The sequence below is a fragment of the Haliotis rubra genome, unplaced genomic scaffold, assembly GCF_003918875.1.
Source record: "Haliotis rubra isolate DU_JTF1 unplaced genomic scaffold, ASM391887v1 Scf693, whole genome shotgun sequence".
In the NCBI taxonomy this organism is placed as follows: Eukaryota; Metazoa; Mollusca; class Gastropoda; order Lepetellida; family Haliotidae; genus Haliotis; species Haliotis rubra.
In genome coordinates this window covers 464,423-536,511 of record NW_025767405.1, presented here as the reverse complement: position 1 = coordinate 536,511, position 72,089 = coordinate 464,423, and the positions used below count along the sequence as shown (strand labels likewise).

The following is a 72,089-nucleotide window of genomic DNA, read 5'->3' as shown; positions in this document are numbered from 1 at the left end:
GTCACGGAAGGAGGCGACAAACATCGCCAAATACTGGTGTCACTGATATGATCTTCCCTATCAAACTAGCCACACTTCTCGCTGTTAATCTAGGCACAGCAGCAACGAAACCTTCAGAGGTACATCTTATATCCTCTGCCCTTCTCTCCGAAACTGAAAGAACACCTTGATCTAAATCCCAAACAAATCGGAGCCATTCCATTTTTGGTTTTGAAACCCATACTGAGTTTTCAACATGTTCAAAACCGGATTTGTCCAAAGTGCATGTATCTTTTACCATATCAGAATACTGAGAAGACAATTCTCAAGATGCATCATATCCAAAACCATCATCAAAGTATGCCACAATGTTAATTGCATATTTTCTCCAGTGTTCAACTAAGGGACGTAAACACTTTGTAAAAATGTACTGGGCAGAAGAGGCCAAAGGCAGTACTGTAAAGCAGAAATATTTTCAACAACCATAAAACTTCGAAGCAAATCCCAAAATCTGCTGCTGGCTAGGATAAATGTCATTGTGATGGTACCCTGACTTTAAGTCAAATTTAAACATGTAACCAGTCTCTTTGACAAAATCTAAGGCGGTTTTATGGCCTTTGAAAACAATTTTTGTTTCCACATAACGGATTTACAAATCTCAAGTTGAGAATGAGTCTCTTTTGACCTGAACGTTGTATGGATACCGACAGAAGATTGACAACATGTGGTTAAGTACAAATGTATCTAACTGAATAATATACTTGCTTCTCAGGAGTTTTTCATTAGCATCAGTAACAAACTCTGCATTTTTGATAGCCGATAGATTATTATTAGCAAAATGCGTACCCGGACTTTCAATCAAAGGAATAATGTAGCTATCACGTATAGAGTCAGTAACAAACTTAGGAGCACCAACACCAACCCAAAACAATAAATGCCTCTTTAAACTACCTTTGACAATAGCTGAAGATTTTGGATTCGAACTTATACATTCTAAACTCCTGTAAACAAGCCAAATACATTTTTGCAAAAGTACCTTCAAAGTCTGTACTATTTCCACCAACTGCTCCACATTCCTGAACTTGACTGGAACCTTTGTCCAAACTGAATGGGTTATTATCGTGTGCCACTCTTGGGTCCGACAAACCTGTTAGACGATCTGACGTAGCACTACTTCTTGAGACTTTTTCTTGACTGCTCACGCTCGGTTAAACTGGCTGTCTGGGCTGCGCCTTGTGAAGATGCACGGGGGCAAGACGCACTCCAGTGCTCAAATCCACCACAGTAGAAGTATTGTTGGTTAGGGGAAGGGCCTCGTTTGACAGAACGAAAGGGCTGGTTCTGCATATAGTGTACATTTGATGCATTTACATTAACATCGTTGCTAGCTGGAGAAGACACAGTAGCAGACAAATTCTGATACTTTCCTCTGGGTCTAAAGGAGGAAGCACGTCGTTTGCGCAAGGCTTTCGTCTCCGCTTTGTCAAACCTACGTTCTTCTTCTGAATTTTTTTACCTTGAAGTTCTGATACGACACCCCAACCAGAAGGAGAACGATCAGCCAGCCTAATATGTTGTTACGCCTGGGGACGTCAGCAGAAAGTGTTTGCAGAGATTCTAATCCCACCTGAATACCGTTGTGTTTTAATGAGTCTGAAAGATGTATCTATCATATACACTAACGAGCAGAAAAAATGCGACTTTTCACAGACGTAGTTTCAAAATATATTTACTGATAAATTCAGTTGTAAGTTTCATACATCCACTCTGGATACTGAAGTTTACATTTATGCAAGTCAATAGTCTGTTAGTCCACCGTTTCTCTCGATGCACTGCTGAATACGGCGTCCCATGCTGCCAGTCAAATTGTCTATGTAGTCCTGGGGTAGGTCCACCCATATTTGACTGAAGGGATTAGACCACTCAACGACACTCTTCGGTTCCAACTTTTCTAATTTGTCCTTCATAATCTGCCACATTTTCAATTGGGTTCAGGTCTGGTGATGTCACTGGAAATTTCTGTAAGGTCACGTGACTCGTTTTAGACCAGTTGCAGGCGTGTCTTGACTTGTGTACAGGTGCATTGTCCTGTAAAAGTTTGAAAGGTATTCCACTCTGTCCTATATGGGATTCCACTATGCCTTCTTGTATAAGTTGACAGTACTTGCGTGAATCCATCCTTCCTGTAATAGTTAGCAGCGGCGTTACCAAGAGTTTGCCTATACCACCCCAAAATATGACACTGGGTGAGAACTTCGGAACCATTTTGAAGCTACGTCCACCTCTTGACCACCTCTTTCTTGTGATCCTATAAAACTGATACTTTGATTCGTCCGTAAAAATCACATTTGAAAAGTCTGTACCCTGCATTTCCCTGCACCACTCGAACCTTTTCTCCATATGTGCTGTTGTCATCAATGGAACTTTCTTCGGCACTCGCTTGACATATCCAGATTGCTTTAAAGATCTTCTGATTGTCCATTCTGATACCTTAGGGGTTCCTTGACTTGACGCCTTCACAGCAAGCTGTTTTGCAGACCAGTTTGGGTACGCCTCCGCGAGACGCACGATACGTCGTCTGTCATTTGCCCCAAGAGTAGCACAACGTCCCGATCCAGCCTGTTGCTCTGTCCCTAACCCTGCGTCTAATTTCTTCAAATTTCGGTAAACAGAGGCCCGATGCAGTCCCGTCAGTTTTCACAAGTCTAGTTAAAAATAATAGTTAATGCAATACCTGCTTCATAATATGCCAAGAGTCGATTTCTGTTGTTTTGTAACGTCATGGCAAAGCTTTGGTATCGTCTGCTAGCAACGAGGTCACGTGATCAAGCCATCCCTGAACCCAAGGGAGATAATTCCATACCAACGAGGCAAGCTACTGGCGGCTAGAAACAATGTATTTCGGCTTTTTTGATAGTAGGATCGAGTCTACAGAATACATTTTTTTGTCGCATTTTTTCTGCTCGTTACTATATATAAGCCACAATTGAACTTGTACTGTAGTTGATTTCCTTAAAGAAGGAATTTGAGAAATTTTGTTAGCTCTTTTAAATGCAGTAATAGATTTTTGTTCAGTCCCTACAATAATCTCTCGTTGAAAAGTGTTTAATTTTATGTCCATATAGTCTTTAAACAGTTGGAATGTTTCATACCCTTCTACTGTGTCCTTTTGTGTTCCAGCTCGTTGTTCGTCCAACTCCTGGGGTCCAGAAAGATGGGAAACTGTGTGCTGATCCATTGAAAAACACGTAATGGAGATCGCTGCTCGCCTGCACAGTGCGAAGATTTCGAGTGATTGTACATTCTTCTGCAAACACCACGAGACCTCTCTCACGTGACTTTGTGACACCACTTTCACGTGCAACTCAACCCTGCTGCATTAGCCAAACCTTTACCGTATTTTACCCAAAATATATTCATGTATTTTTAGTTGCTTGTCTCACCCTGCATGGCGCTATTTCAGTTAATAACTTCAATTCATGTAACTAAATTCTGTTAACTATATACTTTGTAATGTCAAAATGATGATATTTTTATGAATTTTCATCAATCACATACTGCCATGACAGGTTTAATTCCTCGGGATTATTTGTTTCTGATTGGATTATGCACATAACATACATCGAAAGGGGAACGAGTCTTCTTGGATGATACCGAAAGGGGTGAGCGTCGGCGAATAAAACTATTCAGGCCTCCATTTTCGGTTTGTTTATTTGTTGTTTAACGCCCCACTCAGCAATATTCCAGCTATATGGCGGCAGGTCCACTGATCTTGGGATACGATGACATGTGTCAACCAAGTCAACGAGTCTGACTACCAGATCTCGTTAGTCGCCTCTTACATCAAACTTACGTCTTCTAAGCCTGGATCGTGGAGCGTCCTCGGCAGCGGCGGTGATGTTGGCAACAGCGACTACCACACAACGACGACCAGATAGAAGCAGCACACCTACCACAACGTAAAAATACCCTGAGACATGCTATTCGAAATACAAGTATATACATGTATGAGGGGTAGACTTTCCAGGAGAGCAGGAATGTGCTCTGCTTGACAACGGTACAAGAAACTGTATCGATAAGTAGCACTCACGAAATAAAATAAGTTGTTATTCATAAACTTTGCATCAATACTTAACGCTTTCTTAGTCAGACGGTGTCGATATATAACGTTGTGTAGTTTGACAGTTACGGTACAGTCAAATGTGAAACATGCGTATGACTGGGCAACATGTTCCATAGGTCTCAGTATCGTAACGCCTGTCAGCTATGAAGCCTGAAGAAAAGGGATGCATACGGGAGCCTTGAGGTCGTTCTGCTCCATGAATTCAGTTAATATGTCAGAGGCGTGCATATCTGGGAAGACATGGGAAAATATTGTGTTATCTGCTATACACACAAAACTGGTAGGTAATTCTAGACACACCTGGGAGAGTTTACTCCTGTTTTTTCAGACGTGTGTGCTGCTACACGATTTAAAAAAACTAAACTAAACTGGGAAATAGGTTTTATAACCTTTACCTAGTTTAATATAGGGATGTAATATTACGTTACCTTCCAAGTTACCCAGTCGAGCTACAAGAACGTCGAAACCGAGGAGTTTCGGAGGCTAGTGTGCGCTATCTGGGAATTCATGTGAAAATCTGAACAGGTAGGTCATGCTTAACAATCAATAAGAACTGGACGAGTATACTCTATGGGAATCAAAGTCATCACTGTTGCCCTCGTGGTACACGCTGCATCTGTTCTCCCACCACCTCTATAGTAGTGACCATGTCTTCGCGATTATTGGGAGAAGGTCGGGCACTTTTCCCCGCCTCAGATTGTAGACGAGTGTGACGGGTTCTTTGTATTCGTCAGATGAAACATATAGAAAAATATTAGCAATGTCCTTGGGTTCTTGTAGGAGAGGCATGATCATTTCCACGTTTCTGAATAATATATTATCTCGTCTACATTAAGATATGATCCACGCTGTGTATTTCGTTTAACCTCAGGCAGTACATAATATCTAACTCTCGGTGAGGGAATGTAGATCCTTGTTAGATACTGCTTTCATGATAGAATATGTCGCTGTATTATAAACCATCCCAGTAACTTTCTGTACTTTCAAGACAGGAACTATAACGTTTATGATCCTGTGGCAGCTCGCTGATTTGGGTAATTACGATATGTGTGAGTGAGTGAGAGACGATTTAAACCATGTCGATTGCAACATCTTGAATGCTTGACATTGTCCGAAAAACGGGTGTGTGGCGATTGACTGCACATCGTTATACCAACAAGGACAAATCACGACCTTGAATGAACAATCCGCTGATCACACCGCTTCACACCCATCAGACGATTGAGTATTGCATGTTCATTCCTGATGCTTCAAGAAATCACGGAACAAGCATATCAGGACAAAACAGTAGATATATTACTGTTTTAGGGAAGCGATTTTCTGTCGATACACCAGCGTGAACGTTACCGATAAAGGGGAAGGCTATACTGGTTTACTGTCTCTTAGTGTAACAGTAACACGTACAGCTCACATCGCGCACATGCGCTACCAGGTTAGAGGTTGGACCGTCTGGATCAACGCACAAAGCGGATTAGTGATGATTTGAAAAGATCGCCCATAAAGAGTATGTGTGTTTTCCACAGTGGCGGAATAAGGCCCACTATCGATATGGGCTTGTGCTACTGTTGATAACTGCGTTGTTACGCACGAGCAGCTACATCATTATTCTCTTATAGATTGAGCGTGCATGTAAACTGACTTTGCATTACGCCTTCTACGTGTCCATGATTCGAGGGTACAGGTCAAAAATTCCAAATCACTGAAAGTCAAAATGGTTTAATCTGTTCTTTGTGGATTGTGGAGTAGAGAACAAGAGAAGCTTATTTGTGGAGCCCTGGCTTCAATCTGTGCATGGCTACATACTCTGTTATATTGGAGTTTATCCGACGATTCCAACCTGACAGAACAACCTTAAGTTCGATGTCATTATTTGGTGTGTTTTTTTAATAATATTCACAGTAATACGCACATACACCGATGTTAATTGTATTTGGTATTAAATTACAAAGAATGTTTCTTACTTCTTTGTTTTGTTTCGATGTAAGCTGATTCAAAAATAGTATTGACATAACACACCTTTTGTTTGGAACTGAGGGGTTGTAACAATGATAACATCACACACCTTCGTTGTTGTTCTGGTGGACTGATTGAGAACACCGTCGATGCTGTGCCCGGGGACACGTGTTCTTCATCACCCGCGATGACGTGACATGCACTCCGAGGAAGTGGTACATGTTCCTCCTGTAGTATCCCTTGGGTTTCACTATACAAGTTCGTCCAGAGGCAGGGTGGTCTTATTAATTCCAGGGAATGGGAAACGAATAGCAATATCATGCCGACATCTTTATTCCCGCTCACGATATACATCTCCACCTGTCGGGGAGGTAACTCTGCCTGACACTCTCTTATTCAAGATTCGAGTGAAGCCTCCGTATAATATTTAAAACACAACACCTCCAGTTGGCGAAGTTACCAACCGTCTTTATGTGGGCCCTGTGAAGACAATCAGCTTCCCAATGAACTTACATACGTCCATGTTGTCTCTGATGGATCTCAGATGACTAATTTGGTATATACTAACAGACAAAAGTAGCTGTGCATAGCATAAAATTATAGTAACTTCAAAAGTTATAAGAATAACCCTAAATAAACATGTACCAAAGCCCTTTGCATGAAATTGGATGTCACGAACCACGCGTCTCCGCGCCGTTGCTATGCTGGAGACTGGAATGGCCCAAATGAAGTGGCCAGATATTTTGGTGTCCATCGAAAAATCATCTCATCTCTATGGAGACGTTTTCAACATAATGGGAAAACGAAATATTTGCCTCGCACCGGCCGTCCACGCGTGACGTCACGTCAGCAATGCAACCACATTCGGCTGACCCATCTAAGGAATCGATTTCAGACTGCCAGTTTGACAGCTCGGACTATTCCTGGCTTACATCCAATCTGTTCCAGGACTGCACGGAACCGACTGAGGGAGCACAACATCCGGCCCCGACGGCCTGTAATACGTCCTCTTTTGTTCCAATGTCACCGACAGGCACGTCTTCCCTGGTGCCGACAGCATCTACGGTTCAGGAGACAAGATTGGGAACCAATTTTATCACTGACGAGTCGAGATTTCAGATTGGACAGGTCAGATGGCAGTGCAAGGGTGTACAGACGGCGGGGTGAACGGTATGATCACGTGTGCGTTGTTCAACGTCGACAATTTGGTGGCGACCGCGTGTTATTCTTCGGGGAGGCATCATATATAATGGTCGAACACAACTTGTCATTGTCAATGGCAATCTGACAGGTCTGCGATACAGGCATGAGATCATTGAGCTTCATGTGCAGCTGTTCATTCAAGGACAGAGACGTAACTTCACGCTTCAACGAGGTATTGCCCGTCCACATGTCGCTCGTGTTGTAACAGATTTCCTGAGACAGCAGAACATTCCAGTACTTTCCTGGCCAGCTTTCTCCAGACCTGTCCCCTATCGAGCACGCTTGGGATGAAATGGAGAGACGTTTACGTCAAGCCAAGATGATAACATCCTGAAACTCAACACTGACAAGACGGAAGCCATGTTAGGCGTGTGTCCAGGACAAAGAAGTCCGCGCACATAACTCCTGTGCTCATCAATTTACATTGGCTCCCCGTACAAGCACGTGTGCAAACCAATGTCACCATGGGTTAGCCCCATTATATCTGGTCGAACTTACACAAGTGTATAAACCGTCCAGAGTCCTTTGTCCAGCAGACCAGCATCCCTTTCACATTCCGAAGACTAACTTGAAACGATTTGGCCAAAGATCTTTCAGTTATAATGCTGCAGTTCTATGGAACAAACTCCCAACTGAACTCTAAGAACTCCCAGCTAAAAACATATCTCTACCGACAGTCATACGTGGACTAAAATATACTGCCTTGAATGAATGAATGAATGAATGAATGAATGAATGAATGTCTTTAATTCCCCCAGACAGGTCCGAAGATCCTAAAAGCATCATTATATAATTAAGTAACAGATTGCTCAACAAACAAACAAACACACACACACACACACACACACACACACACACACACACACACACACACACACACACACACACACACACACACACACACACACACACACACACACACACACACACACACACACACACACACACACACACACACACCACGCCAAAAGAAACGTTACCCTCCTACCTTTATGAATTACTTAATAACTATCAAAGATATGTTAGAAGGTATTAGTTTACAAGAAAGCTTAACAACACAGCCTTATGCACGAAAACAAATTCTCAAATGCATTCATATTTAGGTGAAATGCATCTTTTCACAACATTTAAATTATCCTATTTTCGTCCATGCCAAAATACACCAATAACAGTGATTTAGATGTCCAAAAGAAAGATTGAAATAAAATTCTGCTTTGGGACAAAGATAAACCACTCAAGTCACCATTTTTCAACTATTAAAACATGAAACAACTGTTGTAGAATATGTAAAATTGTAAAATATTCATTCCTATGATTTCAGTCTTTTAAAACATTTTCTGCTTATTTGCATTAGTGAAAACAAGTTAAACATGTCTTTGATATTGTGAAAAAAATGTTTAGGAACTTCTACAATGATCTTTGTTAACATTTGTGCTTGCAAAGTAACATTTTTCCATTTTCTGTTTACACATAGCAATATCAATCGCCAAAACGCAGCAATATTCAAGCAGTTGCATCCATTTGACATGTAGAATGATTCTAGAGGGTATGAAGACAGCCTAGAAAAGGTGATAAGATACACCAGTACGCGAAATATGCCACGATTAACAGCTGAAGAGAGAGAGAAAGAGCCACTGGGATGGTGCAGACGGGGTCGACATACAATGCTGTTGCCAGCGACCTCGGATGCCACCGTATCACAGTTTAGGATAACATGGTGATAGTAATCGTTAGCAAAGGTGTTACATTTTTTACATTCTTTTCATATTTTGCTTCCGGATCCAATCCTTATTACATTATGCCATTCTTCTCTCAGTTCTGGGTATAACACATGAGGTGAAAGTGCTGTATGGATTTTAGAATATCGAGACAAGTCAGTTCTGCATGATAGTTCATACTTCAATACTTCTTCCTCGTGGTTACTTATTTCAATGACTACAACCTTTCTCCACTTATTTTTCGCCGGGAATTCTCCTGTGCAGATGTAGTGAAATACATAATGAAGTAGATTATATTTCTTAGCTGTTGAAAGCAGTACTCCACATAAACTGTCTAAGTTCTTGGTATGAGACTAATAGAGTGAGGTAGATGCACAAAAGATTCTTTTACAGATTGGGACACATGGTATGTAACAGAGACGCCAAAACAGCTGTAGTCTGCATTTATCTATATAGACAACCATGCTCCAGAGTCCTAGATCAGCAATGGTGGCATCAGAAGGAGCGCGTTTATCAAAACCTTGTGTTTGTGTCCCACAGACATAAGTTTAATTCATATTATAATATATTTGTAGCGCTATGAGCATACACATAATGTATGGAGTTGGCGCCATATAAATGGACATATTATTATGTTTTACAGATTAAAGATAATATGCAAGCAGAGAGGGTTCGGGTGATTCTGGCACAGGCAGGCTGGTAAGGCTCATCATCAGCTCAGGGCCCTTGCCCCCTCTACACGCAGCTCAGACAGCGAATGAGGAAACGCTGGTTAGTCGAACCCACCAAGAACTTTCCGGAGAATATTTAATGTAGACTCCCCAACACTGCAGCCTTCTGCATTACCCAGAGTGTCAGAAGGGCTGTGCTCGCGGTGGAGAACCCGGGCACTCTCCTGATCTGCGCCAAGAGATCAGGAGGTACCAAACCAAGGGCACAGAGAACAATAGGGAGCCTGACTGCAGTGTACTTGGGATGCAAGTACATTTCAAAGGCGAGGCCCGCATATTTAGTATGCTTTTCCTTAATCTTGCCAATCACGTTGCTGTCAAAAGGGACAGAAACTTCAATGATATATATAAATTCATTGGCTTTATCAAAAAGGACAAGATCAGGTTTGTTGGCTGGAATTCTTCTCAGTCTGTATATGGGCCTATTCCAAAGAAGTTTAAAAGCATCATTTTCCATGACGCCCTGGACATGTTCAGGATCGTACCATGGATGGACCTCAGAGTCAAAGCCACAGGCATGGCGAAGACGGTAGTAGAAGCAACGAGCCATGCTATCATGCCTTTTAAGATATGCTGTTTGTGCCAAGGAAGGACATCCACTGACAAGTTGTTGGTCAGTCTCTGTAAATTCATTACACAGTCGGCATTTCATGTTAATATTTTCTTTAAGAATCACATTTGGCGATTGCGAGTTGGAAGTGACTGGTCCTGAGCAGCAAAAAGGAAGCCCTCAGTTTCACATTTAAGACCTGCCGACTTCATCCAGGCGAAGGAGTCGGTTGGATTGCTATTCTGTTCCACACACTGCATATACACGCGATGCAATGGCTTCTCACAAAGCTTCTCCACAAATGACCGACTCTGAGCAGACTTGGTGAAGGACATCACCATCAACAAAATCAAGCTCAAATTTCAGATTCTGTCCAACAACCTTGGCTCGCTTAAAATAGCTGTGGAATTCCTTGCTATCATCATGCGTGTTAATATGCATCACCAGAGGATCATCCGATAAATAAATATGTGCACAAGTGCACAATAAAATTCTATTATGAATTCGAAGAGCCTCCACATTAATCAAACTCCGACCTCCCCGATTGATTGGCATATATAAACGAGGGTGGTGGGCTCTGTTATCAGACATGATCCTTCTGGTCAGGCGGTCAAGACTCTGGATATCTTGTTTGGTCCAATCAACTACTCCAAAAGAATAGGAAAGGACTGGCACAGCATAAGTATTGGTGGCTTTAAACATGTTTCCAGGTCTGATTCCAAGATTTTCTTTAAGCAAGTTTCATACTCGGTCTGAAGTTTGTCTTGAATCTGCGCATTCTGGAGCTTGTCTCGAACTTGCATTCCAAATAGGTGTAGGCCTGATCTTCCACAAGATGCATAATAACTCCTCCCTCCGTTAACTTGACCGATCCATTATTAATTAATTTGCCATGTTTCCAATGAAGAGTATTTCATTTGTCGACTCCAAATGTGATGCCAATATCGTTTGAAAAGGACTAGACAAGGAGAACCTGTTCTTTCAAATTGGTATCTCCTTTGGCAAGGAGCTCGATGTCATCCATAGAATCAGCCATTGACGTTAACTAGCTGAAGTGGGACAAGCGTTGGTTCTGATATGGAACTTCCCCAAGCTTTCTTCAATGTTTCTATGCATCGTCGTTGTCAAGCCAGCATCCACGCCAATGGCGGACACAGACGAAACTGAATTTGTGAATTGACTTCTGACACCACATCTGTTCAAGGGCATGTCACGATGCCAAGTGTCAAATCATACATATTTCGATGTTATTCTGTCAACAGTTAAACAGTGATATCGTCAAATGAATGCCATCTGACAAGGAAATCTGTGGGCGATATATCTCGACTTTTCCCAAGGATTATGTGTGACCCAGCTCATATTTCCATAGCAGATACAATAGTTTTTAAAGCACTCAAAGTAAGTATAATGCAGCAGTAATATATTTAACACACATGCTGTTACAAATGTCGCGCGATAACTGCACACATGTTTGTGTTGACATATATCTGATGTTAAATTATTAATGAATGAATTGCAGGAGTAACTGGTATGATTGTTGTTTAACGCCTCACCCTGAACCAGGCAATCCAGTGATGAACATCAAGAGCATCGATCCACGCAATATGGAATATATGACAGCAGGCCATATCGCCCCATCCCGTTAGCCGCAGCTTACGACAAACAATCGTTGAAGAACTATTTTACCCGGATCTACTGGCATCACTCTGGACAATATACACTCGTGAGCAATGTAATTGTATACGGATGAGCGCGTAAATCTGGTATCAATCAGTCAATAGGCTTGTCCTTTATTGAGTTCAGGGGCGGTGGGGTAGCCTAGTGGTTAAAGCATTGGCTCGTCACGCCGAAGACCCGGGTTCGAATCCCAACATGGGTACAATGTGTGAAGCCCATTTCTGGTGTTCCCCGCAGTGATGTTGCTGGAATATTGCTAAAAGCGGCGTAAATCCAAACTCAGTCAGTCAGTTATTGAGTCCACAGAAATGTTAATCATCGGACGAGCGATATATGTAGTTTTGGTGACGTGAACGTATTACATGTAACGTTAAAAGAAATAGTTGAGTAGTGATACTGCGTTATTTTTTTTTAAAGTATTACAAGATTTTCATTTCCACGCTTAATGATTATGCTTATGTGATAAGCTAATGGTATCACTGTCTTTGGCACAAAGAAACTTTAACCAACAGGAAAGATCACGTCGATCAAATAGGAATCACTTCAGTGTTTTCTTATTTAGGCGCACATTGTTTCCAGTGTTACATTTAACACGGTAGCACAGCTCTACATTAAAAACACAGTTTATTTAGGTTAATTCTGCCCTGACGTAAATGACCTGCTTGGTGTAAACGGAAATATATAGAGTTGTGACAACATTGACCTGAAGAACACAAATCTTTGAATAAAGCCAGACATTTATCCCTTGCTTTTTCTTAAATTAGTCACAAGAAACGGCACATGCATTTTCAGCAGTTCATAGCTTGAATAATCTTTAAATCGTCTTCTCTAAGTTGACATTAGTAATCTATTCATACAGTGTTTATCAATGGGAAACAAAACACCCAAACAAACAAACAAACTAACATTACTTACTCACAATACCGCATCATAACAGGTGTATATTATGTAAGAAATAGTGCACAAGAAAATCATACAGAGTGACTCTATTGTACATCTCAAAGTTCAATAGATTTTGTATGTTACATGAGTGGCTGGGAATAGTAACATCATGATAAGGCAATGGAAAAATTGACATTAGTTTGATGTCACATTATATAAAGTATTCCCAGAAATTATTGAGGCAGTTCTTTCGGCAAACATCTAATACATTTGTATAAACTATAGAAGTTTTACCGAAATGAATATGTTGAGATATTATTCTCCTTAAGTCTAAGTGTTTTTTCATGAAGAAGAAGAAGTGTATTCGTATTCGCCTCGTGGCCAAAAGTACAAATATGTATATATATATATGATTTCAGTGCGTATGGACATCGAAGTGATCATTTACATAAAATACAAATTAGACTGGTAGATTTCGTTTAAAAAAGATCGCAAAATTTTTTAAGCATTCTAAATTTTGCGAAGACATGCAGAAATGGTGATGAGCTTAATTTACTTTGCCATATTTGATACTGAATATATTTACATATCTGTTTAAAACATTGCATAAAACCAGTTAAAAAGGTACGAACATGTGACATCCAATTGACACCACATTGGTCGTCATATGACTTAAGCATTAAATAACCTTCCCATGGATAGTGATTAGTTGTCCAATATTTAATGCATCTGTAAAAATAGTTAATACATAGCTATGATCTTCCAACTTCACCAGGTACAGCGGTACTGGAGACAAATTTACTGAAACCAAGATATTTCTTAAAGAAAGAGCTGTGTATCTTTTCAATATTATCTCTCACCGTAAATCCTCATATTTAAGAACCATATAAAAGTATTGGATCTATTTTGGTATCAAATATTTGAGTAATTGTATTCAGTGGGATTAAAGGATATTTCTTAATAAGCTGACAAATGTGAAAACAGGCCTTTTTAGCTTGAAGGGCTAACGTTTCACATGCCTTTGGCCACACAAGTCTTGATGAGACGATTATACCTAAATATTTATAATATGATACAACATTAACCTTTACTCCACTATACGTCCATTTTTCAGTGTATTTAACATAGCCTCCATTTCTAAACACGACAATACATGATTCATTCAAGTTTACTTGTAAACCCCATTTATCACAATACATTCTTAGCAAATCAAGTTTCTTCTGCAAACAAATAACAGTGTCATCTAATAATCATCAGCAAACACAAGTAATAGGATATCATCAGTTCCATCTCACACAAAAACCCCTTAATCCAAAGGTTTTAAACTCTTCAATTAATTCATTAATAAAAAAGAAAAAGAGGACAGGGCTAAGAACACAACCCTGGCGAACTCCAGATGAGGTTGTAAATACTTCAGTTTTAAGGTTACCGACTCTAACACAAGCAGGAAATAGTGAAAATATATTAAATTATTTGCAGAGCCAAAAATAATATATACTCACACGCAAAAGAAACGCAAGTTTCTTACTCAAAGGAGGAATTAAACTCAGACCCCTCAAATTATAACAACGTTGGTAAATAATGATGGTTGATGGTGTTATTTACATTTTCTGTTGCGTTTTGCAAAGCCAGTGTGGGAACAGAAGAAAAAAACGAATTGCCCGAACGCACCGCTTCAATGGCGATGTGGGCATCATGCACACTTTCCTCATGCAATCAAACATGCACGAGTTGTCACCATCTTCAGTGGGTATAAAACTGAGCCAAAATCTTTGGCCAGTCACTCTTTGATCAACAATGCCACGTTTAAATCAACTTGAGAGGAACCAGGCTATCGGACGGTTGGAAGCTGGAGAGTCTGTCCAAGATGTTGCCCGTCACTTTAATGTCAACATAACCACGATCTACCGTTTCCATCATCGATACAACCCAACGCAGACTACAGATGACCTTCCCCGAAGCGGCCGACCTAGGGTCACCACCCCTAAACAAGATCGACACATTACACGTCAACACCAGCGAGATCCTTTCCTGACAGCAAGCCAGACTGCTCGAGACACCATAGGAACGCATAATCGACGCATCAGCCGTGACACTGTCATCCGACGCCTGCATTCCAAGAACCTACGATGTCGCCGACCAGCACGTCGTCCTGTCCTCCAACCACGGCATCGACAAGCACGACTTCAGTGGGCACAGGGTCATCAAAACTGGCGTCAACGTGAATGGAGACGTGTCATATTCACTGATGAGAGTCGGCTTTGTGTGTCACATGCAGATGGAAGGGTCAGAGTTTGGCGACGTCAAGGAGATCGTTTTGCTGACAGAAATGTTTTGGAAAGGGATGCATGGGGTGGACCTAGTGTCATGATTGTGGACCGGAATTCGAGACTTGGACCAATGTGCTTCCAGAATGTGGGTCAAGGTCGAGGACATGGGGTCACAGTTCAGCGTTACATTGACCAAGTCATCACACCCCATGTTGTTCCATTTTTCGCCCAACATCGTAACCACCTTTCCAGCAGGATAACGCTCGTCCACATGTTGCAAGAGTTACCATGAACCTTCTTCAACAACACAACATCCGTGTCCTGCCGTGGCCAGCTCTCAGCCCTGACCTGAACTCCATCGAGCACTTGTGGGATGAGGTTCAAAGGCGCCTGAATGAAGTGCGACCAGTGCCTACAACTGCTGATGAACTTCGTACAGCTGTTCTGGATGTGTGCAGGAGGATCACCAGAGCCTTTACAAATCGTCTGATCCACTCCATGTACAGGAGATGTGTTGCAGTGATCAATGCTAATGGTGGCCACACCAGGTATTGAATGACGTCATGGCAATTGACTAAAATATGCGCAACTCTTTTGCTGTCACAAAATGTAATGACGTCATCTGTTTTTGTTGCCAATCAACTGTTCTTGCTCAAATTTCTGTATATCTGACGCTGTTGGTATTTGTATTCTATACTGTTAAAAAATTAGTACATATATACTTTATACTAGACTTACGTTTCTTTTGCGTGTTAGTTTATATTAGGACATTTAAAAGGCAGACACATCAGATTCAGAACAGGGGAAACAAAGTAGCTACTCATTAAAAGCCTCCATACTCCACAATTACCACCATTCCTTCCTCTCCACGTCCTGACGTACCACTTAATGACCTATCAACCAAACACTGGGCTTTGATATCAGGTGACAAAGTACATAAACACTGTCAAGGATACTTACAGTTGCCCGGTATAATTCCAAACGTCTGGAACTCTGGAGATATGTTGTATGACAGACAAACATTTCACATGCCATTTCAACACGTGTTTAATATGTATACATATTCTCGTCATTTGGATCATTTTCAAACCCTTTTGAAGTATGGTAATTTCTATTATCATTTATTTCAAACCTATCTACAACTGATCAAATACATTTTAATCTTTCGTTATGTTTATTATATATATGGAAATACTTCACTTTAGCCACGCATTCCAAACATGCGGCACATAAATTCATACTTACACATGCCAATATAATTTGCCATGGTGATGTTAAATTGCAAACTTGTTGGCACACATTGAAAAGCACTATGTCGTGCAGTGTTGTTAAGCGCCATGTGGGTGACATGTTAAATAAATGTCTGATGCTGCTTTTTAGGTTTACTCTCTCAAAATGAGTTTGAGTTTGCAACAGAAAGGATCTAAAAGGATCTTAATTTTGGCTAACCAATTCCAACGGCGGATCAGCATGCGTCCCCATCACACCTCTCTTCCGGGATCAGGTGGCTTTGGGACGTCTGTGCGTCGTCGCACTGTTGACGGTTGATAATGCCTGATCACGACTATAATATTTACAAGTTGCTGTGATGTAGAAGGGATCTTAATGACAGCGAATTTAAACAAGAAACATCATATAATTGTTGAAGACAATACACTGAGGCTCAGTTTGTTTCATGGTACCTATTTTCCATAAGTGTATCGTGTGTTTTGCTCTCAAATAATAATTGTTGATCACTGTAACAGCTGGCAACATTGCATTTCTAATGGAAAATAGTATAACAGGTTTCGGAATAGGTATGGCACATGTGCGTATAGTTTTACAGAAGTCAAGTGTTACACAAAGGAAACTTCTTTTCTGATCAATCTCCCTGAAAGTAATATACGTTGAATAGCGTCTTGTGTATAATGCACCACTTGGGCCGAAAAAATGAATATTTGTCAATACCTGTCACAGTTGAGCCACAGCGCTCGAGTCTCTCGTCAGAAGAACCCATCACTATGTCGAACGGCCGAGCCCACACTAGGGACTTAGAATGGAAATCTGATGATGCATTTGCGTACCAGCAGAATGCCAGGGCATTTCGAAAAGGAATCACCACCGATGAGGCCATGGGGTATTACTCACAATACTATCAACAGTATGAAGAGGTGAGTTACAACGATAACAAGTGATACTCCCTGTATTATAAACGCATCGGAGAAGTCACACAATGGAGAGATTGATTGAATTATTATCAGTTATGTACACTTAAAGCTAATGGGAATATGCATAATTTGCACTTAAGTGATCGCTTTCGATGTTTGCGGATGATGTCATTCTTATATAGCGATAGAAGCGACAAAACCTTTTCCGCATTCATACGAAATCTCTGCCCAAAGCAGAGTAGATTGTATAGTTTTGTCTACATCACGAGCAGCCATTTGTTTCAGCAGTATTATAGCTGCATGGTGTTGTTTGTAAGCAAATCGGGTCTGAACCAGACAATCCAGCGATTGTCACTATGAATCACCATGAAATAGTGATGATACCAGGTGTTCGCGAAAAGGTTAGCGTATCCTGCCCCACCGGTGACATATGCTAAGTCTAGACATTTGTTAACCTGAAATAATTCGGGAACGTATGGTATAAGTCAAAATAGAGAATTGCATTGGACATCACTTTTGTCACTGATGCATCAAATTTGGACATTTCCTCAACATGTCTACCTTCAAACTTCTTGAAATCTTTACTCAGGCCTTGAATGTTGTAACCTTGATCAAACAACTTCTGAGCAAGAGTGGCATGGCGCTCTTTGAAATCCCGATCAAAATAGCACGCTCGATTGTACATCAAAAGTGTTTAAAGTTGTAAACACCAAAAGCTGGAGCTGTTGGAATATTGCTCGCCATGGAAGGGAAGTTGACTATTGGAAAGATGAAATCATCCCTTTTGTCATACTGCTTTGTGTTTCTTTTGTCACTCTGAATCTTTATATATAGATCTAAAAATGCAACAGTTGAGGCGGTCTCACTTGCCTCCTTATTTCAAGTTCAGGTGGGTAAATCAGGAGGGCAATTGGCTATTTTGTGGTTATTGAACGATATTAATTCATCGATATACCGGAAGCTTAAGTTAACCATATAATAAATATAACATTGTTCTGATTTTGCCAACCCAAGCAGAAATTCTGCTTCAAGTGCATAAAGAAACAGATCCGCAAGTAAGGGAGCACAGTTGGTGCCCATCGGGATGCCTACTTCTTGGCGAAATGTTTTACCCCAAATTTATATATGAGAAAGTCCAGCATTTCACATATTGTTTTCTTGGTAAACTTCAAATGACATTTGCTTTCATTTTTGTCAAATTGTCCTGAACCTCTAAAGAAAGATATGTAGGTATATCTTTGTACATAACGTTTGTTTACAAAAGCCCCATGAATCAAGGAATGAAGTTTTTCCTTAAGTTCCTTATGTGGGATAGTGGTATACAATGTTGAAAAATCAAATGTTTTGACAGAACGGAACGCGGTCCGTTTCTCAAATCGTTAAAATGTAAGCAAATCCTTGAGTCTTTGAAAATCCACATGGTACTAATACCGCTTGCCTCGAAAATGTTCGGTGAATATCGAGAAAATCCTTCCTTGTTAGAATTAAGGATTATGGTTAATCTCTGGGATTTGGTGGTACATTTGCTGGAACCAGCAATAAATCTTTCCTTGTATGGAAATTTATACAGTTTGGGAATCAAGTACAAAAGAGGTTTTAGAGCCAAGCCAAACGTTGATAGCACCGTTGGCAAGTTTCTTCCCCAGTTTACATACTGGCCTTATATGTGGCATTATTTGATATGTCACGTATACCAAGCTCTTTGAGCAAACAATTTACGTAATGATGTTTCTTCAGGACTACAAAAACAATAAAATATTTAAGAATGATATTCTGATAAATGGAGACTTGATACTGTTGCAATAGTTTTTTCTCCTTAAATTGTCTCATTTGAAGTCATTTCCCAAATGAATGTATAGTTTATATTGAATAAAATCAAGCTGAAGTAGTTTCAGTTTCTTTTAATAACTGACACGAACTTGAAACCCAGATCAAGTTTGTTTAAGAGGTAACAGGGGCGGATAACTCTAAATCAAAGTGAACGAATCTGATACTGCCTGTATTTTGCGCTGCGCATTTATCAACGGAAGTCAATCAGTAAACTATCGATAGTCACACATACTATCGATGCTACGACAGTTTTCCGTTTCTACCGTCGACTAATTGCTATCGGAGACTCAACAAGTGCAATCCATCGATAGTTCGATGCATCGTTACAGCCCTAATTACAAATACATAACTTAAGAAAGATTGCTGTGGTTGATTCTTAGATATTCTTTAAAATATTTGATACACAAATTCAACCAATTTTACTTTATGGTACGGAGGTGGGGGTACGGGTTAGTCGTTATGAGAATATTGAAAAAGTTAATTTGCTCGCTTGTAAGAGATTTTTAAATATAGGCTTACAAACGCCTCATGTTATAATATATGGTGAATGTTGACGATATCCGTTGTATATAAACGCCTTATGTCGAGTTATTAAATATTGGTTAAAACCTATAGAAATACATTCTGGTAGAATACCGAAAAAATGTCACGTCATTATATACTCATGGAAACGAATAAGGGAACACATGGAAGTACAAGGTATGTATTGCACTGTGGGTGAAATTCTGGGAATGAATAAAGGAACACTTGTACTTTCGTGTGTTCCTTTGTTCGTTCCCATGAGTATATTTAGATAATGTTGGACAAAATAATTACGCTTCTCATATTCATAATAAACTTTTCTATACATGGATTTGGCTTTGCGTGGTTAGTACAAAGTGTTGGTAATAAGGTTAATTGTTTTAGATGTTTAAAAGATGTGTGTAAATATGGTTTTTCAATCATGGCATTGTACTCTTGACATCAGTTCACGCTACAATTTATAGAGAATATAAGAGTCTGTTAGAACCTGTAAAATATTTAAGTGTTATACATGAAATTAAATATCGTAATATTCTTATAAGAATTACGAGCAGGCTTATTAAGATTAACCACCGTAATATTGCAGGAATATTGCTAAATCGGCGTAAAACCCAACTTACTCACTCACACTTATTAGGATTAAAAATATCTGAAGGAAGATGGTTAAATATTGATGTATGTCTACGCACATGCCCTGTTTGTAAATTCGGTATAGAGGATGAATTCCATTTTCTTTTATTCTGAAGAAAGATTCCGTTATATTCCACATAATTGAATTTTTATATGTATATATATAACAAGAAATTTCTGAAATGTATATTTCAGAAATTTCTTGTTATATATGTACTACTGCACACTCGGTAATCTCAGCACATGTATGTATGTGTGGTTTGTGTGTGTGTGTGTGTGTGTGTGTGTGTGTGTGTGTGTGTATGGAAGAATGGATGGATGGATATTGTTTATGTAACATTTAATGTCACAGTAACTGGAACAGACCAGGGATGCATAGATATCCTTGTATATTGCCGTAGCAGCTGGTGCACGCTCTATCATCTAAACAACCTACCTCATATAACATAAAACCCAGCATATTCTGAAACGTGCAAGCGTTGGATAAAATATATGATAAGGGCATCAGCTGGGAAGGCACTTGCATCATGATAGCACCCTTTTCCTGCAGCACGTTCGGGCTACTTAGGTGGTTCAAATACAGACTGTTAAGTGTTGTAACTTTCATGTACTGTGCACAATCTCAAACTGAGGGATGCATTTATGTTTGCGAAAGATGCATTTTGGTTAGGGAATATACCCGTAACTGACCATTGAAAAAGAATCCTCTCGCTTCAGTTGGTGATTCGTTTTGATGAACCAACATGTATTTATTTGTAGGAATAACTATTTCTTTTTCTTTAGCTTATAAATTTTCTCGATTGTTACACTATCCATTATGTAGTCAGTATGTTTTTGCAAGGGGTTGCATACTACCAGAACTACCTCATATATTGTGTTGTCTACATCTTTTAGTGTTTCGTCTCCGCCATTCATCGACAACACACATTAGAGTAAATTAACTTTATATGTAGGCAATAACATAATCATGAATTTGTTACTAGAAAACCCATACGTGAGAGCGGTGACATACCTTGACGTTTCATGATGGAGTGAGGAAATTAAAAATGAAAGTGAGTCCACTATGTTGCGGATATATACACCATATCTCAGGTTCATGTTGTGAAATCAGGTATATGAAACACGACAGCTAGAACTCCTTCACAATATACACCTGAACAATGGTTGCCGGCTGTGACAGGTAGTGAAATCGATACGTTCATGTTGCCAATAATGTTACAGATGGCAAAATATCAAAAAGTACAAAAGACCTATAGTTGTATGTCCGTGAAGAAAAGCTGGTCGTATACCTGTGAAGAACAAGCTGGTGGTATACCTTCCCCTGTCATGTCCATTTGTGTTTAAATATGGAATTCTCTTGAGCTTCTAATCATAAACTAAGAAAAACCTTTAATAAAGACAACGTTAGAGGCACCTTAGTAAATTAAAGAATTTAGTGAGACGGACGTGTGATGATTTAGGGTGAAGCTGATTTCAAGAGCATCACGATGACCATACCTCCGTCTATTAGATACTTGCTTCTATTCGAGATCGGTACTCGCATCGCAAATACGGTATTCTCATCTTCAGTATATGACATTCCATATCAAATGTCATTGTCATGTCTACCTATGTCTTAGCTAAGATACATAGCGCTCACATACACGAACGAAAGCAAGCACCTCTATAGACCGCAATGGAGTAAATCCTTTGTCGCACTTTCGCGCACTCGTTACGATTATTGCGCACGAAAATTTAAATGAATGGTTTCTTTGTTCTTATATCAACAGCTGCGCCCTATTTTCGTTATCCAAATATCCAGAGGTTAATATTTGCAAGCCATCAATCATCTCAGTCGATCTCTCGTCTGTGAGCAGTGTCTTTGTTTAATCACGTGACATGTGACGGGTCGGGGATTCCCTACCTAAAGTAGTAACACACGTGAGCGCTATGTAACTCATGTATGTGAGCGCTATGTATCTAGAAACACCAATGGGTTCTACTAAAATGGAATGGATTTTCCGATTCTGCAATTCGAAATTATGCACTGAACTGGTACAAGTGTGCTCTATTACGTGTAAAATTGTTTTGAATTGAAAGTGTATCTGTTTATTAAAGGTTTTGATCAGTAAAAACAGAATGTGTATAAATTAGAGGTTTATAGAAAACTCGATTTCCGCATTAAAAAGCGGACAATTATTTCGGATTACCTACATGGTCACGTGATTCCTAATTTGCTACAGCTGTATGCATTGAATAATTTGGAATTGACAAAATGCAAAGAGACCAAGTATCATTGGCTGACAGTTCACTTTGCATATTCCAAGTGAATATAATTATAGAGAAATTTCACCTGGGAGACAAATTCAGTCAAGGTTATAATTGTTATACTTCCACTATATATTTTGATTTCGTATATACACAGTTTCTTTTTGTGGCTAGTATATTATATTGCTCTGTTAAGACACGTTTAGTTTGGAAATCGACACATAAAAATGAGGGCATAGCGTCCTTGTCCTCAGTCATTAAATCGGTTTGTCCTTGCAAATACGCATGAGTTCTTTCAGATCATACACCGTATCAACCTGTGCTTTCAAAGAATGATATTTCATTCCGCTACAAACAGGAAAATAGATACTGTTAAATCATCACAATCATTACCATTCATCGATATATACACATGAACATAAATTTAGCACCGCCTGAATTAAAGGGTGCTTTTAAACATTTAGGTCTAAACAGGCGATCACACTACATCATACTGGAATGCACATGCACAAACACATGCTCCACACAATATCTCAGAAGCATGTTGTATGTTCACGAGCAAAGATGCAAAGCACATTAGGATGTAAATTAAATTAATGTAGTATGTGTACTGCAGTTTTCTCAGCTGATTTAAAAGACGACAGTACTAAATAACTACTTTTCTTGACGTAGTTTTCAGAAGACACATGGTGACACGTCATTGGCATACATGACGCCGGGATGTCCTGTTATTATGTTATTATGTCATTATTATATTATGAAGAGGCACGCGGCCATCGGTGAAGTAAACGATTGTGCAAAACCTGGAACGCCGAGCAAGTCCAATAACCGTGACAACCGAGACCTAATTCTGGCAAGACGCACACACACGATTCATTCCGAAATACTGCGCTGGCAACAGAGAGTTCGACTCTCATTCTCCTGGCTAGCAGGGAGCTCCGATATGAACCCCGTCGCTTATTTGGTTTGCAACGCATGCAAAACACCATGTAGTGTTTTCGTACTGTTATATTCCATTAAAAAAGTAGGGGATATTTCATTTTGCGAGCATACCACTAGCCACTGCCAATGCATATGAGAGAAAGTAATATACAGTACAACCAGAAATTATTGAGAATTTAAAGATTGTACTTTTTTATTTGTTTCACTCATTACTCACGTATTAAATGTGAATATTAGCAGAACATAACTCCAGATTCAAAGATTCAGGTGAACAGTTAGTATTTTGTCAAGTCACCATGGGCAGCAATGCAGGCTTCAATGCGGCGGGGCATACTACTGATCAAAGAAGTTAGAAAGTCGTGGTCCATGCTGTCTCAATATCGGACCACCTCTTCTTTCATTTCAGCAATATTTGTCAGATTTTTCTTATTGACACTTTCCTTCATAAGTCCCCAAACATTTTCTATTGGATTTAGGTCAGGGCTATAGCTTGGCCAATCTAATAATGTCATAGTTTGGGTCCGAAACCAGGCCTGTGAATGCTTTGAATGATGTTTTGGGTCGTTGTCCTACTGGAAAATCCAAAAATTTCCATAGAATACGTGAGCAGATGGAAATAAATGTCCCTCGAGAATATCTGTGTACCACTCACTGTTCATATTCCTTTCAAATACACAGAGGGGCGTTGAACCTAACACAGATATGCCACCCCACACGTTTAATTTCGGACTTTACTTTGGGCGCTGATACAAGGTTTTTCAGTTTGTTTGGTCTAGAATTTCAGGAAACAATTAGGAAACAGCAACACTGAACTTTCATCTGAGTAAATCACATGTCCCAGTTAAAATTTCTATGCTGTAAGCACCAGTTCAACCTGGTTTCATGATCGGTGATGGAATTCCTCGACTTTTCTGCCAACCCATTGCATGCAGCTCAGTTCTAATTGTCTCCTTACAGACAGCCACAGTTCCTCTATCAATTATATCCAGCCTTAAGTTTTCTAAACTCTTTCGTTTGTTTTTAGAAACAAGAATACCAAGCCGCCTCCTGTCACCGACAGTCAATTGTCTGGGCCTACCTGCGCCTCCAAGGTGCTCAATGCCATATATCCATTTGCAATATTTTTCAAAACACGATAAACAGTGGACAAAGGGATGCCTGTTCTACTTGAAATCACTTTAGCTGATCTAATGTCCTTGTTATAATATTCTAAACTCAACTTCCTCTTCTCTAAATCATCCATACTGAGGATCACTGAAAATGTCGTCTGCTAGCAAGTAAACAAAGGGGGATAACTCTTCACAAACTTAACGGAGTTGTCTCTCTTGAATGAAACCAAGCACTTGATAGCTGGTCAAGGTTGTTTATACTAGAAATCCAATTAAACATATTCCTAAAATTCTAAATAATTTCTGGCCATACTATATATCCATACAGATGAAACCTTTCCAAAGGAATAGAATAAATTGTCACATTTTCCCTTAACTCTCTACTTCATCATCTGTTTCCTGCTTGGCTTCATCATTTGAGTTTTATCAGTCTTGTAAATCCATTATCCCCTACTTTTTTTGAATGGTATACACACACTGGCTGGTGGTGGGTTATATTTATTTATTTTGCCAAGCCTAGCAGACATTCCGATTCATTCGTCAAAAGAAACAGATGAACAAGGTGAGAAGTATAACTGGTTCCCACTGCCAATCACTCCCCTCCTAACTCACACACCCATCCGCCTCATTCACACATCAACCGCCTCACACATTGACTAACCCACAAACCTGCTTATCCACTTTGCCACACTGACTGACTGACTTGTTTCTTGCTCAAGGATCTCCGGCCAGGACGGTACAACGGTCCCCGGATTGCTGCTGATGCTGTTGCCCGCTACTACCCCCGGGACAGGAACCAGAAGAAGGTCATTGACATTGCCGCAGGGACGGGATTTGTTGCTGAGAATGTAAGCATTAATGTAGCGTTTGTAATGGTCAGGCATTCATGTATTTTAACTTGACGTACATCTGCAGCATTCCATGGATTTGTCGCTAGTTTATCTGTTTATACTTTTGCACACACACGAGCACGAACATGCACACTGGCATGTACACCAGCAAGCACACAAGCTGCAGGCACACACTAACACACTCACATCCATATTGTCCTGTTGACAGCTGCTTGACATTGAACATTGATTACATACTTTGATAAATACATTTAATTGAACATACCAACTGGTGCTTTATTACTGTAGATATATCATGTATATATAGAATGTAATGTTTTTTTAATCAAACTTGTCGTTTGCACGTTTGTTGAAGTGAAGAATCCATTCCAATTCGCTTTTTAATCTCGAGTCTCCATGTGTGTTTCGAAAGGTTAACCTACTAACGGAAATAAGTGGCCATTTGAAAAAACAGATTGAACGTATATAATACGTGTTTGTATAATATATATATTAACATGAAGGCACATATTCAAGTGTATTCTGGACAATCAAAGTATGCTTATTGTCCTTGGTTGTGCCAGCAGACCTGTATTCAGAAACAATTTCCCGTGCAATGTACGCTGAAGTCAGCAGCAATTAGTTTGTCATATGCATTTCTCTGGAGGTAATATTATACACGCCAACTTTTAAATGTCCTTTTACACCTAGTCATGCAAATTTCAGTCTGGGGGTAGCTCATCCAATCAGTATAACTGTATTGCTCAAGCTTATTTCCAAATAATATTGAAACACCGAATACAAGGTCAGGTGTGATTGTGTTTCAGTTGAAGGCACATGGCTTCATGCACGTGGACGCCCTTGAACCATCGACCAACATGATTGCTCGGGCCAAAGAGAAGGGCCTGTATCAAAAGATCTACGAAAACTTGTTAGGACAAGATCCTTTACCAATAGCAGCTGGTAAGCACGTATATTGGAGTGTGACTGATCACAATGTCATCTTTGTCTACTTCTAGATTGTGACGTAATATGCGATCAAACGCTTTCCCTTTCATGAGAATTTTCTGCTGATATTTAAGCCGACTGCGCGATTTCAGTGATATCATGAGCATGTGTCTATGAATCATTATGAAACGGTGTCCATACCAGGTGCTCGCGGCAAAAAGAGCGTAGCCTGCACAACCGTTGGCACCCGCCACATTCACATGCAGAGGCAAGTATATTGCACACATGGGAAAATAAAAATAAATAAGAGAAGAACTGGAACGTTTGACTGATGGAAACTTGACGTCACCCAATCGTGATACTCTTGAAATCAGCTTCACCCCCCAAATCATCTATTTCCTTACTAAATTTCTAATTTACTCAGGTGCTTCCAAAGTTGCCTTTTTAAGGGTTTTCTTGTATACATATTTTCTGTGGAAGCGGCAATGGGTGAGTGGGTTTGATCGCTGGCTATATGTGTGTTGGCGATGGGGGGCCTCATTCAGAGACTGTGGGTTCAAACCTGGATAAGACTCAACCCGGAAAAAACTCTAGAATCTGCACTTTGCAGACAAAGTGTATTCTCAACATAGCATATATTCACACTCCTAAAAACAACTGCCGTGGAATTACAATCAGTTCAATCAAGGACGAAATTCAACAATGATAGATTTCAACGCATTTGTACACATCTACACACACACACACACACACACACACACACATTGATGGATACAAATTATGATTATTATTACTATTGTTGTTGCTGCTGCTCTTCGGATGAAGACAAGGTACATAACCACATCTATACCACAGTCGTGGTATGTACCTCCTCACACCCCACATGGGTACACTGTGTGAAGCCTATTTCTGATGTCAAAAAGCGGCGTAAAACTGAACTCACTTTTCCTCACACTGAAGGGATATAGATTCCAGTCGGCTTTTACAGTACTATTGATGCCGCATCCCGAAGGCAGACATTAACACTGGTGAAATAAACACAGACCTTCCCTGTGTTGAGCCAGAGCTTTACCCAACCGATTGTTACAACGCCTCTCAATTTATTAAATTACTTTTTTATGTCGACAGATACGTACGACTGTGCAGTTATTTGCGGTGGGTTTGGAGAAGGCCATATTCCATGTTGTGGATTATATGAACTCCTCCGGATTACAAAACCAGGTAACAACCACAAAGTGACTAAACAAGGAAACACCCATATGAAAACATGCGTGGACTGCACATTTCACTCCTTCTCATATCGAATACAAGTATCAAACTATATCAAGGATACACATAAAAGTCATCTTTCATTTGTCATTTTCAGGCGGTGTGATATGCAATGTGATGAGAGAAGAATACTTAAATGAAGTGGAGGAATACAGAGAATGTCTCGAGCCAATGATGAACTCGTTAGAAAAAGCAGGAAGGTGGACATTGGTCTCACGTGACGTCGTTCCTGACTATTTTATTGACCTGCCAGGGATTGTATTCATGTACAATGTTAACTGAAATCTTGGTTAATAACGACCGTCATATGCCAATTAAATTTGATGTCAACATACTCAATAATAATGTATATCATTCAAAGGGCGTTTTATATGAAGTAATAAAAACTTCGTCCTCTGTTGAAAATTATTGGACCTTATCAATTAGGAAGTTAGTAAGCCAAACATGTTTGTATCATGCATTTGCCTGTTCTAACAAAAATGCGTCCTTGCGTACAATAAGGGCATATCAATGATGATACCGAGAACTATTGCTGAAATTAACTTGTTATGTGAGCTATGAAAACAAGCATTTTCAACCCGTGAAGATCCGGGATAGAATTGGTCTTCAGTACTCCATGCTTGTCGTAAGAGGCGACTAACGGGACCGGGTGGTTAGGGTCGCTGACTTGGCTGAGACATATCATCGTATCCCAATTGTGTAGAATGATGCCCACGCTGTTGATCACTGGATTGTCAGACGCCGCCATATAGCTGGAATGTTGCTGATTGCGGCGTTATACAACAAACAAACCAACCAACAAGCATTTTCTCACATAATCTTTAGTTCGACAATTTCAACGCTTTACGTTATTTGTATTTACCTATGTGCACTTACTTGTATAAACTGCATCAGCGTAAAACTTGGAAACATCCATATGTGAAACAGACTGGTGTATCCCACTCAGCACGTAACTGGATACATGCACATACTCACATCAAAAAGGAAACTACATGCAATGAGAAAAATACACATCACAATGAGCAAATAATGGAATTCTCCACCAGCTGGAACGTTACATAGGCACAATAACGATAAAATATAGAATGAGTCACCATGTGGACGGCAATGGGAAGACACTGAGTAATCCGACATGGTACGAGAGGCGAACTGAAATCACTGCCAATTGAATTCACAAACTATTTTTGCAATGCAATAATGCAATACCTTAGAGCTTGGTTTTTATAAGCTCCCCCACCCCACCCCACCCCCGGCCGAAGACTATGGCAACACTATAATAGAATCGTCTGATCTACTTATTTTCTTGGAAGCAGTTGTTGACAGTCACGCAACAGTTTGAAATTGGGAAAGATGTGGACGAGCCAGTGTTCCCATTTTCCGATCGAAATTTGAAGTGACAGTGGAGGAAAATACTTGATTGACTGTCGAATCTGAACCCTGCAGAATAGTAGAATAGAGCCTTTTTCTCAGTGTTGTAACTCATCAAGCACTGTTGATTTTAATGACCGGCGAGTTTCGACCATGACTTCACGTGCCTCTACCCCTGCAAGCGACAAAAGAGTGACAGTGCTGGCCTAACGCAATGATTTGTGTAAATGCGGGGAAGCTGGCAGAAAGCAGAATTCAGGTGGTTCAGTTTTTTACATGTACTTTTTGAACGATGCAACGGGACATGAGGGAGTATGAGTGGCATAAATTTGGACTAATAAAAACAAATACAGACACATTTGAACTGAGGTAGTACAAATGTCAACATTCATGATCCCTTTCGCTTCTGTAAGCTATTAGTACATCTGAATATTAATCTTCAAGCTGTTGCTACACACCTTACTTTGTATATTTCATTAAGTTCGTGTTCTATATGTTCCACCTTCATATATCCGTTCGTCAACCCGAACTTCAAAATCTGTATGATCAGCTACCTAAACCCTGCATCGTCATTGTCGATTTCAATGGGCATAAGCCTGTATGAGGAAGTACAAGTGTAAACAACAGGGGAAAGTTCTCGATTCTGTTTCCGATAGTTTATGTTTTTAATGATGATTCAAAGACTTATTTACATCCAGCCACTGGAACATATTCTGCCCTCGATCTATCCCTTGCAGACAGAAACCTGTACAATGAATTTGAAGGGAACTACAACTCACTTCCCAGCCATCCTTAAAGCTATATACTCAAGTGATGACCCACCTTAAGATTAAACATTACTTAGGCTAACTCGCTATTATATGAGAAGTTTTGTATTGACCACTTAAACATGATGTTTTCATGGATTCTTTGACGATCCTATACGGTTGATTTTACATGTATTAAATGCCATTACTGACGACACAATACCTATACATATTGGTAAACCATGGTTCAATAATGAATTCAATCAACCCAAATAGTGTAGTGATAAAGCAGAAATTAATCTAGATGAAGTTAACTAAGGTCAACTCTAATGCTCGACACACATCTAAACTTCTAAACAGCGTCAGTCTTGGAGGAATTATGTTTCCAAATTACATTCCCGTACGCCAATGTCAAAGGTGTGGAACATGATACGAAGGATAAAAGGCAAAAGTTGAAAATTTGAAGGACGGTGACAATTTATTAACTGATAAAGCTGACATTGCAAATAAACTTGGTGAAATTCTTCTTCATCAAAGTGTATCCCTGAGTAAACAATATCAGAGACAGCATGAGAAGGAATGAATACAATTTAATGCAGACAATGGTGAAGACAATAATGTGATATCTTTAACATTCTTTCTCGAGATCCTTTTGGAAATATTTGAGCAAATATGAACTTCAGAAAATTTCCTCTTTCGTGGCATAACGCCATTGTAGTCCCTTTTCCAAGGCCTGGTCGGGACCATACAGATCCTTCAAATTATAGACCCATATCTATAACCAGCTGTGTCTATAAAAACCATGGAATGAATGGCAAATAGATTAATCAAAACACTGTTGATAATTTAGTAGGACTGGAATATTTTTTTAAAATGTTTTTTCGCCCCTGGGCGAGATGTTTAAATATCGCTCTAAATTAGCTGAGTTAAGTCAAAATGAGTGGAAGTTTGTGTCATGATACATAAAAATATACTTTCATTCATTTACAACCTCCAAAACATGGAAAAAGATGTATTTTGAGTAAAAGTAAACATTCTAGCCCATGGGCCAAATGTTTTTTCGCCCATGGGCGAGATTTTTTAATATCGCTCTACATTAGCCGAATTAAGTCAAAATGATTTGAATTATTGTGACCTGATACGTATAAACATACATTCTTTCATTTACAACCACCAAAACATGAATTCCGAGCGAAACTATACATTCTCGCCGGCCCATGGGCGAACGAGTTTAAAGTTGGAGTTTTCGAAAGAAAAACTTTAAATTTTTTCATCTTTGGCCTATATTCATGACAACTGTATGTTTAATTTTGTCAAATCCCTTGTCAGAAAGTGGCCACAGTGCGGAGAGTTTCTGGAGTCCAGAATTAAATTGTGACGTGTTTATAGTAACTAAACAACATATATTATCACTTATGTTTGATGCTAAGAAAGCTTATGATACTACCTGGAAGCATTGCATGTAAAAGGATCTATTTGACTTTGGTCTTAGAGGTCGTGTGATTCATTTTATATGGGGCGGTGGGGTAACCTAGTAGTGAAAGGATTCGCACGTCACGGCAAAGATCAGGGTTCGCTTCCCTACATCGGTACAATGACGTATTGCTGGAATATTGCTAAAAGAGGCGTAAAAAATAAAACACACTGACTCAATAATGTTGTATTACAGTTATCAGCAGATAGCCAATTTCATTTGCGAGTGGGTTCAACACTGTCTGATCATTACAGTCTCACGTTGTTCCACAAAGGAAGTATAATGTCTGTCAGTTTATGAAGTATCAAAATCACAGCCATCCAAATGGTTTAAGTGATTCAGTAAAAGGATAGCTTTTCGTGGATGGTTTTGATAAACTGTGCATACAATGGTGAAGCAGTGTACAAATGGTTCTGAGTTATCTGAGTAGTCACCTTTGTAGAAGATATGAACCACACAAAGACCCAGAATTAAGTGGAGATGGTACGCCCATTAAAGATGTGAAAGAAGTGAAATGTCTCGGTATAATCTCTGACCAGCATTTAATCTTTCTGCCTCTTATCAAATGCTTATAGAATAAATGTCTGAAGGCACTTGATTTATTAAAAGTGGCGTGAAGATCAATATTTAATGTGAAGGCTGAGGACTTCATCGATGCTTTGCATTCAATTGATAGCAGGTAACTAAACATAGCAATTACAAAATGTACGAGGGGCGTTTATTAAAGATTTCCCCTGACCCACTTTGGACTTAGTGGAACGAAACTTGGCACAGTTATTAGTCAGTCAGACTACATAGCAACCACCAGGAGTTACAGACTTCTCCCATCGTTTTATACAACTATAAGACCTTGCTTGAAAAGGTCAGTAGGTTGCGTATAAAAAAAAAACATGACTTGACTTCCGAAATCAGTGTTTCATCATCTGGGAAGCGTGTTCCCTTAAAATATGACTTCATAGTTGGAAAGATATGGAAGTCAAATGGTGCATGGTGTGTGATAAGTCTGTCGAAAAAAATTGCCCCGGTTTTCTTGGCACATTACTGACTCGTTCCTGCTTCCTGGAAGCCTGGGAATCCATCGTGCAGACACCTTATGCATGTGCAAATTGTCCTGAATGATTCTTTCCACAGACCCTACACTGAACTTGACATCATGGGCTAACTGGCGAACAGTTATACGGCGATCTTCCAAAATGGCAGTCTCCACTTTACGGACAGTGTCTTCATCAATGGCTGAATGCGGTCGACCAGGAATGGAGCAGATTCCACAGATTCCCGACTTCATTTAAATTGGCGATGCCAGTGTTTAACTACGTCATACGATAAGGCATCATCCTCATAAGTTGCTTTCATTTAATAAAAGGTCTCTTTTGGCGTACGACCTTTCAAGTACAAAAACTTGATAACTGCTCGGTACTCAACTGGCTCCATTGTCACACCTTACTTCAATATAACGCTTGTCAAGGAAATAGCTTCAATAGTTCAATGCTGATTCCCAAATCTGAATCTGCAATGGAAATCGAGTGGATCATGACTGACTCAGAAAAGCCGTTCCTGACCATGGGGACAACGACAAGAACCGAATGTTTGCCACTCGAGAAAACCTAGAATATCTTTGAGCAGACATTATGTATGCAGATGGAACATTCTACTCTTCACTCCTGCAGACGTACCCCACAATTCAGAAGTACAAGGGACCATGTATTCTCTTGTATACATGCAACTCCCCAACAAGTCCCAGAGAGCCTACACAACAGCGTTCCAATTCCAGAAAATAGCAGAGACAGAGACAATTCACCTGAATTTCCAGCTGCAGATTCTTCAGCTATACATTGAAAGAACTGTTCCCAACGCTGCCCCAGCTGTCTTTGAGACAAAAATCAGTGGCTTCTACTTCCATTACGCCCAGTCTCTTTAGAGAAAGATTCAGCATCTTGGACTTGCATTATACCCAGTCTCTTTAGAGAACGATTCAGCATCTTGGACTTGCATTATGCCCAGTCTATTTAGAGAAAGATTCAGCATCTTGGACTTGGACACAAGAACACTTCAGAGAACTCGCCCAGATACGACCCTGAGACCCTCCCACTGGAACCTCTAGATCAAGTCCACAACGTCAGGTTAGAAGGCATTGCAGAAGCCCCACTGGATGAGAACAGTACGACGTTTATGCACTTGCTGAGTGGGAATAAATCTTGAGTTGTGTTTTAACAATTGAATGTTTCACTCATGTTACTCATTATTGTATACGCACGTACATTTTTAAATTACGTATCCAACAATATATTTGTTTGACAAGCATCCATCCAACAATATGTGTTCATCCATACCGCCAATAAACGTATTTTTAAATCTGTTACTGAGTTTGTCATTCATGTATTCGAATGTTGCAATTGGTACACTTATTAAACTTACTCTGGACAAAGTTTATCGACTCTACCATACCCAAATCACCTAATCCCAATCAATCATCCAGTCATAACATACCACATCACCTAATTAGTTTCCCGTTTTATCACTGTTTGTTAGTGAGTCACTCCTGTAAGAGGTCGATTCGACGGGGACAAGTATTCAAAAATTATTTAATGTTATTGTGGGAAAGATTTTGTAGCTTTTGTTAATTGTTGAAAATCAGAGATATCAACCTTATGATTTTGATCATGAGAAATCAACGTATGTTATTATGAATGTTTTCATGGCCTAATCATGGTGTATCATGTCTAAAAGCATGTAGAATATACAATTATTGGACCGTAAAGTAGAGCAGACACACACTACGTGAACATATTGTTACTATTGTGGCGATCCTATTCATTACGGTTCAACTTCGTGAAAACAGAGAAGCGACACACATATTACCATATATTCGTAGAAAGATCATATATGTCGTTTACAAAACACATCTCGCATGCTTAGACATGATAGCTAAGAGAAGGCTGGAACTAGTCCAAAGTTTCAGTTCTCGTAAGTTTGTTAGAAGGGAGTTTATACGATAGTAATCGTGATAGTATGTTTAAGAAACATTGATTCAAAGCTTCAGCACCCAGGTCTTAGAGGGAATGCTGAACTATCTTAAGGTTTACCACAGATAGATAGTCTGCACGGATACAAATCATGACTGAAACATATTTAGGAGATAAACGTACTGTGTTTGAACATTAGATGAATGTTAGGCCGAATTGATAGTCTCTAAATTTCATCTGAAACTTCACGCGTAGTCCACAACCGATTTATACTCGAATTGAACTCGTCTGTGAAGGGAGTGGTAGGTGCCGTCCGTATTTTTAAAATATTGCAACATAAAAATATTCTGTCCAAAGAAAACAAACAACTATTTAATCAATGTAATAATGTAATACCTAAGAGCCTGTTTCGTTATAAGCCCACTCACACACGACCGAAACCAGCCTATTGTTTTGTGTGCTGTGGTACTGTACCCCCTGGCAACACTATAATAGAATCGTTTGACCTACTCTCAAGTAGTTGTTGACAGTTACGCAACAGTTTGAAAAGTGGAAAGAGTGAGTGAGTGAGTTTAGTTTTACGCCATTTTTAACAATATTCCAGCAATATCTGGGACACCAGACATGGGCTTCACACAAGCGGACGAGCCCGTGTCTAAATGTTGCGAAAGATTGAAAATTGAAGTGGCAGTGGAGGACTTATATCTCATGTTGTGTAAACAAATATACCGTTTACCAGGCAAATCTTACGAACGTCTTGTTGATAAGTTAGATATTGTTTGTTTATGGTTGGGGCTGTACATTGTAATTGAGTTTGAATATTCTTATAATAGAAGGTAATAATGATATTGAGGTTCCCTAATAATTGTGGAGGAAAAAATAATATAATTGTATTTTCGAGTTTTAATTAATGTTTTATTATTAACATTTCCATCACGTCTGTTGTGTTGATGTCAGCCATGTTGGTGGTCAAGCCAAAGTAGTGTGGCAGCTTTGTATGCGTGCACAGTGAAACGGTCATAAAAAACGCATTTTCAATCCAAATTGATAGTGTGTAATTTTATTGAATGTCAAATCGAATTCGAGTGTTTCGCGTACTCATGGTAGAATGGGAAATGACTGATAATATTACAGACGTGATAACAGAAAATATAATATAACTGTACATGTACATCACAGATAAACGCTGACAGTAAATGTCATCTATGAGCTAATTTCGGGCATCATTAGTGTTCATCATTGCATTCCCATATACTAGTAATCCACTAATACACGATAGGGAACAGCTAACTTACTGTGTTTTTGCTCTGGCATTGAGTGTCCATTGCTGTGTACTGTCTATCCCCAGCTAACCTAAACCAGCGATCGTCCTGATGGTTATAGCGTTGTTTAGGACCAGGTCGTATTCATGTGCTCGGAACTATGCACAGACACCCTTACCCTTTTCTCCATGACCATGTGTGTGAAAAGATACATGGTTACATCAAGACGAGTGCCAATGTTACCTGCAAGCAGTCAGTGTAAAGGAATGTTGGTTTCCAACCGCAGAGCACGCGTCAAAATGCCTCAGTGTTTAACACACTGGCATCGTGGTAAATGGTACTTTTGCACCCCAATTTATGAGACAGAATTAAAACAAAGCGGGTAAGGGTCACATGCATCCCCAACGTCTATCCCCAAACCTGTCATTCAACAGAACCAAGAGTTTTCGACAGTGAGTAGCTTCATAACTGTAAACATAGGATGTGTCTGGTGGCTATGACTACCATAAATGACTCATTTTTATTGGTAGAGCGAACTTGAGCCCTAGTAAATACAGAAAAAGAAAGTCAACAAACGTTGATCCAAAAAGTCCGTTGAGGAATGGACGGGATTCAAACCAACTGAATTTTAATTTAAGAAGTCTAATAATACAAACATCACTTAATGTGTTATCGGAGTTTCTAAAAATATTGAATATTGATTATTGACATCATAATAAACAATGGTTTTCTTGTACCTACATAAAATGTCAACGCCAGAGACAAGTAGATCTTCTAATAAAACACTTAATTCTCCAGTCATAAAGGCAACAATTTTACTGAAACATATACTGAACATTAGTGATGACGAAAAGGTGCTAGCGGTAAGTTCGTTCCTTCTTGTGTCTAATCAGAAGAATGTTGTCTTTGGTTAATGCCTCAACAATTGGTACATTTGAATGTATAGTTAATTACTTTTGCAAGTAATTCAATTCAACTTGTTTTAGGCTTCCGGAGAATGTTTGATCATAAACACCAGTAGGAAGAAGAAATAGAAAACTCGACTCTACACTTTACATATGCCCTTTACATGGTGAAAACAGTCTTCTGTATGTTCATGGATGATGTTACTGTTGCCTTCAAATCAATCAAGCAGTTTCTTATATTGGGTATTATTTCTTTATTGAAATCTTCATTTCTACCATATCAGTTTCGAAGCATCAAATTCACGTCCGATTTGATAAATCTGTACTTTTGGATAGTACAACCAGAGATAAATACTTCTCCTGTTAACTGCAAAATCAGCGGTATGCAAACAGTTAAATTACATCATGAAATCAAGAAGTAAACTTCCCATGGAGTGTACAAAATAATTGGTATTGTCATCAAATGTTACCGATTATTCATAGCATGTTCAATAGAAACGTATGATTGTAGACCATTTGGTCTGTGTGATGCTTAAACTGATATCATATGCTAATGTAATGAAATTTCAACTGCTACGCAATCCCTCTAATATAGGCAGTAAGACTACTACAGCATGTGTTTGTTATTTATTCTTCAAGACCATGGCTATCATTGTTTTATCACAGTGAGTGAGTGAGTTTAGTTTTTCGCCGCACTCAGCAATATTCCAGCTATATGGCGGCGGGTTTTATCACAGCAACTTAGATATAAATCATCAAAAGCACAATGCGTACGTATACATTGTATTCCGAGAAGAACACTCTCTTAATTTCTAGGAGAGGACACACACTTCTATTCGAATCGAACGCCGTGTATTCTGACTACTGTTGAAAGACCTAATGCACCTCAACACGGCAATATGACTTATTTCCGTGTATTCTTTGGATTTCACTATGACGCCATAAAAACCCTTCGTGGCAACACAAGCAGGTAAGAGATAGCCTGTATGAAATATGTCAAGTCTAAAATCCCTCCCCTCATACTCAATCTGTTTTCGTCAGGAAATTCTGAGCACATTTCATTAGTCGACACCGCTGCTTGTGGCAAAGCTGAGTACCAGTTAGGTGTTTGGATATAGTTAAACAAAACATTTATCCAGAGTTAATAATATTATGGAGAAATATAGCAACTCGTCCTTTTTGTAAACATTGAATTCAGCAGATTCTCAAACAAAGCACAAATCGTTTATATTTCAAATATTTATTTAAAAAATTGCACTGTCATGAGCATACAAAATAAATAGTCTTCTTCACACTGCAGTTGACAGTAACTCAGTAGTAGCCGATTCCTGAAACAAAAAAGATAGCTACATGTAAAACTGGGATTAATGGAAACGTAACATGGAAATGTTGAAAGTGCTTGCACGATAAACCAAACCAAGTAGTTCAAGTAGCTGACAACAGCTTTGAAGATGTTTATCAACTGAATTCAGCTTATTTGCGTAGAATAGTAATAAATACATGCAGGTATCATTTTGTAAAAGTGACCTTAAGTTTAAAATGGGATAACGGATGAAAAAAGAGACAGCATGTGTTGTGAAATACCTTTTCCTAGTCCGATTCCGTAGCCTCCAATTCCGTAGAGACCACCATAGCCTCCGAGTCCTCCATACAGACCTCCCATGCCGTATCCGTATTTGCCCCCTTATAGACCGACCATTCTTCCGTACACACCGCCATAGCCTCCGTAAAGACCTCCGTGCATTCCGCCCATTCCTCCATACAACCCAGCCATTCCATATGCTCCATACGGACCGGTTGGCTCAGCAAAGGCGGTAACAGCCAGGCAGGCAACAAGGACGGCGACTATCTTCATCATTTTGAGTATCTGTTCAGTAACATGAAAATCATCTTCAAGACAGGGAAAAAACATGTTATCATTACTCGTCTGGAGAATTTACTTCACGCCACTCCTAATGAATGATGTTATCAGTTTTGACAACTAAACATTCTTTACATATTCGCACTTTGATGAATTGGATCAATGTATGAAACAGGAGAGATGTGCAGCAGAAGAATGAAAACTTCAAAGTATACATATTTACCACAGCAAACCTTGAAACGGTACTTACAGTTTGGTGTTAACACGTATCTGTGTCTTAAGAGCAGATGAAAATAAGAGATGACAGAATACTTGTTCCCCTCCTATATATGTACCATTTGTGGACTATTTGTGATTGATGTAACCTTTATAATTTGATAGAGCAAGCATTTACCATTTCAACATCATTGAAATAACCATGTACTTTAATTAGGATAATTGCCTAATAAAACAGGTGTTTTTTGTCCTGAAACAAGCTACCCTTTTTGATTGATTGTTTTAAAGCCTATGCATTCGTTACTTATTGTGAATGGATGAACTTTTGTAAATTAAGATTTAGTAAAACAAAAAGTATGTCAAATTTCAAAATGCACTAAAAGTTGCTTTACAAACAAAACAAACAGATTTTAGTTATCCGGCAAGGAGAAGTGTTTATTCGATATAATAAACTCAAAATCAAAGAGATTTATTCCAAAATACATTGATACAGTGTAAATGTCATCTTAGTATACTATATAACAGACTTGTAAATTTTGGTCAAAACTTAATTTAATTTGTAGTTTGAGCAGAAGAGGAATAGTTTTTTTGGGTAGAAATTCAGTCCCATAACATTTTCATCAACATATTCTTTCATAAAGAATAGAAAAGGTTATGGTATTTGGAAAACTGTCAAAGGATAAAGCTTCTTCAATTATAGGTTGATTATATTGATGATTATAACTTTTCTGTAGCATCACATCTTATTTTCAAAATAGGGTGGTGCTTAATCAATGCACGGGTGTATATATAATATAAATTAGCTATAGTGCTGACCATTTGTCAGTGTGTTTTATCAGCTAACCTATTAATCTCTGGAACACTGAAGTTGTTCAGTCAATGTAGTAAACTGGCACTTGTTAGGAAGAGAGGTCTAGTTCAGCCTTGCGATCTTGTTGTTTCTTGCCTACCGAGACTGCCTAAAACACAAGTCAGTTGGTTTCAATCCCGTACCATCTTCAACGGACTATTTGGATCAACGTTTGTTGACTTTCTATTTCTGTATTGACTAGGGCTCATGTTCGCTCCTGAAATGGCAGTCACAGCCACCATATGTGGCAGGTGTATTTTAGTTTAAATATAGTATTTTAATCATATTATTATTCTCTCCTTTTAGCTATGTTATTTCTAGGCAGTTTAAGGTTTAAGCTTTAGAGCTTGGCCTGTCTCACTAATTGCCCAAGCCATGACGCTTCTCGGTTGATTGGTCTCATCAACTCCATGCACAATTTCACTCATTCTGCACTGACTCTTTGCCATGTAAAGACAGCTTGGACAGACACAGTGTGACATTAAGGTTAGTATTCATTTAATTAAAGTAATATTGCATTTAATCCTTGCAGTATGTATATAATAAACGTATATCTATTTACTATCATTTAAATAGGTATTATATTGTATAGCATGTAAGTGTGCTAAATGTATTTATGCTAGCTTTTCAAGCCTAAGGTATAAACATAAATAAGTATCACTAGTATATTCTTATCTTTACTATCCCTTTCACTGAATGTGTGAGGTGAGAGAATGTGTTTTAATATAAGTTGCTATGTTTTAACTGTGATAACTATAAGTGTAATTATCAATTTGTGTGGAAATAATTTTATGTTCATGCATGTAGCAGCCCTTAATCTACTACACATTACAGTGTATATTATTTATCATCTAATATTATTTGCAGCAGATAAGTCCCCGTCCACAAGACTGGTGCTGTGCCCGATTATTGTACACCCTTGTACCACCCACAGGGTATGTGTATATGTATAATTTATATATCCATGTATTTGTATATAGTAGTACCATCACGTAATGCGTGGTGACGAATCAGCTGTACTTTATCATTACGACTAATGCGTAATGGTGTATTATTATCTATCTTGTGTGTATTACATTGTATGCATGTATTATCATTACGTTATTCGTAATGCTGTAATTTCATAATGCCCATATTCCATAAGTGTAGTAAGTAATGGTATTCATGCTTTGAGTATTATTGATAATCATCCATATGTATTAACCCGTGTATGGAATTATATGTATCTTGTATGAATTGTGTGAGATGTATATAATATTATTATATTTATTGTTACAGGGTGTCGTTTAACATTCAGCAATATTTCATCCTACGAAATAAACAACCTCACACCCCAGCAGAGTGTTGGTTAGTCTATGGCCACGTTGACCCTGCTATAAATACATCCTATGTTTACAGTAATGAAGCTACTCACTGTCGAAAACGCTTGGTTCTGTTGAATGACAGTTTGGGGGGATAGACGTTTTGGGGGATGCATGTGACCCTTCCCCACTTTGTTTCAATTCTTTCTCGTAAATTGGGGTGCCAAAGTACCATTTACCACGATGCCAGTGTGTTAAACACTGAGGCATTTTGACGCGTGCTCTGCGGTTGGAAAACAACAATCGACCGCAGTTTTCATCCATTTTCACAGACTGCTTGCAGGTAACATTGTTTTACATCAAGCACTCGTCTCTGAAATAAGAAAAGGGTTTTAATGTAGTGTCTCTGCATAGAAGCACAAGGTGACAACCTTGTCCTAACAACGCTATCGTCATCAGGACGATCGCTGTTTTAGGTTAGCTGGAGATAGACAGTACAAGTCAATGGACACTCAATGCCAGAGAAATAACACAGCAAGTTAGCTGTTCCCTATCGTGTGTCGGTGGGTTATATCCGAATGTTATGATGAACACATAATTAGCTCACAGATGGCATTGACGGTCAGTGTTTACCTGTGACATACATATTATATTTTCTGCGCGTGGTTCTGCGATAATGGGTGTATTTCGCTTACTTTATCAATAATCACATTTGCAAATCATGTAATGCCATCCTGTTATTTCCCAATATCTTTCAGTCATGATTTGTATGCGTACAGACTAATATATATCCGCCATAACATTCAGATTGTTCAACATCCCCCCTGAGACATAGAGGCTGAAGCTTTGATTCAACAACTTTTCTTTAACATACGAGCACAATTACTTTCGAGATAAACGTACTGTGGTGAACATTTGATGAATATTAGACCGTAGCGCGAGGTTTCAAATGATTAATCTAGAAACTGTCAATTCGGTCTAACATTCATCTCATTTTCAAACACATTATGTTTATCTCGATTCCACCATAACCGATTTAAAATCGAAGACACTGCGTAATCCGGCATGGCACGAGAGATGAATTGAACTCGTCTGCGAAGGGAGTGGAAGGCGCCGTCCGTATTATTTTTCTAATATAGCAACATAAAAAAATATTCTGTCCAATAAAACAAACAACTATTTATTCAATGTAATAATGTAACACCTAAGAGCTTGTTTGGTTATAAGCCCACTCACACACGACTGACACCAGCCTATTGTTTGTGTGCTGTGGCACTGTACTCCCCTGGCAACTCTATAATGGAATCGTCTGGCCTACTTATTTTCTTTGAAGTAGTTGTTGACAGTTACGCAACAGTCTGAATTTTAGAAAGAGGCGGATGAGCCAATGTTTACATTTTGCGAAAGATTGAAATTTGGCAGTGGAGGAAAATACTTGACTGACTGTCGAATCTGAACCCTGCAGAATCGAACAATAGATCCCTTTTCTCATCAAGGCCTGTTGATTTTAATGACCGGCGAATTTCGATCATGATTTCACGTGCCTCTATCCCGGCATACGACGAAAGAGTGACAGCGCTGCATTGTGTAAATGCAATTAACATGGGATTCCTTGGAAATTGTTTTCATCATTTGGGACTGGATTGTGGCCAAGCGGATTTTTTTAAAGAGTACGAACATGCATCACCAGCAGTTACAGCCTTGCGGGGAAGCTCGCAGAAAGCACAATTCGGGTGGTTTCAGTTTTGACACGTACTTTTTGAACGTTGCAACAGGACATGAGGAAGTATGAATGGCATAAATTTGGTGTTTCGCCTGACCTTTATCTTGCGAAGTTCCGCATAAAAGTGTCGGAGTTGTGAGGCCAGTCTTTTTAGGTAATGCTCCAAACTTACTGGATATCTCATGTTGTGTAAACCATTCTGAACGCAAACAATTATAACGTTTACCATGTAAGCATATCTAACGTTTTGTTGTAAATTATACATAAATAGGGATGTATTTTTACAAGGCTTTCTGTTTATTTAGATATTGTTTGTTTATGGTTGGGGCTGTATATTGTAATTGAGTCTGAATATTCTTATAATAGAAGGTAATATGATCGTGAGGTTCCGTAATAATTGTGGAGGAAAAATCATATAATTGTATATTTCGAGTTTTAATAAATGTTTTATTATTGATATTTCCATCACGTCTGTTGTGTTGATATCAGCCATGTTAGTGGGCGAGCTGAAGTAGTGCGGCAGTCTTGTATACGTTCGCAGTGAAGCAGTCTTAAAACCAGACGCATTTTCAATCCAAATTGATAGTGTCTAATTTCATTGATTGCCCAATCAAATTCGAGTATTTCATGTAGTCATGGTACAATATCGTATAAACTCCCTTCTAACAGCCTTAGGAGAACTGATCCTTGGGACAGCCTTACGATAACTGATCCTCAGCCTTATCTTAGCTCTCACGTCTAAGTATGCGAGATGACAGCATCTGTGTTTTGTAAACGGCATATATGATCTTTCTATACAAACATATGGTAATGTTTGTGTCGTTTCTCTGTTTAATGACCTTGAACAGTAATGAATAGGATCGCCACAACAGTGAAAACATAATCACATAGTGTGTGCCTGCTGTACGTCACGGACCAATAATTGTATATGCTACATGATTTTAGACATGATACATCATGGTAGGCCATGAAAACATTCATAATAACATACATTTGATTTCTCATTTTCAAAATGATAAGGTTCCTATCTCCCATGTTCAGCGGTTAACTAAAACGACAAAACATTTCTAATAATGATATTAATAATACTTAATACCTGTCCGCATCGACTGCACTCAATCAACCTTCCAGGAGTGACTCACCAACAAACAATAATGAAACGGAGTGCTCGAGAAAAGGCTCGCTCGTCCCGCCCCACCGGTAGGACACGCAACACTGGTATTCGGTGTCCTCTCGGTTCACCTAATAAATACACATTTTGTACCGAGAACTAGTTAGGTGATATGGGTATATTATGACACGATGATTGTTCGGATTTAGGTGATCTGGGTATGGTAGAGTCCATAAACTTTGTCCAGGGGGAGGTTAATAAGTGTACCAATTTCAGCATTCGAAAAAATAAAAACAAACTCTGTGATAGATTTAAAAATACGTTTATTGGAGGTATGGATAGATTAACAAATATTGTTGGATGGATGCGTGTAAAAAATATGCTGCTGGATATGGTTTAATGCATAATTTACATATATATGCAACAGTGAGTCACATGAGTGAAACATTCAAGATTTATTCCCAGTCAGCATTCAGCAAGTGCATAAACTTCGTACTGTTCTCATCCAATGGGGCTTCTGCAATGACGTCTAATCTAGCGTTATGGACTTAATGTAGGGGTGCCAGTGGGAGGGTATCAGGGTCTTATCTGGCGAGTTGTCTGAAGTCGGTGTTCTTGTAGCGTTGTGTAAGCCCAATATGCTGAATCTTTCTCTAAAGAGACTGGGCATAACGGTAGTAGCAGCCATGGAATAACTCCATTAAAGACAGAGGGAGTAGCGTAGGGGCCTGCTCTCTCAAAGTATAGCTGAAGAATCTGTGCTGGAGATTCAGTTGAATTGTCTCTGTCTTTGCCGTCTTCAGGAATTGGAACGCCGTTGTGTAGGTTATCTGGGGCTTGTTGGATAGTATCATGCATACAAGAAGATACGTGATCCCTTGTACTTCTGAATGGTGGTGTGCGTCTGCAGAAATGAAAAGTAGAATGTTCCATAAGCATACATAATCCTGCTTCAAATCTATTCTAGGTTTTATCTAGTGGCGAAAGTTGGAATCTTGTTGTCTCCATGGTCAGGAACGGCTTTTCTGAGTCAGTCATGATCCACTCGACTTCCATTGCAGATTCAGACTTCGGAAATCCTGGGATCTTCTTTTTACTGCGTTTTAATTAGGTGATCGAAATCCTCAACGAAATCTCGAATGCTCGTATATACATATAATACTGTACTCTATGTAAGTCTTTGTTTAGTTTAGACATGCTATCAATTCAATTAAACACATTACACTGTGTGTGGAAATGTTGATCTTCACGACACCTTTAGTAAATCAAGTGCCTTCAGACATTTATTGTATAAGTATTTGATTTCGGACAGAAAGATTGAAAGCTGATCAGAGATTAAATCCGAGACATTTGGCTCCTTTCACACCTTGGCGTATCATTTAAATTTGATTCTGGGTCTTTGCGTGGATCATATTTCCTACAAGGTGGCTACTAAGAAAATTGAGAACCATTTGTAACTGCCTCACCATTTGTATGCATAGTTTATCAAAACCATCCACGAAAAGCGATCCTTTTACTGAATCAATTAAACCATGTCCGTTGATTTTGATACTTCATAAAGTGACAGACAATAGACTCCCTTTGTGGAAGAACCCGATCTTGAGTGCAATGATGAGAAAGCGTCCAACCCACTCGAATTTGGCTATCTGTTGATGACTGTAATACGAAATGAGTGGGTGAGTGAGCGAGTTTTAGTTTAACGCCGCTTTTAGCAATATTCTAGCAATACTTCATTGTATTCAGGTAGTGAATCGAGCCCGGGTCCTCGGCGTGACGAGCGAACGCTTTAACCACTAGGCTACCCCACCGCCTAGTATATGAAATGAAGCAAACGATCTCTAAAACCAAAATCAAGGAGATCCTTTAACATAAAATGCTTCTAGGTAGTATCAAATGTTTTCTCAGGATCATGTCGTTAAGTTACTATAGCATTTAAGTATTCCAGTCGTACTAGATTATCACTAGTACGTTGGGAGTTGAGGTAGCATAGTGGTTAAAGCCTTTGCTCGACGACAATGTATGAACCCATTTCTGGAGTCCCCGCCGTGATATTGCTGGAATATTACTAAAGGTGGAGTAAAACTAACTCAATAGTACTTCGAATATTCTATTATTTACCATTTGTTCCATGGAATTCAGGCCAATGCTTCAAGAGCTGGTAGTGTATATTATCAGCCCTTGTTGCTTTATGTAACGCAAGTTAAAAACTGCTTCATTATTGCTTCTTGTTATCATCATTGTCTGCATTAAATTGCATTCCTTCCTTCTCATGCTGTCTCCGATATCGTTTACTCAGGGATACACTTTGATGAAGAAGAATTTCACCAAATTTATTTGCAATGTCAGCTTTATCAGTTAATAAATTGTCACCGTCTTTTAGATAGTGAACAGTAGATTATCAACCTTTGCCTTTTATCCTTTGTATTATGTTCCACACCTTTGACATTGCCGCACGGGAATGTATTTTGGAAACATTATTCCTCCAAGACTGACTCTTTAGATGCGTGTCGAGTACTGGAGTTGATCTTAATTAACTTTATATAAATTATGGACTGTAGGATGGGGGTGAAAATATGTTCTGCTTTCTTACTACACTTCCTGGCTTGTTTGCATTCATTATTGAACCATGGTTTACGAATATGTGGATTTGGAGACTTATGTATTGTTTCGTCAGCGAAGGCATTTAGTATATGTGAAAACAACCGTATAGGATCTTCAATAATTCCATGAACATCATGTTTTAAGTGATCAATACAAAACTTCTCATACAATGGCGAGTTAGCCTTAGTAATGTCTATTATTAAGGTGGATCATCGCTTGGGTAAATAGCTTTAAGAATGGGTGGGAAGTGATGACTCCCACATAGGTAATCCCAGGCCGTCAATTCAAATTCATTGTACAGGTTTGTGTCTGTAGATCGAGGGCAGAATATGTTCCAGTGGCTGGATGTAAATAAGGGTTTGAATCATCATTAAAATACATAAACTATCGGAAATAGAATCAAGAAGTTTCCCCTATTTTTTGTACTTGTACTTCGTCATACAGGCTTAGGTTCATTGCAGTCGCCCATGACGATTAGGTCGCTGATCATACAGATTCTGAGGTTCGGCTTGATGAATGGTATATGAAGGTGGAATATATAGAGAGCACAACGTGAGTGCAATATGCAAAGTAAGGTGTGTAACAGTTTGAAGATTAGTATTCAGATGTACTAGTAGCTATCTCACGCGGAAGGGAAAATGAATGGTGACATTTGTACTACCTCAGTTCAAATGTATCTGTAGTTTTAAGATGTATCTCTTGGAGACATGCATATTGTTGACGGTTTATAATCTTGAACGAATAACTGTACCTCATGAAAACTCTTCCTAAGTTTACTGAACTTATTATTCATCCATGCATTGTATAATGCATTTATTCCTTTTTGATACCTCAGTCATGCCAGTAGGTCATGCGACCCGTGAAGATCCGGGTTAGAATTGAATGCTTGTCGTAAATGGCGACTAACGGGATCGGGTGGTCTGACTCGCTGACTTGGTTGAGACATGTCATCGGTTCCCAATCGCGTAGATAAATGCTAATGCTGTTGAACACTGGATTGTCTGGTCCAGAGTCGATTATTTACAGACGGCCGCCATAGAGCTGGAATATTGCTGAGTGCGGCGTAAAACAAAACTCAGTCACTCACTATAGGTCATGCAATCATATATTTTCAACAATCCATTACTGTTCAAGCTTCCGCCACTAACGAGAATGACATGATTGTGCAGGTAGGCGTGTTTCTGCTCGGGACAAAACATTCAATTTATGGCCGAATATCTGCTTGCAACCAGGGGCGTAGCCACCAATATAGAAAAAAGCCCGGGCTTACACATGATGTTTGCTAAAAAAATATTTTGTAAGTCTTGCTAAACATTCCTACAAATACGTTATCAGAACAATTTAAATAGTAGAAATGCCTCTATGAATCATTTTGACTACAATATTCTTTGATAACAAAGCATTACCAATGCAGTCATCTCCATGTACAGTAAACATGTTATTCATCGTATCATAAGTATGAGAAGTGTCTTTCTTTCAGTGATGATTAATATTGTTTTTCCATCGACATGCATGTGGATGTTTTGTAACAGTCATGATTATAAGTGAATTATAGCTGAAATACAGGTACATGTATTTACAATCGCCCTTTAACGAAAACTTATGCGTTACTTCATTCTGTAGTCGTTCTGTTGGCTTTTAGGTGCAACCTATCGGGCTTACACGAAAAAATTGGCTTGCTACGCGCCTGGCCACAGCAATCTAACGGTACAGGGTGTTGCTCTATTTATACAGTGTGAAGGTACCGCCAAGCTGACATGTGTGTATGTACTGAAACCTGGAGGATAGCCGTAGGCTGTTATTTATTCCGACCAAGGTGCGACATGTGTTTTTCTACCACGTCATAAGGCTACCCCAGGGTACCCGTTTGACTCGCTGTGTTGTTGTTCTCTCTCTTGTCTGTCTTGGAGGACGTTGAGTGTAACCCGGGACCTCGCCAGTCCGAGAGCAGGACTAACAATTCCGGGATATGATGGCGACCAGATTATCTACTACCAATGTCACAGGGATTGTGTCATCCTCGCCACTGCCAGGTGGGTTGGAACTCTCTTTAGCGCTCAAGTCGATACAGGCTGATCTTACCTACCTTAACGATAAGTTTGACCGTTGCGCACGTATGTTCAAGGAGCTGATACGTGCGCTTCGATCAGAAAACTACTCACCCCGTGACCGAGTGTTGTTCGTACAGACGAAGACAGAAAAGCAAGAGGCCAGTTCAGGCGCAATAATGTTATTATACATGCCATGAAGAGCAAGGAGAGACCTTTGACAAAGTTGAAAGTCAAGTTAGAGACTTTCCCGCAACTAAACTGAACATGGTTAATGCAGCACCAGTTCCCATTGACCGGGCCCATCGTTTGCATAGTAAATCTGGTACCAGACCAGTCATTGTCCGTTTCGTTTTCTGTAAAGATAAGGAATCCGTAATGGACGGTTTTTTTAAAAAGATACGGATTCCGTTATCAAAGACCGGTTGCAGCACTGCGGTTGTTTCATCGGAGAGCGCAGAGAGAGAGTTTTCATACTTACATGGTAGATAACATAAAGGATGCTATTCTGGATGATGTTAGAGATTTACTTCATATTGATATTCACGCTGCGATATCTAAACTTGCGTCCCTACTTCAATTACCCGTGTTAGAGCTGGAGCTGTCAGATTCACTTCACCCTATCGCCGGCAATCGCGCCAACCTCCCTGCATTGATCAAGAATGTGACAAACTTAAGTCCAAAATATACAGACTTCTAAACCGTTTCAGAAAGAATAAATGTGATTCTAACCTTGAATTGTATTTGAATGCAAAACATTTTTTTTTTAAATGCTGTCAGTTACGAAAAGATTATTCACCCAAAGCTGCAGAGGATCTTAAAATAGCAGCAAGACATCCAGACTGTGAGATATTCTTGAGCACCTTAAAACGTCATCCTAAGAAATCAGCACTTAATGATAATATTTCTTCGTATCGATGGGTTTATTACTTCAAAGACCGCCTATCCTGCAGAGATAAAACACTGCTCCCAGATTTTGATAAATCAGTGTGATGATTGTGGTGATTTTTCATTCTCTCATGATATATTGTAAACCCGAATTACCGAAGAAGAATAAATATATTCTCTCTTCTCTAGTGTCATATCTGACAGATTTATTTAATGCTGTTCTTCATAGTGGTAAATTCCCATCGATATGGAACAATGGTATGATTGTCCCTCCTTTCAAGTCTGGGAGAGTATCTGAACCATCCAGCTATCGTGGAATCTCTTTAGAGCTGAATATGAAAACATCTAGCAAGTTATCTTTAGAAACGGGGTATTGTGGCAAATTCTGTAAAATGGTCATTCCGCGGCAAAAGGTTGAATGTTGTTTTATATTATATATATTTGGGTCTTTTTTCCAGTCGATTAAATTGGTCCAAGGCATGTAAAACCCTCGCACAAGATAAGTAGGCATTATTTTCCATTTTCAAAATATTTAAAGTTAATCAGTTTATTTCAAATGATTCTGCTTGCTTACTTTTTTGATACTAAAAGAGCGCCAATTTTGTTATATGGATCAGAAATATGGGGAGCAAACAATTTCATATTTTTAAGGATTTCTTACAGTTGGTAAATTTGCTTCTAATAAAACCATACTTGGGGAAACAGGTCGCTATAACATGCATATTGAGAGTCAAATGAGAGTTATTAGATATTGGATTAAACTTACAGGAATGCCTGATTATCGGTACCCCCATCAAAGCTATCAATTATTGCTATAATTAGATAATCGTGGAAAACATTAATCATGGGCTTCAGATGTGAGAAATATGTTATTATCAAGCGGGATTTCTTATGTTTTGTTAAATCAAGATGTTGGTGATATGCAAATAGTTTTGTCAACATTTAAACAACGAATTAAAGATATTTTTATTCAGAATTGGTCCGAAACAGTAAATTAATTCAGTTTTCTTAGTTATTATTCACAATGGAAATCGATGTTCGGACCCGAAAAATATATCAGTGTTCCTAACGATAAGTCAATTTTAAGAATTTTTTATATATGCAGAATCTCTCTACATGTCTTAAAAATACAACGTTTTAGAAATGATGACAATAATACATTGGAAGATTGGTATTGTTAGTCTGTGAAGCTTTTTCCTGCCTGTCGAAAGAAGTATTTAAAATGTACTAATGATACCCCATAAAAGAAGTATGATCTACTTAATTCTAATAATGCTGATATTATCAAAACTGTTTTCATAAAACATTTGATGTCCATTCTTAAATCACGTGTAAAACTAGTATCTCATGTCACGTGACCAATAGTTGTCATTAAGCAACCTCAACTATTCAATAAAACCTGTCAGTCCGTCTGTCATGGTCAATAATTTATGCGCTCATCTGCATCATCTCATTTTCAGTATATCATACTACCTGTAACGATATTGTACAGGTGGGATATCAATAAACGTGTTAGTGCTCTATTCCATGTGTGCTTCTCATGTCTCATCGAACTCTCCCCACTCATTTCTCGGTTGTGAATCAAATGAAAGAAATTTTAAGCTGGAGAATGTAGGAACTGTTAGCAGACCGGAAACCTCTCCGTACCGAAATGTCCGCGGACAGGGTATAATACTAAACCTGCGTGAGTGCAAGCACATGTTCGTGTCAGCCTATACAGACGGAAACAGAAGTGGTACCTATGACACCATGTTCTCAAATCTACACTCACATGCTTTTATCCATGCACAACATCCGTTAATTCTGAAATTGTTTAGCTCAACAATTCATAGTATGACATTTAGTAGTAATTCATAATCATCTGAGCCGTCACATCAAGATATTCATATCCATGGTAAAGTCTCCTCGTCTGTCTATTGTATATGTCGTCACCATACGCGGGCGGAATACCAGACTGAATCACACACTCTCTGTCTGGTATCAGTACTATATATATATATATATGTGTGTGTGTGTGTGTGTGTTGTGTGTGTGTGTGTTATTCAGTATGGTATTCCGCCTTCTTCTTGTGTAGTGACGATCACTAGCAGGATGTGCCTCGCGAAGAGAACGCCCTGAGGTTGAGCTGCAGCTCCTCTGACCTCATAGATTTCTGAGCCTGACACTTCCCTCCCTGCCGTCCTTATGATAGCTGAACGTGAAGTCCGCTCATTCTATAATTGCTCATTATTGTTCATATGTGACGTTCCAGAACGTTGAAGGCGATGTTGTCCTTGTATCGCCAAAGACCCAGTTCCCTGTCGACATAGGCGCTGACAGCTGGTGGAGAATTCCATTATTAGCTCTTTGTGATGTGCATTTTTCTCATTGCATTTAGTTACGAAATGTAATTTGATTTCTTTTATAAATGAGTATGTGCATGTATCCAGTTAAGTGTTGAGAGGGATACACCGAGTTCTAATATTCTTCAACCTTCACATAGTATCAAAATAATGATACTTCTAACCTGGAAGATCTTACCTCGTATCTGTTTCTGGTTATTCCTTTTGCGGGTTCTGCCGGTTCATGCCTACCCGTTTCGCGAACACCTGGTGTTATCACAGCTTTCCAGTGATCCATTCAAATTAATTTTCACAGCTGTTTACAGCGAGCCCTTTTCACCAAATGGAATTTGTTTCTGAGGATAGTCAAGACTGGATATTCCTTTGCACTGACGTTCTGTTTTCAATAAATGAGCACATTTTAAGTGGTTGCATCTTTTGAGATGACCTCAATATCAGCCGACACATGTCGATGACTATTCACATATACGACTATTGTATACTAGGCACATAAAGAAACTGTGCATACAAAAATTTAAAATCTAAATTTATCAAACCTGTGTAGACACATAATGATTCAAACTCAGAGATTAGTGACATGTATCCATCATGCATGCACGTGCCACGTTCCGTGACGTCAGTGGGTTCGTCCTTGAGACGTGCAATACGTTGTTGCGAGTGCATTCCGGGAAAGAGAAACAGAGCAAATGAATGCCACACAATACTGTCACTTTGGAAAGCTCAACCCCCTGCCCTTGCGATCGTTCAATAAATTAAACAGCTATTGGAACGCATAGCATGCCAAGGCTCACGTCTGCACAACGTCATGAGGCCATTGGGATGGTCCGTGGGGGAATGTCTCAACGACAAGTGGCTGCACATTTCCACTGCCACCAGAACACCATTTCTGCACTGGTGAGACGCTACGAGACCACAAATGACGTCATCGATCGGCCACGTTCTGGACGTCCACGTGTAACAACGCCAAGACAGGACATATGGATAAGGGTGACCCATCTTCGCCACAGGTTTCAGACTGCAGTGATGACTGCCCGAACCATCCCAGGACTTCGCCGTATCCACCCCAACACAGTTCGACAACGTTTACGTCCAGGTTTAACATTTCCCATAGTGATGGACGTCAACGTGCCTATAGATGCGTGGGAGAACGTTATGAACAGGACTGTGTCTTGGAGAGGAATCGCTTTGGTGGTGGTGGTGGTGGTGGTGGTTCCGTGATGATTTGGGGTGGAATAACAGCACGCCAAAGAACTCCTTTGGTGATTGTTCAGGGCAACTTAACTGGTGCGGGCTACAGGGATCAGATTCTTCGACCTGTGGCAATTCCTTTTCTGCAACGTCATGGCCCTGGGTTAACATTCCAACAGGACAATGCCCGCCCTCATACGGCAAGGGTTGCTATGGATTTCTTGCAACACCACAACGTTGACTTACTGCCTTGGCCTGCAAATTCAATGGATCTCTCCCCGATACAGCATGTTTGGGACGAGGTGGATCGACGTCTACGCCGTCTTCCTCATCCGCCAAATAACGTCCTTGACCTTGCAACAGAACTTGAGAGAATCTGGCGTGACATCCCACAAGCCTTCCTTGCACGTTTGATAGGCTCTATGCGTCGTCGATGCACTGCTGTTCTCAATGCCGATGGTGGACATACCCGTTATTGAGCTTGTGACATGGTCGTTTGACCCCTGTCCCGCTTGTGGACTCGTGACGTCATTGTGATTGACTTTTCAATTGAAATTCTCCCGACTTGTTATGGTCTCATGATCCCTCTATTAAAGTTTATATGTACCTTTGACAATGTTATCGTACTTATCAACTGGGATAATATTTTGACAATGCACAGTTTCTTTATGTGGCTAGTATATTTCCACTTTTCAGTCCGTTTCACATATGGATGTTTTCAAGTTTTACGCTGATGCAGTTTATAAAAGTAAGTGTACATAAGTAAATACAAATAACGTAAATCGTTGACACTACACTAAGGATTATGTGACGAAATGCTTGCTGTATCATCATGATATGTCCTTATTGTTAGAACAGGCAAATGCATGACAGAAACACGTTTTTATTACTTCTTTTGAATGCTTTTAATTGCTATTGACTGTGTTGACATCAGGTTTATTCAGCATATGACGGTCGTTATTAAGCTGGCTGTCGATTTCAGTGAACATTGTACATGAATACAATCCCTGGCAGGTCAATAAAATAGTCTGGAACGACGTCACGTGAGATCAATGTCCACTTTCCTGCTTTTTCTAACGAGTTCATCAGTGGCTCGAGACATTCTCTGTATTCCTCCACTTCATTTAAGTATTCTTCTCTCATCACATTGCATATCATACCGCCTGAAAACGATAAATGAAAGATGATTTTTATTGATATCATTGATATAGTTTGATATATACACGTGGATAAAAAGTATCGCAACACCTAATACTATTTCTCTCAATATCTTAAAAATTGGCATATAGCAACATTGTGAAAATAAATGAAAACAATAACCTATTACGGGTCTCAAACGCAACAAATAATGATGCACGTGCTGAAGGTAACAAATGTGGAGCATATGAAACACGTGTACCCCTCGTGTCATGAAAATACACTTTCAATTATGATTCACTCTTGTTAGAAAACTGAGCTAAAACCCATACCTATTGTCAACTGACGTCAGCCAAACGATGGCAAGTTAGGTATAGGTATGGTTAATGCCAGGTTGTCCATGAGACAAATTGCCAGGAAATCAGTTGAGTAGTGGGGAAATAGCACCAAACAAACCATGTAAAGGATCTGCATCGTTCAGGCAGACCACGCAAGACATCAGCTAGATACGAAGAGGCAATCTTGCGGAGGCATGTAGTGCCTCATTTTGATAAACTAATCATCCCCTATAGACAAGGCCAATCTTTATGGATGACACTGCCAGGTCACATCGCGCACGCGCAGTCATTTCCTGCATCAGAAAGCAATTACCACCCTTCAAAGCTCTGATTTGAACCCTATCGAGCATGTTTGGGACATTCTGGTGCGTAAGGTTCGTCAGAGAGATCCGTCAGTCCAGAATATTGATGAATTAGAGCAAACATTGCAAGAATGGAACAGCTTGCCCTAACATCGGATTCAGCGCCTTGTGCCCTCAATGAGGACGAAGGTTCAAAACGTCATCCAGGTGGGCGGAGGTTACACAAGATACTGACTGTGCCTTCTGTTTCTGAAACTAGAGACCTTACTTGTGGATTGGATGTATGAATTACCCGTTTGGGATGACCATACTTTTATTGACAACCATACTTTTATTGACACATTATGTTATCTTAATTTCAGTTTTATTACAGGACCCATGTTAAATCAAATTATACCATTCAGATTCTTTATTGTTGGCTTTTGTGTCGATGAAAAGTCTTTTTAGCACTTTGGCTGCAAAATGATTTCCTGTGAATACGCACATGACATATAAACGGTGATTAAAGATAGGACCTATCATAAAACAAGGGTGTTGCGATACTTTTTTCCATTTGTTGGTTTGAGAAGGGGTGAAATGTGCAGTCCATACGTGTTTTCATATGGGTGTTTCCTTGTTTAGTCACTTTGTGGTTGTTACCTGGTTTTGTAATCCGGAGGAGTTCATATAATCCACAACACGGAATATGGCCTTCCCCAAACCCACCGCAAATAACTGCACAGTCGTACGTATCTGTCGACATTAAAAAGTACTTTAATACATTGACACACAAACCGGTTGGTAAAGCTCTGGCTCAACAGGGAAGGTCTGTTCATTTCCCCAGTGTTAGTGACTCCCTCTGTGATGCGGGGTCAATATTACTGTTAAAAACCGATTGGGTTTTAGGAGTATGGACATATGCAACATCTGCTATGTTGAGAATACACTTTGCCTGTAAATAACAGATTCTGATGTGTTTTTCTGGGTTGAGTCCTTTCTGGGATTCGAACCCAAATCTCAGATATATGTAGAAAGGATATGTTGCATTTGACCATTTTCTGAAACGCACAGTGTATTCATGGCCATGGGGGCCGTGCCAATTTCCAGTTGTCACAGGGATACACACAGTGTGTGATCTGGACTACCAGTTGACAGACTTTTAAGGAAAGTCCACCTCGTCTGCTTCATAATCAAATATGTACTAAGGATGCAGTGTCACAAAAAGAAACTCGACCATGAGTATATATAACAAGAGGGACATATAGCCAGCGATCTAACCCACTCAGCCATCGCCCCTTCCACAGAAAATATGTATACTAGAAAAGCATTAAAAAGGCAACTTTGGAAGCACCTGAGTAAATTAGAAATTTAGTAAGAAATAGATGACTTGGGGGGTGAAGCTGATTTCAAGAGTATCACGATTGGGTGACGTCAAGTTTCCATCAGTCAAACCATTTGTTTTGTAATTTTTCTTCTCTCTTTTTTTATTTTCCCATGTGTGCAATATACTTGCCTCTGCATGTGCTTGTGGCGGGTGCCCACGGTTGTGCAGGCTACGCTCTTTTTGCCGCGAGCACCTGGTATGGACACCGTTTCATAATGATTCATAGACACATGCTCATGATATCACTGGAATCGCACAGTCGGCTTAAATATCAGCAAAAATTCTCATGAAAGGGAAAGCGTTTTGATGCATTTTACGTCACAATCCAGGCGTACACGAAGATGACATTGTGATCAGTCACACCTCAACATAGTTACGTGCTTACCAGCTGCTATTGGTAAAGGATCTTGTCCTAACAAGTTTTCGTAGATCTTTTGATACAGGCCCTTCTCTTTGGCCCGAGCAATCATGTTGGTCGATGGTTCAAGGGCATCTACCTGCGTGAAGCCATGTGCCTTCAACTGAAACACAATCACACCTGACCTTGTATTCGGTGTTTCAATATTATTTGAAATAAGCCTGAGCAATACAGTTATACTGATTGGATGAGCTACCCCCGGGCAGAAATTTGCATGACGAGGTGTAAAAGGACATAAAAGAGTTGGCGTGTATAATATTACCTCCAGAGAAATGTACATGTGCATATGACAAACTAATTGCTGCTGACTTCAAGAGCAAGAAAAATGATATTGCACGGGAATGTTTCTGAATACAGGCATGCTGTAGTAGTTTGATTAGAAAACATGATTACATTTTATATACATGATGTACCTACAATAACAGAGCACTAGTTAGTTAACTTAAAAGTAATTATCAAAGTATCTAATCAATGTTTAATGTCAAGCAGCTCTCGACAGGACAATATGGATGTGAGTATGTTAGTGTGTGCCTGTTTCTTGTATGCTTGTCTGTGTACATGCCAGTGTGCATGTTCGTGCGCGTGTATGTGCAAACGTATATACCGAAAAACTAGCAATAAATACACGGAATGCTGCAGATGTACATCCAGTTACAATACAGGAATGCCTGACCATTACAAACGCTACATTAATGCTTACATTCTCAGCAACAAATCCCGTCCCAGCGGCAATGTCAATGACCTTCTTCTGGTCCCTGTCACGGGGATAGTAGCGGGCCACAGCATCAGCAGCAATCCGGGGACCGTTGTACCGTCCTGGCCGGAGATCCTTTGAGCAAGAAACAAGTCAGACAGTTAGTGTGGGAAAATGGATAAGCAGGTGTGTGAATAAGTCTAAGTGTGAATGAGGCGTTTGGTGTGTGAGTGGGGCGGTGGATGGGTGTGTTAGGCGGTGGGTGTGTGAGTTAGACGGGGAGTGTGTGAACTGACAGTGGGAAGCAGTAATACTTCTTACATTGCTGATCTGTTTCTTTAGGCAAAAAAAATATAAAATTGTGTAAATGGTAAGTACGAAAATGGTACATGGTGTGTTGTATGCCTTGAAAACCAAATAAGCGGCAGGCTTCGTATCGGGGCTCCTTGCTTGCCATGATAATGAGAGTAGAACTCTCTGCATCTCTCGGAATACATCATGGGTGTGCGTTTGCAAGACGAATTAGGGCTCGGCTATCACGGTTATTGGCTCGGCCTTCCTGGTTTTGGGACAATCGTTTGCTTCACCGGTGGCCACGTGCCTCTTCACATATTATAATAATGACCTAATAACAGGACATCACTGTATGCCAATGACCTTACCGTGTGTTTTCTGAAATGTAGGTCGTGCCGTATCAAGAAAAATAATTACTGTCACCTTTTACATCAGCTTAGAAAATTGCAGTGAACATACTACATTCATTTAATTTACATCCTAGTGTGCTCGTGAACATACAACATGCTTCTGAGATATTGTGTGGAGCACGTTTTGTGCATGTGCATTCCAGTATGATGTAGTGTGATCGCCTGTTTGGGCCGAATAAAAAAATAATAAAAATGGCCTCTAATTCAGGTGGTACTTAATTCATGCTCGTGTGTATATATCGATCAATAATAATGATTGTGATGATTTTAACAGTACCTATTTTCTTATTTGTTGCGGGATCAAATATCTATGCTTTTCAAAGTACAGGCTGATACCGTAACGGTTTATGATCTGGGAGAACTCATGCGTATTTGCAAGGACAAACCGATTTAATGACTGAGGACAAGGACGCTATACTCTCATTTTTATGTGTCTATTTCCAAACTAAACCGATGCGTTGACTCAGCCTTCAAAGGAATTTAGTGTGAAATCAGCCTTGTCAACAGAAACAATATACTATATGTATATACTAGCCAGAACAAGAGACTGTGTATATAAGAAATTAAAATATATAGTGGAAGTATAACAATTATAACATTATTTAATAATATACTACACAACATATAACACCACGAAACCATAGTAAGAGTCGATCTTACACAGATGTTCAAACATGTTTGCAACTTTAAACTAGCTCAATGCTAGTTTATTCTGTCTAACAAACAGACCCGTTGATCTAGTGAACAGAGCTTCAGTTATATAGTTTTATGAGTGGACATTCTTTATTTAAACCTAAATGGAGCTGGGAAAGTAATCAAACAGTTCGTACTACACATACAACTATAAGTTTTTTTACTTTCTAATAATTTGTCGTCCATAATATTATTGTTAACAAGTCATGAAAATATCGATTTCACAACCTGTCACAATGTGCAACAATTCTTCTGGTCCATATAGTGCAGGTTTTACTTTTTACCAGAACAAGTTAAGAAACTATTGTGTAGCATACCTTATTTTCCAATATGAAACTGAGATGTATATCACTGTTCCCACGTATCGGTTTTTCCAGTAACAAATTCATGGTATGTTATCACTTATACATAAAGTTAACTTACTGTGATGTGTGTTGTCGATGAATAGCGGAGACCAAACACTAAAAGGTGTAGACAGCACAATATATGTGGTAGTTCTGGCAGTGTGCAACCCTTTGCAAAAACATACTGACTACATAATGGATAGTGTAACAATCGAGAAAATGTATAAGCTAAAGAAATAGAAATGGTTATTCCTACAAATGAGTACAGGCTGGTTCGTCAAAAAGAATCACTAACAGAAGCGAGAAAATCTTTTTCGATGGACAGTTACGAATATATTCTCTTGAGTAAAATGCATCCGGACTTTCGCAAACGTAAATGCATCCCGCAGTTTGATATTGCGGACAGTACATGAAAGGTACAACACTTAACAGTCTGTATTTGAACCACCTAAGTAGCCCGAACGTGCTGCAGGAAAAGTGTGCTATCATGATGCAAGTGCCTTCCCAGCTGGTGTCCTTAACAGATATTTTATCCAACGCTTGCACGTTTCAAAATATGCTGGGTTTTTTTTTAGTACGATGTAAACGTTAGATGGTGGAGCCCAACAGTATAGAGCCATAGACGTATAGCCATATAGAAGTATAATATATAGATCGCCTGGTCTTTTCCAGTTACTATTAAATTAAAATGCAAACAATAAGCTTACAGAGATTTTAACGATCATATATAAGGGTTTTTTTCAGTTCACAGGTATACAGCAAGATATAACTAAATAGATGAGTAAAAAACTGCAGAGTCAATTTTACTCCTACATGTTTCATTAACTTCTTCAGGGACTAACCCTGACATTTTACTCCCTGAAGGAGTTAATGAAACATGTAGGAGTGCCACCGCTACTAAGCAGTTACTTTTGGGTAGTGTCGGAACGTGATTTCCCACACAAATAGAAATCGTTCACATAAGTGTAAAATAAGGCATAGTCCCATTAATTTTGAGTACACAATTGACAATCACCTGTCCATTGTGTGACTTCTCCGATGCGTTTATAATACAGGGAGTATCACTTGTTATCGTTGTAACTCACCTCTTCATACTGTTGATAGTATTGTGAGTAATACCCCATGGCCTCATCGGTGGTGATTCCTTTTCGAAATGCCCTGGCATTCTGCTGGTACGCAATTGCATCATCAGATTTCCATTCCAAATCCTTAGTGTGGCCTCGGCTGTTCGACATAGCGATGGGTTCTTCTGACGAGAGACGCGAGCGTTGTGGCTCAACTGTGACAGGTATTGACATATATTCATTTTTTTCTGCCCAGGTAGTGCATCATACACAAGGCGCTATTCAACGGATGAGTTGCCTGCATAGGTTGTGACTGTTTCACGGTTACACAGGGACAACGTTTTGCCTTAGAAGTAAATCTGACGAATGCTGCCAAATAATACATACTTGTATAAGTATCTGAGCGTCTCCGTGATATCTTCTGTTAATAACAAGCCACCATCATCAGCTGCCAAATAAACACCATCGACAACAGGGAGGTCTACGGGCTTTGGTTTAGGATAACTTACAGAGAGATTGATCAGAATAGAAGTTTCCTTTGTGTAACACTTGACTTCTGTAAAACTATACGCAGATGTGACATACCTATCCTGAAACCTGTTATACTATTTTCCATTAGAAAAACAATGTTGTCAGCTGTTAGTCATCAAGAATTATTATTTGAGAGCAAAACACACCATATACTTATGGAGAATAGGTACCATGAAACAAACCGAGGTTCATCTTCGACAATATTATGATGATTCTTGTTTAAATGCGCTGTCACCAAGATTCCTTTAACTTCACAGCAGCATGTAAATATGATAGTCGTGATCAGGCATTATCAACCGTCAACAGTGCGATGACACACAGAGGTCACAAGGCCACCTGATCCCAGAAGAAAGATGTAATGGGGACGTATGCTGATCCGCAGAGAAACGCCGTTGGAAGGTTTACCCAGAATTATGGTCATTTTAGATCCGTTCTGTTTCAAAGTCTTACTCATTTTGAGAGAGTCTGGGTAAATCTAAAAAATAATCTAATCTCACATTTATTAAACCTGCCACCCGCATGGCGCTTAACAACACTGCATGACATAATGAATTTCATGTGTTCCAACAAGTTTGCAATTTAACATCACCATGGCAAATTATATTGGCATGTCTAATTATGAATTTATGTGCCGCATGTTTGGAATGTGTGGCAATAAATTCAATATTCCCATGTATATATGTTTAATTGGAATTAAACAGACAGAAAGATTCAAAGTTAAGTGATCAGTTTTAGATATTTTAAAATAAATGGAAATGATTTGAAAATGATGTCATTGGCGGGATTGTTTATACACATTAGAAGTGTGTTGAAATGGCATGTGAAATGTTTGTCTGTCATACAACATATCTCCAGAGTTCCAGACGAATGGAATTATATCGGGCAACTGTCATTAAAATTGACAGTGTTTATGTACTTTGTTACATGATATCAAAGCCCAGTGTTGGGTTACTCGCTCATTAAGTGGTACGCCAGGACGTGGAGAGGAAGTAATGGAGGTGATTGTGGGGCATTGAGGCTATTAATGAGTGACTACTTTGTTTCCATTGTTCTGAATCTGATGTGTGTGCCTTTTAAATGTCCTATCATAAAGCTGAGTCAATTGTACGATTGTGACTATATCATAAGCAGATATTTGTTTCAACGGTATTACAGCTGTATGATGTTGTTTGTAAACAATCGTGTCTGAAGCAGACAATCCAGTGATTGTCACCATGCGATACGATGACAGTGCATGTGTTTATTAATCACTATGAAATAGTGATGATACAGGTGTTCACGAAAAGGTGAGCGTATCCTGCCCCACCCGTCATAAACATATGCTAAGTCTAGTCAGTTGTTCACCTGAAATAATTCAGGAACGTATAAGTCAAAATAGGGAATTGCATCGGACATCATTTTTGTTACCGATGCATCAAATTTGGAAATTTCCTTAACATGCCTACCATAAAACTTCTTGAAAGCTTTACTGAGGCCCTGAATGGGCCATTATTGTTTAGTTTAAACCTTTAGTTTAAACTCGTTAGTCAACATGCAACATGATCAAATCATCAAATTATAGGGATAACGTTTATGATTAACACCAACTTGTTAAATATGTGTTCAGAGCAGGCGAGTAACAATAGAGATCATTAATTTAATTTGGCTTGATAGTTCAACAGGAAAGCATAGCATCTACACGTACGTTAACCCGACAGTTTCTGAAATGTGCAACATGTATATCGAGTTTAGGTTTGCTTTGTGTCTTTCAGAAAGTGTCCTTGTTCTGATTATCTGAATCTCCTGTAACTAGCGCTAAATATCAAAAGACGATTCATACTGATAAATACAAATTACTGAACATATAGTATGGATTGCATGATCTCATTTTTTTCTATAGGGCAAAATGTATGTATTTCGAGACCTCGTAAGGATTTCAAAATGTTTTGTTTCGGATATGTTGGCGGTATCTTTAGATTTGACGTACCAGTTAAATATGCCGATGCCATTTCCCCTATTGACCTGAATGTGTTTGTTCACACACTAGACCATGGCAAGTATTAATTGTCATTTTGGAAATTGTCCCGTCGCTGGTGTTAACTGCTGGACATGCCAGATATATAATATGACATCAAAATAATGTCAATGTTTCATTGCATTATCATGATGTTACCATGCACAGCCACTCATGTAACATACAAATTCTATTGGACTTTGAGATGTACAATAAAGTCACTCTGTATGATGTTCTTGTGCGCTATTTCTGATATATCCACCTGTTATGATGTGGTGTTGTGAGTAATGGTAGTGATGCAAGAGGCGGCTAGCAATGTCCGGCCAGATCATTTTAGAAAATTAGATTGCACTTCTGTGACCCGAGACCATTGTGGCCATCATATTCATGTCCGTTCGGCTTCATGAACCAAAGAAAACCGACACAATCACTTTTTTCTAAAGTCATATGTCAGAAATTTACAAAATACCCACATTCTCATACAATAGTATTTCTTATTCATAAGAAATGTCAATTAACATAAGGCTGCTATAAGGAGGGTTACAATACCATAGTAATTATGTAGGTGGGTTTAAAAAACGTACATGGATGCAAAGCTTCAGCACCCAGGTCTCAGAGCAGATACTGAAAACGTGAAAGAATGTTTACCACGGAGAGATAGTTTACACCCTGACTATTGTCAATGTATTTATGACTAAATCACACATCTAAGTCAAAATTAAAAAAAATTATATTTAGATTCATTACAATACGTTGAATGAATAGATTTCAAATGTCAACTGAGAAAAAATGACTTGAAGATTGTCGAAGCTATGAACCGCTGAAAATACATGTGCAGTTTCTTGTCACCAATTTCACAAAATATCATGGAATATATGTGTGGCTTCGTCTTTATTCAAGGATTTGCGTTTTTCGAGGCAATGGTCTCACAACTGCATACATTTTCGTGTACACCAAACTGGTTATTTAAGTCAGGATAGAATTAAGCTAACTGTAGAGCTGGGCTACCATGTTAAATCTAACACTGGGAACAATTAGCGCCTAAATAACTTTAAAGTAAACACCTCAAGTCATTCTTATTTGATCGGTTGATGTTTCCTGTTGGTTAATTTCTTTGTGCCAGAGACAATGATACCATTAGCTTCGTCATAATCATTAAGCGCAGAAATGAAAATCTTGTATTATTTTTAATTATAAATAACGCATTATCTTGGATTTCAACTCAACTATTTCATTTAACATTACATGTAATACATTCACGTCAACAAACCAAATGTATCGCTTGTCCGATGATTAATGTATTTCTTCGGACTCAATAAAGGACAAGCCTATTGCCGGATTGATACCAGACAAACGCCATCATTCGAATACCATTACATTGGTGATATTTTACTTGTGTGCTCTGTTGTATCTGCTATGGAAATATGAGCTGAGAAAAAGTGCAGATATATCGCCCACAGATTGGTACTCTTTGACGATAAAACACAGTAAAACATCTCCACACTGGAGACTTAAGACCCCAAATGTTTGTGATGGAGATGTGCAGACCATCCTTACAATCTGAACAAAAGTGGCATGTTATAGTATGACCAGAAATTATTGAGAATTTTAGGAATATGTTTAATTGGATTTCTAGTATAAACAACCTAGACGAGCTATCAAGTGCTTGGTTTCATTCAAGAGAGACAACTCTGTTAATCCTTTTTCATTAGTTTGTGAAGAGTTATCCCCTTTGTTTACTTGCTAGCAGACGACATTTTCAGTGATACTCAGTATGGACGATTTAGAGAAGAGGAAGTTGATTTTAGATTATTATAACAAGGACATCAGATCAGCTAAAGTGATTTCAGGTAGAACAGGCATCCCTGTGTCCACTGTTTATCGTGTTTTGAAAAATATTGCAAATGGATATGGCATTGAGCACCAGGGAGGCGCAGGTAGGCCCAGAAAATTGACTGTCGGTGACAGGAGGCGGCTTGGTATTCTTGTTTCTAAAAACAAACGAAAGAGTTTAGAAAACTTAAGGCTGGATATGATTGATAGAGGAACTGTGGCTGTCTGTAAGGAGACAATTAGAACTGAGCTGCATGCAATGGGTTGGCAGAAAAGTCGAGGAATTCCATCACCGATCATGAAACCTGAACAAATGGAGCGAAGGTTGAACTGGTGCTTACAGCATAGAAATTTTAACTGGGACATTGTGATTTTCTCAGATGAAAGTTCTGTGTGTCTGTTTCCTAATACACTGAAATTCTGGACCAAACAAACTGAAAAACCTTTGTATCAGCGCCCAAAGTACAGTCCGAAATTTAACGTGTGGGATGGCATATCTGTGTTAGGGGCAACTCCCCTCTGTGTATTTGAAGGGAATATGAACAGTGAGCGGTACACAGATATTCTGGAGGGACATTTATTTCCATCTGCTCATGTGTTCTATGGAAACTTTTGGATTTTCCAGCAGGACAACGACCCAAAACATCGTTCAAAGCATTCACAGGCCTGGTTTCGGACCCAAAATATGACATTATTAGATTGGCCAAGCTATAGCCCTGACCTAAATCCAATAGAAAATGTTTGGGGACTTATGAAGGAAAGTGTCAATAGGAAAAATCTGACAAATATTGCTGAAATGAAAGAAGAGGTGGTCCGATATTGGGACAGCATGGACCACGACTTTCTAACTTCTTTGATCAGCAGTATGCCCCGCCGCATTGAAGCCTGCATTGCTGCCCATGGTGACTTGACAAAATACTAACTGTTCACCTGTCTTTGAATCTGGAGTTATGTTCTGCTAATATTCACATTTAATACGTGAGTAATGAGTGAAAAAAATAATAAAAATTACAATCTTTAAATTCTCAATAATTTCTGGTTGTACTGTAATTGTCATTGACACATTTACACTTACTGCAGAAATGATGTAGACATAGAAGTCTACACACATGTCATCGCAGGTGATGAAGAACATGTGTTCCCGGGAACATCAGTGTTCACAATCAGTCCACTATAGGTTCGAAGGTTTTATTTTTCTCAACTTCCACCAACGGTGGTACATGATTGAAGTAGAACTCAACTTGAATATATATATACACCAAGATGGCTTTGGAGAGATATAATTGAGGCAGGATAATGTACAATACAATATGCATACATATTTATATATACAAGGATGCCGTTAGAGAATGATACAATTATTTAATTTTACATGTATTTATATCTAGACTTCTATTGATACACTTAATATATTTTGACAAATCTTCAGCATTTTTAGCTTTCTTTGAACAAAGTAATCTTTTAAGTGTATAAAGGTTGGGCCAGGTATTGACATACTGAGGTATATACCGCTGTCGCTGTTGGTGAAGAGCTTGGCACCTGAAAAGGTAGTGAAACTCATCACCAACAGCGGGTGAGTTACAAAATTTACATAATCGATTTGTCCACCGGCCAGTCTCAACAGGTAAATAATGGTTACCTGTTACTATAACCAACAACAACGAAGGTGTGTTGTGTTATCATTGTTGCAACCCCTCGCTTCCAAAGAAAAGGGGTGTTATGTCAAAATTAGTTTTTAAACAGCTTACTTCGAAAAAAAAGAAAGATTCTTGCGTATATGCGTATTATTATGTGAATTGTTTGAACCCACACCAAACAAATGACATCGAACTTAAGGTTGTTCTTCTAGGTTGGAATCGTCGGTGAACTCAAGAACAGCAGAGCTGTCACAATCCACAATCCACACAGGACAGTTTAAAACCGTTTGACTTTGATACCCATGGACTTTAAGTATTTTTAACTTTTTTACCTAAACCCTAAAATCATGGACAGGTAGAAAGTCAGTTCACATGCACGTTCAATGTGAAACAGAATAATAGTCTAGCTACTCGTGCATAACAAAGCAGTTATCAACAGTAACACAAACCCATATCGATAGTGAGCCTTATTCCGCCACTGCGGAAAACACCCGGGCGATGGGCGATCCTTTTAAGAAATATCTTCGCTTCACTAACCCGCTTGGTGAGCTGCCCCAGGCTATCCAACCTTAAACAAACAGTCCATGACTTTATAAGAATGGAAGAACACTAGTCTTTGTCCTCATACATCATGTAAACGGTCGACATTTACCCATGACTGGCGGCTTTACATGTAGACGTGGAGTCTCGATTAGGACAACAGTGAAGTTTTGTTATGATATGTAAGAAAAATATCATAATTGTTGAGCAACCATCCATTAACATTAACTTCCTTTTTTCAGACTTTCGTGTATATATATGTTTTTATATAAGGGGGTATCAGTTCAATATTAACATTGATACTAGTGAACGAGTGGGTTTAGTAACAGTATTTCAACCATACCCAGGCGTGAAAGGGATTCAAAAGGATGCAGGAATATTGGCTAAAGGAATCTGACATCTGTTACTCTGCCACTCAAACAATATCAAAAGAGTACTACTCAATATATAACTCTCAACAGTAGGTATCAGCTTGAGTTTTCAAATGTAATATTGTGTTTCCATCTGGTTGAAATGAAGTTAACAGGTACAAACAGAAACATAAATGCAATTAAACCATTGATTTGAAGTGAAGTTCTTTTGTGATTATTAGTTGACATGTTTTAATTTGCTCTTTTGTTAAAAATATATTTGTAATTATAGTTTAAACGATGACGATGAGCATATACATTTCCTTACATCCGTAATGAAAAAAAATATATTAATATAAAAATAGTTTAACAGTCGTGTTCTGAATTAGTATAAATATTCTGACGAGATTGTTGCTTCTGCTTACAAAGTTGCACATCATATTGAAATAGGTTGTCTACATTTTTCAACAATTCTTGCCTTTAACAAATACAAAAATCGGTTCTTTCCCTTATTGTGATATGACTGTATTTGACTAAATCTGAAGAACTGCAGAGAGTTCCTGACTAAACGTCATGTTTAACCGTTAAACACGTTGCCCTCGTGATCTACCCTATTTAAACCATGGCCAGCTTTAGATGGTATTAACTTCCCTGACTATTCTGTAAATGTAAGTTAAAATAGCGATCTAAATTGTGTACGTAGGTTTGTTTTGCACTCCCATCAAAGCCACTGACGTCAGACGCTGGCCAGCATAACCCTTCTGTACGTGCATGTCGAACTACCTCAAATTCTTAACGATTAATTATTCTTGTTTCAGGCTGCTATTTGATTCCTTTTGGTCATTTGACATGAGTGATTATTTGTTTTCTGAATACTTCAAGGCAAGCGCATGCATATCGCTACTTTGGTCAGAGCACATGTACAGTATGGACGCACACGTATTTGACAGTGACATGCCGCCGTGTTCCCAAATGGGACTGGATATGGACGTTGTTATGAATTCATGCAGTGATGAAGACACAGCAAATACCTGTGAGTACCTTGAGAATACTTACGCCGAACAGTCCTCCGCCAGTCAACGATTTGTCGATCCAAAACACGATGAAATTGCGATAATGGGACAGAAAAATATTCCAGCAAGGACAAGAAAGTCTATGAAATGGGCTTTAATGTTTTTGAGACCTGGACAGTTGAAAGAAATGAAAGAATCATGAAAGGGTATACTTCTGGATAAAGACGTGGCTTAATAAGCAACAAGTTGGACGATTTAAACGAGGATGAAATATAGTCTGTGTCGATTTGTGTTTGTAGCCCGCAATGAAAATGGAAGTTATTATCCACCGTTTACACCACGCTATCTTGTTCTTATGATTCAAATGCATTTAAGTCACGCAAAGAGACCAGTGGCTCCCTTGTCTGATCCGGAATTTGAAAAACTGCGTAACACAGTTGACCGAGGAATGACGGAGGCTCCCAACAAGGGTCTCGGGATAACCCATCGTCAAGCGAAGGTGATTTCTCTGGCTGAAGAGCGTATATTGTGGAAGAAGCGCTTTCTGGGGTCTTCGTCACCACAAGTTTTACTTGATACAGTGATGAACACGATCGGGCTGATCCTTGCATTGAGAAGTGGTGATGAACACAGAATCCCGTTTTGGGGCAGTTCGTGCATGGTGAAAATGAGCACGGGGAATACTTGATATACACGAAAACATTAGCAAATGTAACCAGAGGGGACTCAGTGATTTCAATATCCCACGGAAATCTGTCAAGACGTAATTTGTCGTTTTGTTGACGTTTTGCAATCGGTAACTGAAGCCATGCACTGTATGTTTGAATTTCACACTGTTTAACTGTACACGTACTCGATTCTCTGTCTTGTATGGACCGCCTTCGTTTTTGTAGTGGTTAGGGCGTCCGCCCGGAGAGCGGAAGGTCGCGGGTTCGATCCCCGACCGCGTCATACCAAAAGACGTTAAAATATGGTACTTGTTGGTCCCTGCCTGGCGCTCGGCACTAATGGGTACAACAAGGACTGGTCGACTCGGAGACAGCATAATGTGTCTGAGTGGGGTATTCATGCTTTACTGCGGCATGGTATCTCAGTGAGCTAGCACTATAAAACCAGCTTAAGTCTTGGCTAGTACAAGCAGCCGCACATACACATACACACGCATGCACGTCGTCATATGAGCGAAATATTCTCAAGCACGACGTTAAACCCAATTTCACCTCGCCTCACCACCTCACCTCACCTCACCTCACCTCACCTCAACTGTCTTGTATGCAGCGTGTGAAATTCGTCGTCCCGTACATTTTGTGACAACACTAACATTAGCAGTTATATAACCGAGAGAGGTGAGAAACACTGAGTGTTAAAACAATTGTAAAATTAACAGTCATGGACAAATTATGTCAATCATCACCTACGTATCATATTACAATGATAATGGTCAATTGCGATTTTAAAATGGAGTGGAAATCACTCAAATCTGTTTGGGTTAACTTCAAATTTATGTCATCATAACAATATTTTATTTCAAACACGCATAGGTTACAAAGGTATTTAAGATCACAGAAAGACGTTCCGGAACTTTTCTGGTAGACGAAGGAAAGACATTCCAGACTTTAAATTTATAGCATCGAGGACCGCGCTGGTGGCCGATGCAGTACCTTGCGTTGACTTCTGTTCCAGTGTTTAAGTGAACGCGTGCCTTGCTTTGTATGTGACTCACCGGTGAGCAGGATACTTCATATGTTGTTACTACTTCCTTGTGATTCATGGGTAATTTGTTTCGGCTAGGTAAATACAGAACCGAGTAAGATAACAAAATATGTCAAAGTAACAAAAACTCTCTTTTTCATTTCTTGTTTATTAACCTTTGAATTTATAAGAATGGAAGAGCACTAGTCTTTGTTCTCAGGCATGTAAACGGTTGGTGGTTGACCTTTACTCACGACTGGCGGCTTTACATGTAAACGTGGAGTATCGATTAGGATTGGGTGAGTGAGTTAATAGTTAACGTCAATATTTCAGCCATATTGTAGCGAGAAGAATTTTGACGTTGATCAAGAATGTGTGTATGTTATAAAACCTGTCGTCAAAGGACAGTAACACAACCAGACTATCACAGTTAGAATTAAAACTAGCATGTATTATAAAGTTAAAACTAATAGCACTTATTTGGGCAATAGATTGCCAACAACTGAAGGTAGATCACCATACTAGTGACCATGGGGACTTACAGTACATTTGCTACCTGCATGGACCCTAGCTGGATTTACATCCTCCCTTCAGCCGCTGACAATTGTACTGAATTTTTAGCCATCACGTAAAGCAACAAACATACTACGATTAAAAAATGTGGTAGATCAAAATTTACTTCGAATTTACTTTGGGATTTACGTATCCTCTCAGGAGGACAATAATTTTACAATACTTTAACCCCCTTTGAGGATACAACCACTAACAATCTAAGTTTCGTATTTAAACCAACAATACTTAACAAAACATCTATCTACAATACATATCAATCAAAATTTATCTCTTTTAAAACATCAACAATTAAATGACCGTTAACATTATCAAAAAGATCTTTAACCGTTGTTATACTGAAACATTTACCCCTTGTGATGGAAAAATCAACACAGTCAAGCAGGATATGATTGACAGTTATTCTTTCATCACAAGGCATAGAAAACGGAGGATCCTCGCCTTTCAATAAATGTTAATGCGTTGGCCAAATCTTGGCTGACAACCCAAGTAGGTGTAACCGATAGTTGGATTAATTGCATGTAATTCATTGATACCTACTTGAGTGTCCCACTTCTTTTGCGTTGGGTCATGGATATAAGCCCTTGTGACAGCTTTGTAATCGGAGTATGGAATAAGAAGTGATGTCACAGATTTGTTGAATGCTGCCTTAGCAGCAAATTCGGCCATTGTGTTACCGGAGATTCCAACAGGGCTAGGTAACCAACAGAGGACGATGTCGTATTGGCCAGTAGCCAGATCATTATATAATTCAATTATTTCGATTAAAAGTGGATGTTTGCAAGAGACCCATCTGTTAATAAGGATTTGTATGTATTAAATGTATTTTTTAATTGATTCAATTCTTGTTTATTTTATAATTCATTAGTTTCTGGGTTGTTGGTTTTTTTCAAGTAAGTGAGCGTTAGGTCAACTTGTGGCCTCACTAATTGGCAAGGAGAAGAAGAAAGAAGGCGGGAAGCAGATATATTTTGTAGCTCAATGCCAGCAGCAGAAAGGAAACGTTTTATTCTTATTCTTATAAAGAGGATTAAAAAACAGTTAGACTCGTTGGAATATAGTTTTGTTATACACTGCAAAGATAATTTCATACGGCGTTGTATAAGGGATGACTCATCGGCCTCGACGAAGAGATTGTCAACAGGAGAGGTTCTAAAAGACCCAAGACTAAGCCTTAGGCCTTGGTGGTCGAAAGAATCTAAAAGGCTGCTTTTGCAGACTCCACCATATACGATGGAGCCATAATCAAGTTTCGAGCGGACCAATGATTTATATAGGTGTAGAAGGGTTGCTTGATCCCCTCTCCCCACTTTGAATTTGAAACGACTTTCAACAAATCAAGTGCCTTCGGGCATATAGTTCTGAGATATTTGATATGGATGGGGAAGAAAAGTTAAATGGGAGTCGTAAATTAGACCCAAGATCTTGGCCTCCTTTACAACTTTGATGGGAGTGCCATTTAAAGCCGTTTTCAAGACACCATTTATTTATTTTGTTTAAACACAACTGCAGTTGCCGTTCTATAGCATGCATATTTTTACCACGACAAGATATACTAACATCATCCACAAAAAGTGCTCCATCGATTGAATCATTTAAAACTTTTGACAAGCTGTCGATCGTATTACTAAACAATGTGACAAAATACTGCCTAGTGGGACACCCTGGTCATAATGGTCAGACTGAGTTGAACCCACTCGGACTTGAAATTGCCAGTCCGTTAAAAACTGTGATATAAAAGAGGTAAACGACACCTTGGTGTGGTCCCACAAGGCCTAAAATTATTCAGTTAGGTAGGTACTGTTCATTAGGCTATGTGGGACTTCATGCCTCACTGGTTTAATGGGATTAGGGTGGATTATTCTGGACTGGTCCATTATTGACCACAGAAGGGGTGAATCATAAGAAACAACAAATATATGAGCTCAAATGACACCTTAAACCAAAGTCATGTAAATCTTTTAAATGCCAGGTGGTGTCGCACGCCTCCTCGAGATCAACGAATATCGATACTGCATGTTGTTTATTTACCATAGCATTTTAAAAAAGGATTCTAATGGTACCAAATGATCAATGGTACTTCAATTTTTCCTGAAACCACATTCGATATTTGTTATAAGGTTATTGGTTTCAAGATACCAAGCTAATCTATTATTTACCATTCGTTCCATGGTTTTACAGACACAGCTTGTTAAAGATGTGTGTCTGTAATTAGATGGTTCAGTAGGATCCCGGCTTTGGGATAGGGACTACAATGGATTTTGGAACGAACCATATTTGTTTGATCAAATATTTCCAAAAGGATGTCGGGAGATGAATCTGGCAAATGCTTCAAGAGCTGATAGTGAATATATTATCAGCCCCTGTTGCTGTATCCTGAGCTTGGTCAAGGGCAGTATGGAGCTCATGTAACGAAAATAATTCGTCATAATCTTCGCCATTATCCGATTTAAAATTCATTCTTTT

At 39.1% G+C, this 72,089-nt stretch overlaps 2 protein-coding genes and 3 long non-coding RNA genes across 5 annotated transcripts; 2 read left to right on the top strand and 3 right to left on the bottom strand.

The window, feature by feature from the left end:
• The first annotated feature begins 17,042 nt into the window (after positions 1-17,042).
• On the top strand, positions 17,043-27,965 carry LOC124258436 (methyltransferase-like protein 27). The gene is made up of 5 exons (XM_046692534.1): positions 17,043-17,236; positions 25,233-25,361; positions 26,171-26,306; positions 27,420-27,512; positions 27,658-27,965. Exons 1-5 carry the CDS (start codon positions 17,087-17,089, stop codon positions 27,840-27,842), a joined length of 693 nt encoding a protein of 230 aa, XP_046548490.1. The 5' UTR covers positions 17,043-17,086; the 3' UTR covers positions 27,843-27,965.
• Positions 17,252-38,270, bottom strand: LOC124258437. The gene is made up of 3 exons (XR_006893593.1): positions 38,258-38,270; positions 19,149-19,151; positions 17,252-17,587 (listed from the first exon to the last, which is right to left on the bottom strand). It is a non-coding gene; the product is annotated as an uncharacterized LOC124258437 (long non-coding RNA).
• LOC124258439 lies at positions 37,503-37,955 on the bottom strand. The gene is made up of 2 exons (XR_006893594.1): positions 37,863-37,955; positions 37,503-37,606 (listed from the first exon to the last, which is right to left on the bottom strand). It is a non-coding gene; the product is annotated as an uncharacterized LOC124258439 (long non-coding RNA).
• Positions 38,271-40,099: 1,829 nt separating the features above from the next.
• On the top strand, positions 40,100-40,541 carry LOC124258440. The gene is made up of 2 exons (XR_006893595.1): positions 40,100-40,140; positions 40,484-40,541. It is a non-coding gene; the product is annotated as an uncharacterized LOC124258440 (long non-coding RNA).
• A 12,813-nt stretch (positions 40,542-53,354) lies between these two features.
• Positions 53,355-59,693, bottom strand: LOC124258445 (methyltransferase-like protein 27). Its single transcript, XM_046692541.1, has 5 exons — positions 59,486-59,693; positions 56,666-56,794; positions 55,933-56,068; positions 54,824-54,916; positions 53,355-53,570 (listed from the first exon to the last, which is right to left on the bottom strand). The coding sequence occupies exons 1-5, from the start codon at positions 59,633-59,635 to the stop codon at positions 53,386-53,388; spliced, it is 693 nt and encodes a 230-aa protein (XP_046548497.1). The 5' UTR covers positions 59,636-59,693; the 3' UTR covers positions 53,355-53,385.
• Positions 59,694-72,089: the final 12,396 nt, after the last annotated feature.

Coding starts and splice junctions, on each gene's coding strand:
- LOC124258445 (XM_046692541.1), bottom strand. CDS start 59,635: ATGTCGAACAGCCGAGGCCACACTAAGGATTTGGAATGGAAATCTGAT. Junction 56,069..56,665: donor CGGGATTTGTTGCTGAGAAT/GTAAGCATTAAT, acceptor ATTGTGTTTCAG/TTGAAGGCACATGGCTTCAC. Junction 53,571..54,823: donor CCTCCGGATTACAAAACCAG/GTAACAACCACA, acceptor TATCGTTTTCAG/GCGGTATGATATGCAATGTG.
- LOC124258436 (XM_046692534.1), top strand. CDS start 17,087: ATGTCGAACGGCCGAGCCCACACTAGGGACTTAGAATGGAAATCTGAT. Junction 17,237..25,232: donor ACTATCAACAGTATGAAGAG/GTGAGTTACAAC, acceptor TTCTTGCTCAAG/GATCTCCGGCCAGGACGGTA. Junction 26,307..27,419: donor TCCTTTACCAATAGCAGCTG/GTAAGCACGTAT, acceptor TTATGTCGACAG/ATACGTACGACTGTGCAGTT.